At 44.0% G+C, this 60,749-nt stretch overlaps 1 protein-coding gene across 1 annotated transcript; it reads left to right on the top strand.

Annotated features, from left to right (window-relative positions):
- Positions 1-26,721: 26,721 nt before the first annotated feature.
- Positions 26,722-57,422, top strand: LOC139596136 (protein LYRIC-like). The gene is made up of 11 exons (XM_071440167.1): positions 26,722-27,168; positions 37,557-37,616; positions 38,812-38,902; positions 41,276-41,344; positions 43,210-43,425; positions 44,310-44,384; positions 45,953-46,051; positions 52,401-52,504; positions 53,224-53,343; positions 54,614-54,743; positions 55,207-57,422. Exons 1-11 carry the CDS (start codon positions 26,863-26,865, stop codon positions 55,260-55,262), a joined length of 1,326 nt encoding a protein of 441 aa, XP_071296268.1. The 5' UTR covers positions 26,722-26,862; the 3' UTR covers positions 55,263-57,422.
- The last annotated feature ends 3,327 nt before the right edge of the window (positions 57,423-60,749 follow it).

Below are 60,749 nucleotides of genomic sequence, written 5' to 3' on the forward strand. Positions count from 1 at the left end.
AGGAAGGAAGGAAGGAGGAAAGGAAGGACATACATCCATGTTGTTTTAAAATTATAACTTTCGTCATAGTCAAATTTTCATTACTGAGTCAATATATGAAATTTACCATTAAAAATGTACTTAAGGAGAGTAACACAGCAAATACCATAAGGATGGAAATATAACCACAGCAATAAACTAAAATGGCTCAAGGCATACCAGCTCTGCATACTAGCACCAAACAACTCTCCATCCTCAAATATCAAGAGACAATATCAAGCCAAAGAATATCTCAGAGAAGTTTTTCTCCTTAACTGTTCAAATCTATATCTGACCTCTGCTGGCCAGGTTTCTCCATGATGCATTTGCAGAACACCCCATGTCGGCTTCCCAGGAATGGCTGAGGCTGGGAGGGGATGTTTTGCATGTGGCTATTTTGATTCTTCTCTCAGCAGAGTTTTTAGGCAGCTGGGCAATCCGACCACTGTTTCTAACAGTTTCCAAAGGCTGGGCAGACAGCGGTGCTGCGGCAGATAGCATTGGGCAGGGTGAGGTGTGCGGCTGCTCTCCCGACAGGTACCCGGCAGCGTGACCTCGTTTCGCCTGGGAACTCCCCGGGTCAGGTTTCCCACGGGCCAGCGCACCTTCACTGCCACCCAGCCAGGGACAGCTACGGCTCTGCTGACACAAAAATCCCACCCCTTGCTCATAGAATGCTTTGTGGGCAGACTGTTATTAACACGGATTTTCATGCTCATGATCTTGCTGTGTTTCTATAAAATATGATTGACTTTCCTTGCTCATTTTAAACTTTTAGGAAGTGCAGAGAGAATGTGACTGCATGGGAACATGCTGGACTGGCCCAAAGCTGGGTGAGTTCTCCTCTCTGGCTGCAAACCTGCATCTGAGACGCATGTGACAGGCAGGTGATTGGTTTAATACATCACTGAGAGGCATTCACACACAGGGTGTGCTACAGGGACCTGGGGGAGCACAAGCAGACCACAGTGTGATGCATATTGCAGAGGCACAAGTCTCCACAAACATCCCAGCCTCGTGCTCAGCCCTCAACAAGAGCCATGGCCTTGTTGGGGAAGCATCCCCCCTCCCAAGTGCTGCAGGGAGCATCCCAGCTCCTCAGGAATAATAACCATTTAATTCCATGTGTCCATCTGACAATGATGGATCCATGAACATTAATCACAGGTAGCCTCTAAAAGTAGCTTCAGACACAAACTGTAGTGTTCCTCAGAATTACCAACTCCTGTTTTAATGGCAGAGTTTGTGAGCTCTTGAGCTTTAATATAAAGTGTATCGTGCACAGGAACTGGGTGCTCTGTGTGGACTTAAATGTACTTTCTTCTTTTGTGCATTAATATGTTGGTTTCACTCTGTAATCCTCAGCTGGCCACAAAACTCTGTTGCCTTCTAGATGCTTGTCCCCTGTTAATGAGCCCACAAGACCGATTTCTTGGTCTTATGACATCAATGTGACCTCATATTTACATGGAAAAATCAGTGGCTGAAAGTATTAGAGCAAGTCAAATCCTGAAATCCTTTCCCAAGCAGAAACCTCATCAAAATCAGTAGGGCCAAAGATGTAAGAATTGCTCATGTAAACGTTTCAGGGCTGTTCTTTCAATCTACATATCTAAAAAATACCCACTAAAATGCGTCAGATCAGTTTGCTTTGTATCTTTTCTTGCTAACTTGAAAAATGCCTTGATGATTGCACAATCACAGTCCTTCAAAGAATAGCTCTGATTTGACTCAAAAAAAAACTTCATAATGCTGGCTTTGCCACACAGACTACACTTGCCTTTGGGATGAATGGGGTACGTTCTGCCTATCAAGCCGAAATCCATGCAGCAGTGCTCAGATTTTAATGAACAAAAAATCTTTGCTGGAAAGACAGGTTAGACTTGATTTATTTTTTTCTTAAGAAGAGAAAATATTGTCAGTAGCAGTGGGAAGGAGTCAATCTGTATTCACTGGTTACAGCTGTTATAAGATCTTGTATATGAAAAGCATTAGAACAGCACGGCTTTTACATTTTCCGAGGAAAATTTAGTTACAGATTCGTATTGATGAACAAATGCTATGAGCTCTTCCCACTCCTATTGACATTAAGGGGAATTTTGTCATTCATTTTCTAAGGAACAACTTTTGGTAATTCTCTTTATTCCATGCACAAAAATGCTAACTGAGCAGCACAGGGGTTTAACTTCAGAACACGCTTGTGGGACATTATAACACAGACAATGCAGAAAACCTGATTTTAAAGATATGTCTTAACAGAGACAGTGCTGCAGGACCAGGGAATGAGCCTATTGTATAGACAGCAGGCAGCCATGGAAATCAAGGACCGCAGACTGAATTGAAGTGAGTTCCTACTGTAAAGTAGGAGAGGATAATGTGATTCATGGATGTATGAACAAGGAAGTAGTGAGTAGGAGTGGGGAGCTGATTTTATCTCTCCTCACTGCTCTGGTAAGACTAATACTGGCAAAGTGCATAAAGTTCTGGTGCCTTGTGTTTTAATTGTAAAAGCTGGAGACAGGTCAGAGAGAGGATGAGAGAAAAATGTCTCTCTCTAGTGAAAGCCTGGAAGGAATCTCTCTGCTTACCTTATCAAAAAGATGGAGACATGACTTGATTAAAGCATACAAGTACCACCACAACAAGATAATACCATATGCAAAAGATCTTCTTCATCTAGTGGAGAGAGCATAGCAGGAATCAACGGCTGGAAGCTGAAGCCAAACAAATTCATACAAAGAAACCCAGGCATGCATTATTAATAGTAAGAGCAATTAATCCTGGGAACTACTTACCAAAAGTAGGGCTGGATTCTCTGTCTCTTGATGTTTTCAGATCAAGATTGGATGTCTTCCTAGTAGAGGTGCCCCAGGCAAACCCTTATGAAAGGGAAGCAAGGTGAGACATAATAGTCTGTGATACACCATCAGACCGGTTGACTAGATGATCCTGTTCTTACTACCCACTGGCTCTATTTCTGCTAGTAAATTAAAGTGTCAGGACCCAGGCCCAGACTCCAGAACATGCTATTTAATGCTATTAAATTGTTAGGACAGTCCTTCACGTGTTGTTGACCAGGGTCAGCTGGCCCTCTCCCAGACACACTTAGCACAGTTTGGGAACAAGCATAGTCCAAAGTTACAGGAAATTTGGACATGGGCACTCTATTTTGGAGAGGAAAGGAATATAGAAGTGGTATATGCTGACCAGACCACCCTTTGGCAAAATCCATTTTCACCTGTATTACTTGCAAAGATTTGATTTGGCTACAGCAGCTCAAGGTTTGACACCAACCAAGAGAAACGTCTGTGAATCAAATATTCCAGAGCCGCCTCCAAGTAGGTGGAATGATGTTGACACACTCACAGCTTTGAAGAGCTCTAAAAGGGAAAAAGGAAGAATGTTTTGACATATTTTGAGTATTCAGAAAGGCTAATTGTTTCCTGAAGTAACTGACATTCCATAGGAGTAGTGTATTCCTGCCGGTCATGTCCATACTAGATGGAGACATTGAAGCAGTGCTTCCCACACAGCCCTGGCAATTAGGCAACATGGAGCCCGATGACTGGGATCTTTTAAATGTCAACACAGCTTCCTATTCCAGTGCTCACCCGGCCCTCATTAGCAGCACTGAGTTAATGTCTTTGTTGCTGCTGGTGATGATGTGCAGGGACACAAGTGCTACCCCTCCACGTCTGCTGTAATAGGAGAACAAGGAGTGCAAGTTTAGGATTTAGTATCTCATCTCAGGGGTCCCACAAGGATGCTCTTCACTATTTCTGAGTGCTAGAAGCATTTCTTGCCTCCTGAATATTAAACAGACACGAACCCTCAGGCTTTTTATAGAAGAAAAAATCCCACATGCTCTGGCTAAAGCTTTAGCAGGCTCTAAACAATTTCTACAGTGAAATTCCATCTACAATTAATTTTTTTCCAGCACTGTTGAACCTGGCAGCACAATAAATATTGTATGGGTCATAGAGACAGTTGGGCAGCAGTTGCTGAGCTACCACTGTGCACATCAGAGGCCCCTAATGCATTAGTTTGTCTACTGGGAGACATGGGACAAAGGACTGGAATTCTAGTAAGCCCCTATGTAAAAACTTCCAGATTTTATCCCTGTTTATAAATCAACTAACACAGAACCCCCAAGAGAAAACAAAATAGTACTGCCACTTCTTTCTAGTGTAAGAAATGAAGGCAGAAAAAGCAGGTGCTTTAGGTCCGTGAGATGTACAAAGAGAACTGGAGGGCAGATTTCCATTCCAAGGCCTTTGTGCAGAGACACCAGGTAACTTTATGGTCCTGGATGCCTCCAAAAGAGATGTCTTGCTCCATGCTGAGTACTGAAATGCCATGTCTAACTTAGCAGACAGTACCTGAATGAAGGACCTTAGCATTAGTTCCCATAGCTCCCCAAATCACCCTTTTGCTTGGTGTGTATCAAAAAACTCTTGCCCAAGAAAACAGAGCTATTCTGTATCTCTCTGAGGCTCTCTGAAAGAGCTCCACAGCTGCAGCAAGGGAATGCAGAAAGACCCTTTTCAGTTCTCTTCTGCAAGCCTGAAGATCCTATGCTGACAAGAAGGTCATCTAGCTCAGATCAAGGTTTATTATTTTTGTGAAACTCAGATCACTCAACACCTGGAGGCAATTTCCTAAGCACCTGCACTTTTACAGTATGAAGCCAAGGTGGGATGAAAGGGCAAACCCAGTCGACTCTCAGAAAATCTGGCACTCCTGGGCTTTGCAAGCTTGCCTTAGCTGAGTAAAGTTGCCATTTGCAGGATATCTGTGAAAAGCTTCTGGATTAAGTGAAACAACGCTGTGGTTGTGATTTTCACTTCATTATACAGAACACATTTATTTTAGAAAATTTCATTCACATTTCATGCTGGCCTTAAAATATTGTGTTGTCATAAAAGCTGGATATAACACTGACAAGCAGTGCTCAGAAAAGATGATACAAATCCATGAGTGAGGTGTAGAGAGGCCCATGGTTTGGCCACCACTCATCCCAGGCCAGCTTGTGCTCCTGCAGTCCCAGCTCAGGCAGGGTTCAGGAGCTGAACCACTGCCAACAGGCATTTACAATGGGGCCACTCGGTTTTGGGGAGAAGGTTGCTTGCCTCTGTGGTCATGAGGAATGCCACAACTCTAGGCCATGGGGCAGAAAGGGTCCTAGAACTACTTTCTTGTTCACAGTGGTGACATCTTAGGATTTATCTTGCCAGGACATGGGAGGAAAGGAGCAAGTGAAGCTCTCTGAAGCAATTCAGACACCAGGACTTAGCAGAAAAAAGTAATTATTAAATTTATTACATTAAGTTTAGGTGTCTACACCTAAGTGTCAACAGATGAGGTAAAGAAGAAGTTGTTTTTATCACCTGAGACCTTCTTGGTACTTTCTCTGGCTTCTAGACAACAGTGCAAACATCTTTGGGATTGTGCTGTGTCAATTCCCACAGCACCACATAAAACTCTTGTGCATCCCAGGACATGTGTCTGGTCAATGGAGCTGAGCCCACAGCCCCTCTTAATACAGAGTTGAAACCCACCCCAAACTTCCTAAGGATTGATTTTCAAACTTGTAATAAATGTCATCAATTTAAAAAGACAAAAAAATAATATATTGGTCTTTTAATTAAGATAATTGTAAAGATTGACATGCTACTCTTAGTTGTTTTATTCAAAGCATAGAGGGGTATCACAGATATCAAGGGCTACCAGTGTGGATTTCCATACTTTGTATTAGTCTTTATTCCAATTCTAGGTACTGGAATTTTATCTGTGTGAGATTGCATTGTGTTTTCAGAGAAGGTCATGGGTGGATCAGGTCTCTGGATGGAGCACTGGTCTCTAGTGTTTTTAATATTTTTATAGACTGCAGAAAGGAAATGTGGGGATAAATTCCTAGGACATATCTATGCTGCTGCTGCCCCCTCTATGAAAGTGACAGCGAATTTCTCAGCCTGAGGATCTGCAGAGTGAGAACTTCCAATAGAGCAAACAAAGGGACAATTGTAAGAACAGAGTGGTTTGGCAAATAAATGAGTAGAGACTTCCTTGGGCACATTCAGAGTTGCCAGACTGAGCCTGAACACATGACCTAGCATCTGTCAGGACATGTCCATGTCCAGTTCTGTGAGGGACATGTCAGACAGGCCGAGATCTCAGAGATCTCCTCTGTGCTGTTGATGGTCTGCTGTGTCACAGGATCACAGAGTATCCCAGGCTGGAAGGGATCCATAGCTGGGTTATAGGATATTTTGAGATTATGAGAGATCCTGAAAGCATCCCTCACCTCATTATTGTCATCCCATTTTTTGGGTTTTGTCTTCTACCTTCTGTAACATTTCAGCATGTGCTGCTAAGCTGGGTTCAATTTTGAACCACATGTCCTTGGAAACTGGAGCAACCTTGTCTCAACCATACATTCAGAAACTTGGGACACTAAATTCCTCTGTGCACCTTGGATTAGGCAGTGTTTCACCAGTCACAACAGCAAGCTTTAAATGAACAGAACTTTATTAGAGGGAAGGCAACAGAAGGAAGCAAGAGTTGGGGAAATCTGAATTAACACCCAGTCAGCCCTAGGCTTGCCCCTCAGCAGAGTTATAAAGCAATTAGCCTGGACTCTTCTTTCTGCTTGCAGCTGTGACAGCACAAAGGGACAGCACTGCCCTCCTGCCTGGTCCCATTCACCTTGAAACGTGTCTGTGCTCAGGGTATTACACTGGGGTGCCTGTTCAGGCCATTTCCAGGGCTCTGAGTATCCACGGACAATGTTCCCAGCCCTGCTGCTGGTGTCCCCATGGAATCATCATGCCAGGCAGGTGCTCCCAATTGCCCCTGACTGGTACCCAGTCACCTCCAAGCCACGGGTTTTGCCACTGGGTGCTGTGGCTCATGCAGTACCAGCTCTTGCTTACAGCCAGGGACCTGCTCCCCTCTGCAGCCATCACTTGCTTGGGTCACCTCTGGGCCACCCACCCACAGCTCCCTCGAGAAGCTGGGGGTGCCTTTCCTCCAGGCTCTCCAATGGGGCTGGTGAACTCTACACCTTTTACGACATCCAGGATCATGTTTACAAGACTCCTGAGTGCAGCGGTTCTCCTACCATGTGTTTTCACTGTACCAAGGCCAAAAATTGTAAAATTTTAGGTATTACTATTGCAAGTGACAAAGATGGTTTCTGTGATACAATGATACATGGTCTGTAGATTGTAACTCTACCTAATGGCCAGAGGTGATGGGGGTGTAAGGAGGGATGATGTCCCTCTGCCCCCTGATGCCCAAGAAAAGGGATGTGTGCTCAAGTACAGGAGGACGAATGGCACAAAGGGAGGTAAGGAAAGAAAACACAGAGAACAGCAAGGGGGAAAAAAAGAGTGGGCAGAGCACATGATATGAAATGGGTCAAAAGAGCAGGTAGAGAGGCAGCCCATCTGAGACATGGTGTAGCCATTTCCTACTCATAATTCATTTTCCCTGAGGATACCCCAGTGCTTCACCTTCTTCCCCTACAAGTCTTTACTACTGGCACACTCTGACCCTGGGGCTGCAGGCCAGGACACCTCCTGCCTGGACAGCCACAATGGCGCTGGTGCTAGAGACATCCAAAAGAGCCTGGAAATACTCATTTCCACCCTCAGCATGTTTAGCACTGATATTAGCCTTGAAGGTTCTTCTATCAAGCACAAAATACATCTGGTTCAGGTTTGCCAAGCGCTATTACAATCTATACTTGTATTTCTCCAAAACCTTCCTCCCGGGTCCCAGGATGTACTCTCCCCCTTATTACATGTTACAGAAACCCCATTCTGCATGGCACACACACGAAGTACGGGGTTAACCCAGCCCTTCACAGCACTCAGATTTTTGAAGAATAGCCCGTGGGCATTGTTTCTGTCTTTCGTGCGAGGCGCGGGGCCGGAGCGCTCCATGTGTGACACGGGACAAAGCTCAGGCTGCTGTGATACCCTCGGAGCGCTCCGTGTGTGACACGGGACAAAGCTCAGGCTGCTGTGATACCCTCGGAGCCGCAGCGGGGCTGTGGCAGGGCTGCTGGCCCAGCCCGGGAGCGGAGACACGGCGCTCTTGGCTTTGATAAGGGTGTGAGAGATGCTGGCACCAAGACACGGCGCTCTTGGCTTTGATAAGGGCGTGAGAGATGCTGGCCCCAAGCCGGCAGTGAGCGTCCCTCCCCTCCCAGTGCCCCCGAGCCGGGCTGCCCCGCTCCCGATGGGGCTGACTCATGGAGATACAATAATCAAGGGAAACGAGAAATATTTGACATTCCTCACACCCTCTCACAGTCAAAAAAAAAAAAAAAAAAAAAATACACTAATCAAGGGAAATGTAAAATATTTGACATTCCCCGCGCCCTGTCACAGCCAGAAATGCTCTGGGTTTCGTGCCCTGCGGGCACCTCACGCCGAATGTCCGCGTTCCTCGGAGCACGGAAGGGCCCGTGGTGTTTCAGGAGAAGGGAAATGCCTGGGCCGGGCCTGCCAAGGCCGGTGCAGGATGAGGAGGAGGAGAGGAGCCCTCAGCAGCCGGGGCTGGGCCGTGCCAAGGCCGGTGCGGGATGAGGAGGAGGAGAGGAGCCCTCAGCAGCCAGGGCTGGGCCAGGCCCGCCTTGCCTGGGGCCTGCCGCCAGCCCCACGGGCATCGGGATGGAGCGGCAGTGCCAACAGTGAAGAGTTGTGAGATGAAACGGAGACTTTCACTGTGGAAGAGTCCTGATTCACATAGAACAAAAGAAAAACAAAAAATCAGTCTGCTGCCACATGCCTGGCTTGGCCCTGTTACAATTTACACGCGATTTTTGAGCAGCCCTCCCCGTGGCTGGCATCAGCCATTTTATGCTTAAGTACAAATTAAAGGATGTCTTATCTTTGTTTTCCCATCGTCTGTCCTCTCTACAGCTGATCTTTATACATCCTTGCATTACAGGAAGGGGAAAATACTCCCAAGAATTCACTTGTATTGTATCAAAGAGAATGTCTTTTAAAAACCACAAACCCTCCACCCTGCCCCTGTTCCCCCCTCCCTCCCTCAGGTGGAGATTTTGGGACCTTGCAATATCAAGTTTGGGCTCCTGTTTCAATGGAGTGTCTTCATGAAATAAATCTTACTGAAATCTGCTTCTCCATCACCAGAAGAGCCCTTCTGGATAAATCCCACCTCTCTCCCTCCTGTAAATGGCTGTGATGATCTCACTCACCTGGGCTGGATCTGCATGGTTTAAAGTTACCAACAATGTACAGAAATAAAATTAGCTTTTTCACCATTTCTTTCTCAGATTCTCATCTCCTGGTTTCTCTTTCTTACCTACATAGGAGGAAAGAAAGTGAAAGCCTTTCTGCTTGTGAGACAATGAATTTCTCTTTTTAATTATGAGGGTGTTTTGCCATAAATGTGGTTTAACTTCTACCCAGGTTGTCTTCTGCTTCTCCCACTACTTCTCAAAGCCTTTAAAATATGTAATGTGTTATTGCTTCATGGGCTCATTGACTCCCACATTGTGCTGGAATATGCTCCCATGGGAATACTTATTAAGTCAAGCTTTTTAAAAATTAAAGGGGCTTTGAGCAATCCTTCTCCCTGCCAGTCCTGATGGCATTGCTGAGGACAGACAGGGCTGAGGCTGCCCCTCTGCCCCCTTACCACGGGGTCTAGGTGGTTTGAATCCCTGCCTCCCACAGCAAGGGTGCTTTTTGGACCAATTTCTTCATTTATCACCTCCGCAACAGCTGGTTCTATTGTTGAAATTTGAAAGGACATCACCCCACAAATGCCCCAGCAACTAGAGAGGGTTAAACGTTTCCTACAGAAACCTTCTCTATCTGAAAATGTTGGTTAATATGAACCAAACTTATTTTTTAGAGTATGTGTATCTGTTCTGGAGGGGGGGAAAAAGGAAGTGACTTTTTTGCTTAACACAGGAGAAAAATATTACACAAAGGTAACTAAGAGATCTTTGCCTAGACCAGGATTCCAATGTCCTCTCTACAAATAGCTGGACATGAGAATAGGGACTCGACTTTTCCTCTACAATCTATATCTGAGTATGAAAACAACATTTCCTGTTTAGGCAAAGATTGAATAAACAGTTAGAAGATAAATTTTCCCTTAGGCTGAAGCGAGAAACAGGGTTTCTGGAGATGAGAAATACTTCTGTTAATATCTAAGATATTTGTGATCTAAACCAACATGTCTCTTAGGGGAGATATAACTTAAACCTTCAAAGGCTTTTTTGGTAAATTTAAGATAATTTTAAAATTCAAGATGGCTTTCTACAGTGAAAAGTAAAGGGGTTTGTTTAGCAAAAGCCAAGAAGGGATACCAAAGTAAGATTTCCAAAAAATATGTCTCCATTTTGAGGGTCAATATTTTTGGCCAAACTGAACCCAGATTTATAAGTAGATTTATTCTTTCTAAAGATGTTTTGATTTTGGTGGGGTTTTTTGTTTGTTTTGGAGTTTGGTGGGTTTTCTTTTTTTTTTTTTTCAGGAAGAAACATACTGTTTGTAAAACTAAATTTAGAAAGCTTCCATGTCCTCTCACTACATCTGGAATAAGGATTGTGACCATTTGGTTATGCTGAAGTAGGTGAAAGGCTGCTCCCCCACTCCTATTATTTTTTCATCTCAAAAAATAGTGGTTTTCCCCCATGGTGAAACAAGGAATCAGTTTTCTAGTTGGATTTCTTGCCAGGCTGTGACCTGTCTCCCAGCAGGATGAACTCCACTGCAAACCTTCTTTCTCATTTAATGCCTGGCCAAGGCATAGGGGCAGTTTTAAACAGGAAGACTGTCAGCAAACCCCTGTGCACTTTCCAGTCCTCTGGCATCTCACCGGACTAAAGAAAGAGATGGCAGAGGAATTATCTCAGGCAGTGGTGCAGTCTCTTGGCAACTAATTCCTGAGGGAAGCAAGAAAAAATTGTCCTCCCTCCAGGTGTGAGGCTCTTACTGTCCAAGGAAAAGAACAAAACTCTAAAGGCATTAGTTTTGGTGAGCTACGTGTAGGTAAAAACACATTTAATTTCTTGAGCTGGATATCAGTTACACTATTGTGAGTAATATCAGCAGGATTACGGCGATTTTGCCACTCCTGCAGAGTCGGAGGACGGCAAACTGAAATCGCTGCCTTGATCTGCTCTGCCTGTTTGCTCTTGTTAAAAGGCTGGGGACTGGTTTTCAAGTGGGACAGGTTTTTGAGGGCTCATTGTCAACAGCTGTAAGTGCTTTCAGCACAGCTCACACCCAAAGGCAGCTCAGCGAGCATTATTGTTTCTTCCCCTGGAAATGTACTGAGCGACGCCAGAGATGCAATTTTATGTAACGCAGTGATGTGCTACAGCATTCTGCAGGCAATTTAGGGGCCTTGTGATCTAGACCAGCATGAAGAGGCAAGGTTGCTTTAATAAATGCTCACTCCTGCCTCTATGGTATCATCAAAACAAAAAGTTTTACATGACCTCCCCTTCAGGTGTGCTGGTTTTCAGTGGCAGTGGTGCACTGATGCACATGGGAACTCCAGCTTCACAGCCAAAGCACGTGCCACAAATTATTGCAAATTAATAAAATAATAAAAAAGTTTCAGTTTCCCCTATATTTGTAGGACCAAGGTTTAAAATGCCGTGCATTTTATTGTATCCTTAGATTTTACGACATTTCCTCCTGTGGGCAGAAACCTTAGACCCCCCAGATTAATATAATTAAATGAAAGTAAATGCCAAGGGAATAGGGGCTGCAATATAAACTGCCTAAACTCTGACTCCTCAGTGGATACCTTGCTTTTATAAGAGCCAGCAAGTCAGAGTATGACCCTGGGTGCCCAGCCATTGCCTCCAGGCTGTCATGGGGAAAGCAAAGGCTCATCCTGCCACCTGCTAATTCTCGAAAGTGCACAGTGAAATACAACATCTGAAAGGGCAGGACTAAGCTTTACATCACTTTTTAATTCAATGGCTGGTTCATTGAAATGAGATTTACAAAGACATTATGCAATTTTGGAGCACACAGTCACCAGGGTTGTGTAATGAATATCTAACCTGCAGCCTGAGAGCCTTAACTGGGTGTAGATCATCTCATGACCATAGCTGGGAAGCAAACAGGGGCCATGCACCAACTGAGCTTGTAAAAATGTGTTGAAGTTTCTGACTCAGTTGTTGTCTTATATAAAAGAGAAATGCTAGAGCATTGTGAAACCTTGGAGTTATGCAAGGAGGGAGTTTAATTACTGTTATTGAATTTGTACATTTTTTGCACTGCTAGTAGCTTTTAATTACTCATTACATTTTAAGCACTTGACAATTAGAAATAAGAACTGCAGGCAAATTTGTCCTTGATACTGCTTTTAGAGTAATGGAAAGTTAAACCTATCAGTACAGCTTATTTTATAGAGATATTTTAATTCATACATGACATAATGAAAAAGAGAAGCTAATAAAAATCTTGTTCACTCGTTTCTCTCTGAGAACTTGTCAAAGAGATTAAACATTTCTCATTAACAGTGTTTTAACTTCTATTAGAAAGGTTTTCTCACCTTGAAACACTTCAAAAGCATTTATTTATGTTACCAAAAAGCATTTCTGGAAGTTATAACACACACACACATCTATTTTCCAGCCTCCAGTTTACTGAGAATATTGACATCGTTTCTTGCAAACAAAAGGTGTAAAAAAGGTAAAAACACAGTATTTATTGCTGTAGGTATGAAAATCTAATAATAAAAACTTGACACAATTAATTGGAAGAAAAAACTATTTATTTCTCATTTAAAAATTGAAGAAGAAAAAGCAGAAACCTAAGTATGCCTCATTATTGACTAAAGTTTTTGAGTGCTAATGGAGTGAAAGACAGGATGCTTTGATTTTTTTTTTTTTCCATGGACATCTGCAGCAATTCCTATAGAAAATATCAGGAGAAAAACAAGCAAAAAATGCATTTGATAATGATTCATATTTGCACTTGTAAACATGGTGAAAGCACTCGACACAAGGAAATGGGCGTCAGTTCTGCAGAGTTATGGAAGAAACATAATGTACACTAGGCAATGCTGAACGTGGTCTCCTTTGTCCCTTAACATAGTCCCCATGCCCATGGCAGTGACAGACACTGGATTTAACTGAATTCTCAGCTACATTTCTGTTGCCCCTGCTGGGTTTAATTTACTTATTTGGTTTACTAGGTAGGTAATGACTTGTGTGAATTCATGTGTCTGTGATTATCAATACCAGTATTGCTCAATACTTGAGATTGAGTCTCCATTGATTCTATTAACCAGCAAGAAGTACAGAGCCTAAATTGTGGTAATGGGGGGAAAAAAGTATCACATTGGGGGTCCTGTATTTTTATAGTTTAGTTTTTTATTTTTTATTTTTATTTTTTAGTTTTTATAGTATAGTTTCCACTGGGTCTATGCTCTGCACATCCTCAGGGTTGCAGCAATTCATTCTGGTGTCTGATCTTAGTTTAGTAATTTAATTTTTTTGTTTCTTATGTAGCAGAGTGATGGCACATATAAACAAAGCGTGTCAATTTGGTTTGAGTGTTTTGACTTGTCCTCAGACATCTTTACAGCATAAGCACAACAATAATAAATCTCTGCCACTATTTATTTTTTTGTACCGAAAATCCCTGGCCAAGCTCAGGAGATGAACGTAACTTATTCCTGCACAAAAGTGATGATTATATTTTTGCCCTAAAGGTTCAAGGTGGCTACAAAAATAACTGAGTCACTACCATGGAGGTATTTAAAAGAAAGACATGTAGATGTGGCGCTCAGGGACATGGCTTAGTGGGTGACTTAGCAGTGCTGCTTAATGGGTGGACTCTATGATCTTAGAGGTCTTTTCCACCCTAAAGGATTCTGTGAGTCTGTGAATTAGCATAATGTCAAGGTTTATTCCCACAGCCAGGTGTCCCTGGCAGCCAGAAGGAGGGGGCAGGACATGGAGAGTGTTTTGGGGCTGGATGTGCCCAAGTGCTACACAGGGCAGCTCAGTGACCCAGAACAACATCCCAACAGGTACTGGTGCCTGTGCCTGGACCTGTGCTCTGCAAGCCTGGAGCTTGCTGGTGCCAACATGCCCAACAAGCTGGTCAGACTTCCAGCTCCAGCCACCTACCTGGGGTAGTTACAAAACAAGCCCCAAATTACACAAAGCTCACTCAGTCCACCAGAAAATATTTATTTAGCCTTGCCACTCTCAGACAAAGTTTTCAACTGGGTGGTGAAGAATTTGATGCTAAAGACTGAAGCCAAAACCCCCAAAGGCTAGAAGCAGTGAGAGGCAGCGGCGCAGAGCCGCGGATCCCGGCAGCCTGCGGTGCCCCTGGCTCGCCTGCCCCTGTTTTGGGTTACACAGTGTGGGTGACTGAGCCAGGGAGAGGGAGCCCCGGGAGGGGGAAATAAATGTGTTTGGAGGAGGAAATTGAAGGAAGAAGAGTATTTTCTGTAGGGGAGTAGAGTGGTATGTAGGACTGCTTGGTGGAAATCCAACATAAACCTTGCACAAGCCTGACTGCTATGATCCCCACGACTGTCTTCTCATTCCTTCAGTAACTGAGGCTTCAGCTCAGCAAAGCATTAAAGCTCAGGCTTCATTTTATGCTGTCAGTAAGTGCTTTGCTGAACAGGGGCTTAAAGTATCAAGCTCCTTGCATGAGATTTATCCCACCTAATTTTAGACATTTGCAGTGCAGATATTTACGCCAGAGCTAGTGACCCCAGGCTCTCCCCACTGTGAATGAGGACAAATAAGCATCTCTGGGGGGCTGTTCATTAGGCCTACTCTACCCTAGAATGACAAATAGCACTCACAGAAGTATTTGCAATCAGAGCCCAAAATAGCTAAATCAGATGTAAACATCTACCATCCGTGTACCTACACGCACGCACCTGAACCACAACAGCCTCTGACAACAGATGAGTAGGAAAAAAACATACCAGTTGGGAGAAATCAGGAAAATGCAAACTGAATTCTAACAGAGAACGGAAACTGAAAATTATTTTCTCCCTGAGAAAGTTACAGTTGGAATTGTTTTTAAGACAAACAGAGGAAGAACAGAATAGGCCATTGTTATTCCCTTGTTTAAGGCATTATTTCTCTCATACTTGCATTGTTTGAGATTGCTTCCCTGCCTCCATTGGTTACTGGGGATTCCTGCTCATCCACCTAACTTTTAGAAAGCTGTAGTTAGGTGAAGTTAATCTCCTCTTGTGTCAGACAGATGTTTTTGAAGGAGTAATTTCAAATATTTGAGATATTTCTGCAAAGTTATTTGATTTGAAGCTCATGTTTCTCTGAATATTGAAAGTCCCTGCTTTCCCTGCGTAGGCAACCGCGATGTAAACTTCTGGGAATCACTGCAAACATGGGAATGCCTGGAATCCCTCTGGGAAATAACTGCAAAACCTTTAAGCCCTGTTATCTCTGAGAGCACATATTTTTGTTTGCTTGATTAGCAGTGGGAGGGGATGAGTGATTGGTGTGTTGGGCAGTAAAGCTTTGTGCTGTTTTTCTGCTGCTGCCTCAGGCTGCCTTGGGGAAGGTGCTGGTTCCTGGGCAAACACCCCTGAGCAGAAGAGCCACAGCAGTGCTTGGTGTGCTTGGTGTGAATTGGTGGGAGGCTGGGAATGTGTGGCAAATACAAAATCAGCAGCAGCAACTGCAGCTGTTGAAAGTACAACACAGTGACCAGTACTGTTAGACTTAGCTGGTGCTCAGTCACAGAATTACAGAGTCACAGAATCCCAGAATGGCTTGAGTTGGAGTTCCAACCCTCTGCCATGGTCAGGGCCACCTTCCACTAGAGCAGGTTGTCCAACACCCCATCCAACCTGGCCTTGAACACTTCCAGGGATGGGGCACCCACAGCTTCTCTGGGCAACCTGTTCCACTGTTTCATCATCCCCACAGTAAATAATTTCTTCCTAATATCTAATTAGGAAGAATATCTAATTCATGTGGTCTGACTCCTATGGCAGGAGTTTGGGATGCCCATTTAAGCACTGAGTTGAGGCAGTAAGTTAGGAGTAAAATTGCTCTACATTTCGTTCTGCAAACAGTGGAGACAGGCAGCTCCAGAAAATAATTCATGCTATCCCAAGGAAAAAAAATTAAAATTTGTAGATTGAATCTCTCTCTGAAGACAACAGTCTCTCTAACTGCAAGAAAGTCATGGGATACTTAACAGTGGTGGATAGTTCACTCCTTAAACATTGCTAATACAAACACTGCTAATGCAGAATCTTACCACTGGAAAATTCTTTTTTTCTGCACTTTGACATCTGCTAAAACGAGGACTGTGCTAAGATTGCTGCTTCCATGTGCTCTCACAGGGCTGCTGATAACAGAGCTCTGGGCTCTCTGAAGCCTGCAGAGGGAAAATTCATGTACTGGACTACAAGACATCTCTCTATTTTGACATCTTTCTGGCTCTAAGGTGAAAGCTTCTACCACAAGCCTGGGAGCTATATGGGGACCAGATCTAGTAAAGGGTGTATTTTACTTGGGGACAGATTCTGTCTGGGTGTTTTCTGGGGCCAAAGAAGAGGAAATGATTCACTGACAAAGGGGGGAACAGATGCCTTGACTCACAGTTTCCTGCTACAACCACTAGACAATTCCTCTAGCAATTCCTTAGTGCATCAAAAGGATGGATTAGTTTCTTAATTCCTTCAACATCATGAAATGGTTTTCCAGTATTATACATCCAGGCTTACCATGTTGCCTACTGGAGGAAGATCTCTAAGTTTTATTCTGTAAGTCTGTAGAAAAAGTGCCAAGCTAAGTGCATTTGCCTGCCCAAATGCTAATTGCTGATGGAACCAAAGTGCCAGGTCTGCTGCACTGCTTTCCTCACATGTGGAGGGCTGGGAATATGGAGTTGATTTACCCATATCTCACTTAGTTCATGAAATTCCAAAGATAACAGAAGATTTTTTTTATGCCTAATTTGGTACATTTCTGGATGATGGTTAAGAATCCCAAAAGGATTATGTCCACATAAAAGCAAATTTCAGACATTACTGTTCAATTAAATAATTCTGGGGTTTCACTTTCTTTCCAGTAAACAGGATTTCTTTGTATCCATGACCACTGTAAATGGTTTCTAGATCATACAAGGATGATCAAAAGAGTGATTTATCAGGCATGGATGCAAAAAGCTTATACTTACACTTAAGCTGTCAGCTGTACTTGAGAATCTTAAATGAAACTCCACTGCTATCAGATTGTCTCATATATGCAGTTTCTTTTATGATTATTTCTCCTAAAGAGAAAACACGCTGTTTTCAAAACCAGTATGCTTAGGCTGACAAATCCACAGGATCCCCTTGAAGGAACGCTCAGATTCACAGCCCAGGCAGCATTTCCTCTTGCAGGCTGGTTTTAGTTTTAAGACTGTGCCATCTGCTGTTGGAACTGCAGATTTCCCTGAGTCCGCAGAGTCTGCAGTAGTCAGCTCCGACGGCCTGGCCACACACGTCTGTGATTTGCCCCAGGTGGGGGACACGTTGTAGAGTGGCTGCCACCCCTGTCAGAGGCTTCAACCATCCCAGGATCATTTATTTCACTGCTTTGAAGGGCTCTGCTTTGGCACGGACATGTAAGGGCTTCCATTTTTCCTTCCTGCTCAGAAGTATCAAAGGTGGTATGACACACGTGGGATGTATAGTCCTATTCTACAATATTAAATTTTAGCAAAAAAATAGAACCTCCTTCTGCTCTTCAGTTCCATGAACAGAGAAGGTGCACAAGCAACTAAGGAATGGGCAATTTCACCTTCCCAATCTTATACTTTAGTTCCCATTGTTTATATGCTTGTGGGATCACAGAGCTATTAAAAACTAGATTGAACAATAGAGATATTATTCTGCTACTGAAACTGGATTACACTCCTAACCACAAGCTTCTCCTATCTGCCAACATGAAAGTGATACCGCTTTGGGAAAACTGAAAATGACTGTGCACTGGGTATTCAGATTCCTCACAAGGGTAACCCACATCCTCTGCAGAAGCATTTCTGAGCTTAAAGGTCTACCAGGAAAGACTGGCGGGGAAATATTCCCAAATGCATTTTGAAGTGTAACATTTCAACACAGGGCATTTTCCTGGCAGTCGCTGCAGAAGAGGCATGCTGTGCTCCAAAAATGAGGCAGTTGGTATAGGGATGAGCTCTCCAAGAGAACAATACCACATTTTGAGAGACACGACTGACCTGGAATGTCTTAATCCCACTCCTGCTTCCTGTTATAACTATATCTGACTGCCTAACATCACCAACATGCCTATCTACTGACACATTAGAAAAGGAAATGCTTACATTTTACACACAGAATTATGTGGGCAGTTAGGTAATAGGATTCTGTTGCTGGGAGCTGTAGGACCTGGCACCTTTGGCATCTGTCTAATGAGGGGGATGTATATGCCTAGGGATCAAAGTGAGAATGGCCAGCACACCACACAATAAGCTTGTTAGAAATCCTGAGGCATACACCTTAAACCCTGTTCTGCTGCAGGATTTCGGCAGTTTTTAAGGCTTGTTTTTCTCTCAGCAGCATGAAGAACTCCCAGATCAACAAGCATCATTAATACTCGCAGCTGGCACGACACCAGTGCTCCTCCAAGTACTTGTCCCCAAGGCTTTAGGTGTCCATCCTACCATCAACATTTCCTGCACCAAAATGTCACCCCCTGGCCATGCCAGCCCATGCCCCTGGCCACGCCAGCTGACCCTGCTGGCCACAGCAGTCCATGGCTTGTGGAACCTGCCCCCGTGCTACTCACAGGCACAGCACATTCCAAAGTTAAAACTGAGGGTGACAGGGAGAGCAAGGGGTGGTGTTGCCTTGTGTAGACCATGGGCTGGTGGAGTTTGGGGAATGCTTATCTGAGAAGACAAGCAAATAAAGGATGTGAAAGCAAAGCCATTAGCTCCTGAGCTGAAATGACTTCACCAGTGTTACCCAGCAGAGCTGGGAAGTGAACATGGCCCCCAAAGGTCATGTAAACCATGGTTTGTTTTCTAGTTGAGAAATAAAATGGAAAATACCAGGAACAGAAGTAGAAAATCCCTTTTGCAGGCTGAGAATGTGGCTAATATTGGTGTTCCTCCTCTGCTTCATTTACTTATCTTACAATTTGTTTATAACAGCAAATGATTCAATTTCAAATAGAAACAGGATGAAGTGTCAGCAGAGACCCTTGACATAATCATGGCCAGCATTTCCTTCCAGGATCTGAGTTTCTCCCACAGGGCCTACCATCCACACCAAGCCCTTTTTCAATGGGAGCTGCCTTCTCCCAATCTGCCTGCAGCCTGAGGCTAACTAGAGGAGAGCTGTACAGAGGTCAAGATGCTGAAGACCTTTCCCAGTTTTCCTGGCTTCAGGAGGTTTCAGAGCAAGCCTTGGGCCAGAAACAGGGGGCAAATGAAAACAGGAGGGCTGAAAGCAGGAGGCAAAAGTAGCTGTGAGTTTTTCACCAAGGGGGCTTGGGTGAGAGCAAGACATGAAGGGAAGTGAGCTCCTCCTGGAGGGAGGCCTTGGGATCCAGCCATCGCTGGACAGACCTGGCAGCTGGAGCTGGGCATGGAGCCACCTGCTCCTGCCTCAGCTGCCCTCTCCTGCCTGTCCCGAGGCCAGCACAGCTCTGCCCAGCAGCAGCACCACTCAGACAAAGAAACTGAGCCTTGGCATGACTGCCTACATTTTCCAGCCTGGATTGCCTCCTGAGACACTTTGCTTGCCACATTCCCAAGGTGGATTTAAAAATAGGACTGCCTCTGATCCATGCCAGGTAAACAGATCTTATTTTCCTGGTTTGCATGTTTGAATAGCATGTGTTGCATGGTATCTAATGACCACGGTAAGCTGCAGGCAGCACAGTTTTTGGAGGCTGAGAAAAGACACATCTCATCTCTGGAGATGTCTCATACAGTGAATTTAAGCTCAATACCCTAAATTTAGAACAACATTACATGAAAGGAACATGAAGTGTAAGGAACTGCTAAAGGACTTGAACTCAGCTTAAGCACACACTCCTGCAACCACTCAGAAAATTGCAAGGTGCTCCCTTCTGAAAAACAGCTACCACATATGCAGACTTCCTTTCTAAAATGCTGCATTATCTGGGAAGAAATCTGGAAGAACAAGTAACCATGTGCATGGGAGTCTCCAGTAGCACTGCTGCAACTACATGTTGCTGTGTGGTGTGGCTGGCAGGCTGGTGGGATGGCACTGAGTGCTAAATTATGCCATGTTGAGAGAGATACAGCCCCAGGAATGAAATGTTATCAGAAAAGTTACAATATAGTTGCCATGGCAATTATAAAAAGGGAAACCATCGATGCCATTTATTTCATTGTCACATGCCTTACGGTGAAATCTTGGCACCCTGGGTTGTGGAGATAAATGTGGGGCTTATCCCAAGTGGCTGAGGGGTTTTTGTGTAGGCTGAGCTGAAGAGCAACAAACCCAACAAATCCTGATTGTCTGGATCCTTGGGGCACAACTCAGAGACACAGTCTTGGGATCCAGACAAAATGGTAGCTTGAAAAACCTTAGGACTTTGTTGCTAATAGAGATTTCTACTAAAAACCCAGATCCAGAATTTTCTTTGTGCTTACTGTAGCCCTGTGGGCCTGGCTGCTCACAGGACAGAGCCCTTGTTAGAGCAAACCTATGTGCACTGGAACCACAGGCAACTGCCAGCCATGGAGGAGAGTCAGCCCTTCACTGTGACTCCCCCTTTGAAGGATCTGGGGTCACATTTTATTTAATGGAAATTAGTAAACTGGCTAGGAAGCAGAAAAAACATGAGCAGCCAGCTCCACTGGTGCCCCTCATATGTTTATGAGGAAAAGAGAGCTAAAATGGTCCCACACCATGTGTCTAGGATCAAGTTAATAGGTTACAAAGGCTGAATGTTACCTCTCCATAAGAAAATGCAGAAAAAGGATGTCAAGGGAATGTGCAAAATAAGAGACTCCAAAACCAACATGAGACCTGTTGGAAATGCCTTTTGGTGAGAAATACAGTTTTAATATTTTTTGTTTAAGAAGTGAGTCTAAGAGGTAACATATATGTGACACTGAAGCACTTTCTCAGGAGGAATAAGAGAATGATATCGCTGTCAGAGCAAGTCACAGAAATCAGTGGTGGGAAACCAGAGCTCGATAACATTAAATTAGCAACAAGATGTAGGTTTTTTTTTCACGTGGCAGATGACTAAACATGAGAAGAAACCATGGAGGATGTGGTGGATGTGATACATTTTTCAGACCTCCACATCTCCAGATCAAAGTGGAAGATCCTCTTCAGATGCGAAGTTTATCTGAGCACATCCAGGGACAGCCATGCCTTTGATACCCTGATCTCATGAGAATGGGAAACTGCCTCAACACTGCAGGGTAGTCACACTTTTACCAGTGGATGTGTATTCAGACACTTTTGACTCTAAAATCTCCCTGAGGGAAGTGATGCCCTCCCTCCAGTGTGTCAGCTGCATCTCTCAGAATGCTGGTTTTGATAGCAATAAACTGTGTGTCATCACTCATTTACTGCATGCTCACTGTGTCGTTTGCCAGTTTGGATTAAAGCAAGGAGAGACATCTTAATTTGGAGACTTCTCTGTAGACATCATGTTCCTGCAAAATTGCACACGTGCTGCTGGTTGCTGATGAAGAGACCTAGGAAGTCTTTAAAGCATGAGCTTGAAGTGTTTGTCAAAAGAAACAGCAAATTACCAGCTGGTTTCCCAGACAGCTGGATGTGGGACACAGGCTGAAAAGCACAGAGAATAAATATGCATGGAAAGAACATAATAAAGCCCCGCCTTTTGCTGCTAAACAAATACATTTATTACTTGTATAAAATATTTATAATAGTATGCTGTAAGTTGCATTCAGCTTTTTTTTTTCCCTGCCAGACTCCCAGATCACCACTGAGATGTGCAAAAAACCTACCAATCCTGCTGTATATTCAGGCAGCTCTGCACAGGCTTCCACCCAGGGGAAGAATGGGTGCTCAGGGTGCGAGTGACCTGGGGCACTTAACAGCTCCTTTCTGAATTGTTTGACAGGGATGCAAACCTCTTCACCTCCAGGAAAGCCAGTTATGCATACTTTTATGTCTACTTCTGCTTTGCTCTCAAGGCCTTTGATTTTATCTTTAAACCAGCAGTGTTTACGGTTCTCAAGATGATGTGTTCTGTTAAACAAGTTCCTTTGTCCCACAGTGTGGCTGACAAATCTGCTAGTGAAACAATTTTACTATTCAGCAACTTCAGTTCGGCCTCCAACATTTTCTCTGTCGCCTTTGAACTGCCACTGCAGCATTGATGCCTGCTCTGGCTCTGCCTGCCATGCATGTCATTGCTATAGCCCATTAAAGCAGTTGCAGCCGTGCTTACCACTGGCTTCCTCCTTCCTTTGAAGCCGTTTTCTTTGACTGGTCTTAATTAATGCATAAGCTGGGAAAGTGCCTTCTTTCCTCCTTTCAAGATGTTTTTTGTTTCTTTGTTTTAGTTTCATGTCTTTGGCTGAATAGATGTTTCCAGTATGTTCTTTATGAAAATGAAAGGGAAATTGAAGCTTACACAACTTTTTTATTGGTGAAAGAAACCCAGGCCATGGTCTTTCTTTGACTGCATTACCATTGCGTGCTTTTTTGACTCCGTTGCTTCTCTCTATTCAGGAAAGCCAAGTAACATGATTAAAGTCTTCCAACTCAAAGACTTTGACAGCAAACAAAGATGGATCACTTACCAACTGAATGAATCATGTACAGGAAACCGAGGCAAGTGTTAAACATATTTACTAGGGGAATCAGTTAGGAATGGTATGCTGAAGATCTGCAATTAATTAACAGCAGTTCCCTGTACTGAAACAAGAGATTGAAAAGCTATTAGATAATTAGTAAAATTCTATAAAGCTGCATTCCTCAAAGCAGCCACAGATGCCAAAAGGAAATGCTGGACTGCTAGGCCAGATACCAACTTGTCAAGGAATTAATCATCTTATTTAATGGCTAATACCTGGCCACGTGGGCAGCTGTGCAAAAGAGCTGAATAGTCTGAGCAGATGGAGCACTCCTCTCTCATTACTGGTCATTGTCACGCTGCTGCCAGGCGTGCAGCCACCACCTTCCTCAGTTTCCTCATCCACAGGCTAAGCAAGCTCAGTGCTTCATCAGCTTTAGGCATGTCCAGGGAAAGTCACTGCTGCACCAGGGCTTCAGACAGGAGGAAAAATGGGAGAAGTTTGCAAATTACACAAATATGTGACAAATACATGTCCTGCACATCAGCAGATGAGCCTCAGGACTTGGTGCAAATGTCCCTTCAAGCCTGTAAACAAGCAGGGTGTGAGACCATCTCAGCCTGTAAATATCTTCATTACAGGAGAGTCCAAGCCCACAGCAGGGCCTGCAGCAGGAGCTTGCTGGGGAACGCATCCTCACTCAGCATCTCATTGCCCCCAAATGCCTGAAACAGAGACCTGTGCTTTGATCTCAGCCATGTCCAAACATCCTCCTGCACATGTTTGCACAGTGCTCCCCGAAACCTCTCCCAGCTGTGGGCTCAGAAACACAGGGACTGCTCCATGGCACTCAAACGGGTGCAAACCCCCACTGGTTTCCACCCAGTTACCCCAAATCCCTGAAGCTCAGAGAGGGGAAGGGTCTGTTCTGAACAGCCTGGTCAGCACCAAGGGCTCCTCCAAGGGCAGGCACAGCTCCTGCTCTGCTCTGCCCTGACCTCGGGATTTCTGAGCAGCTGCTTGGAAACAGAACTCCCTGCCTTCTTCCAGATGCAGCTTGCTGAACTCCTCAGGGTTAGGGAGTCTGATTAAACAGGTCTCCTCACTGCCCCTCAAAAGGTGGTTTTAATGGGACCTCAAAAGATGGTTTTGCTGGGGCAATTTAAAAGTGTCCCCTCGATATCTCTGACTTCTTTGAAATCCCTAATTTTTCTATCATGTCTGTTGCTGTTGATTAAGCATGAGCAGTGTCAGGGTAGGGCATTTCTCTTAGCTTTTGTAGGAGAATCCTTAAGTCTACTGTTAATACATCAGGTCAGAACCTTATAATTTCTGTGAAATGCTATTAAAAATAATGTAATTCCTTCCTTTTTTTAGTAAATTTCATTTTTAAATGTTTCAATAGAAAATCGAAATAAAAATAATGCTTTAATTTCAGCTAGAAAACTCTGCTTTGCCTTTACCATGAAAACTGCCCAAACCAAGATTTTTGCCTTTTTTTTCAGTTACCGTATGATTTTGTCAAAATCAAACAGCTTTCATGAAATATTTAAATATTAATAAGACTGGATTTTTCTCTAGAAAACTTCCCAAAACCTATCTTCATAATTTCAGCACCCTGAATGACAAACTCAGCACAGAAGCAGACAGGTTTGACCAGGACCCATCAGGCATTAGTGTCTGCACTATTTTGTCAGTGGAAATCCACCACATTTTGATCTACAACAGATAGGTTGTTCCAGCTCCTAATTATTGGACTTTCTGTCCAGGTATGAAGGGAGAACAATTCCCTATCTGGAATTTGCAATTAGCTCATGTCACACATAAATGGAAAAATATCTGCTCATGTTTGCAATAAAATTTCAGTCTTTCCATATAACATGACATGATAATAATTTGTGCTATTTTCATAGAGCAATAATGTAGGAGATATGCTGCCAAATGAGCCTGTAGTAATACTAGAAAAAAAAGGTCTAATATGATGATGTTTATCTTTTTAAATAAATGCCATTAGAGGCCAGCCACAGTAATTGCCTCTATTGAAAAAAAAAAAGAAATAGAAAGGAATGTTGCAAAGCAGTAATCTCATACTCAATTAAGCAATGCTGACTCCTGAAATGTCTTTCAGCTTATGTTTCCCAGGAAAAGAAAAACAAACTAATTTAGATGAGCTGAAAGTAGTGAATTTATGTATGAGCTGAGATATAGATTGTATGCATTTTAACAGCTCAGACCTGAAGAGATGTATCTTCATTTTAGAGAAATAAAGAAGGGCAAAAAATAAAAATCAAGATAAGGAAAAAAAAAAACAAAACACAAGTATCTATACTAACCACCTAACTGCGATTTTTAACTATGGAGGAAGTCCCCCTCTCTGACATTAGCACATGATTACTCAGTTATCAGCTCAGGGCTCCAGATGGGTGCAAGATAGACATATTCTCACAAAACATCAGTATCAGGCCTAGCAACAGAAACACTCACATTCCTGAGGTTTTGAACCACAAGATTATTCAGTGCTGAATTTTAGAAGATAGGCAGTGTGAGATACAGACAGCAAATGATAACTTATGTGATCTGTGTTTAAGCAGAAGCTTCCTATCCCAACAACAGTATTTGAAGCACCACCATACCCCCACAGCTCCCTCCTGTATATTAAGCATTTCTCCCTCCCTCCCAAAACCTTCTTCTCCCCATAAGGCCATTCAACATATCATTTTATTCACAATTCTCCTGTATTTCATCTGGAAATTTCTAGAGTGCTATAAACACCTTATTTTGCTTTCAAAACCTAGACTTCTTTAGGATTAATTGTAATTCAGCCCGGGATGTGGGAATAATAAATCTTTAATCCCTGAAGAGTTGGTGATCCAATGGAAGGATGGATAATGAGCCTTCCCCATTGCTATCTTTTCAGTGGGTTTCAGTTTGAGCTCCAGCACTTGGATCCACACTCAAGAGAGAGCAGTCCCTGCTGGGTGTGAAATAAACAATGACAGATAAAAGCCATTCTCTTACCAGCCTTTTCTCTGTGCTGGGTTTACTACAAACATGACTTTTTATGCTGTTTTAGTTAAATAAGTTTGTGGGGATTTTTGTGTGTGTGTGTGTTTTTTTTTTTTTTGGGAGGGGGAGGATTTGGGTAGGGTTTTTTTTTTGGTAGTTATGGCCCCTGGTAAACCCCCCCGGGTTTGTGCCAGGTGCAAGACACAACCATGCTGAGAGAACGAGGAGCTCGCTCCTTCCCTTCACTGCTATTAAACGTTTATTAACTGCTCAGAGGTTGTCCCCCTAGACTGACCACGGCAAAATTCAGCTTTCCACTTCAAAAGAAACTCGGTGACTTTGAAAAAAAAGACTTTCTGAGAGCATCATCTGCACTTATTCATCAGGTGGCTGTAGAAATTTTCCATCCAGCGCGGTAGAGAGGTCTGTGGTTCGAGGCGCTGCGCTCCGCTGGCGGCGGTGAGATGCTGCTTCTCGGAGATGAGCCCGAGATGAGAGCGCATCTCGCGCTGCGTTACATGGCAGCGCCTGTCATCATCACAGCCATGGTGCTCGATAACGACACGTTTGTAGCTCTGCCTGACAACAGAAGTACATCCCCAGACACTGTTCCGTCTAGACCGGGGAATTTTGCAGAAAAGCATCACTTCTGAGCATCCCTGCGTACCCCAATCCCCGGCCAAACATCTGCTCTCAAACCAACGCTGCTGCTTCCAATCGCATCGCCTTCACCTTTCATCGCGTACCACTCTCATCCTTCCACAGGGGAGACCCAATCCGTGCATTAACCCCTTCCTCCCCCGCACCAGCGATCGGCCGCGCCCGGGGTCCCACTCCCGCCCCCCGCTCGGCGCCCCCGCCCTTCGCCGCGAGGCTCCCGTAAGCACCGACGTGTCCGCGCCCCCCGGGCCCCCCCGCATCCCCCGCCCGCCCGGCCGGTCCCCCGCCCGCTCCGCAGCCGCGCTGGTGCCGCTCGGGGCGGCGGCGGCGAGCGCGGCTCCGGCACCAACTTTGGGAGCGGAGCGAGCGGAGCATCCCCGCCGGGGGCGGCGCGGCCATGCTGGGGCCGGCGGCGCGGATGGCGCTGGGCGCGGGGGAGCTGCCGGGGCGGCTGCTGGCGCTGCTCTGGCCGGCGCTGGTGCTGGCGGCCGCCGCGGCCGCGCTGCTCGTCCTGCGGGGGCTGCGGGACCGAGGGGCCGTGCCGGGACCCCCCCGCCGCCGCGCCGCCGGGGAGGCGCAGGAGGAGGAGGAAGAGGAGGAGGAGGAGGAGGAGGAGGAGGAGGATGGTCCCGCGGGGGCCGGCGGCCGGGCGGCCGGGGCGCTGCCGGCGCGGCAGCCGGAGGAACAAAGGCGCACGGCGCAGGTAAGGTTAGTGCGGGGTCGCGCCTGGCCCGCTCCCCGGGACGGGACGAGCATCCTTCCCTCTTCCCTCCCTGGCACCTTTTCAGGGCAGAGAACAGTCCTGCACCCTCTGCGTCCGGCCCCACCGGGCTGCTGCCATCCCATCTCACCCTGTCTCGTCCCATCCCATCCCGTCCCGCCCAGGACGCACCGTCCCGAACCTCTCGGTGGGATTTAGGGGTGAGGGGCTCAGCATTCCCCGCTGAATCCTGTGGGGCAATCAAGATGACAGTGCAAGGCAGCAGGTTGCCCGAGCACCTGGATGGGGGGGCTGGCACTGGCCTTTCATCCGCCGTTCTGTCTGACAGCACAACTCCATATGAGATTGATTTTCTTTGCAGGGAATTGAGAAAACTCCAGTTAATGTCCATCATATTAAGAAGGAATATACAAGAATAGTATCCATACTACGGTGTTAATACAATGTGCTAATTATGTGTATTTACTCAAATCAAAGCTCTGTTGTTACTGCATGAATACCTGGCTGTGAGCTGATGACCATGGCCACCCTGTTGAATACGTGCTGAGTTTGATTTGATGCGGTGTTGAAGTTTCTGTATGACATTGTCACGACTGTTGCTTTGACACACTGTAAGCTGTCTGTAGCAGAAAATCTCAGTGTAAATTACAGAAAACAATTTCACCAAGGCACTGCAATATGGAAAGTAAAGGTCTCAGAGTAACTTCCCAAACTTAAGTAGGTATTTAAAATTAATACATCGAGCTTTTTTAACATTTTCATCTGTTACGGTTGTCTCCTAGGTCTCATTTCTGAGCAAGACAAACAAAATGAATTTGCAGGATTTTTTTTAAGTGTGCTATAAAATAAGTGAGTTCGTTCCTCAGGAACAGAAATGTGTCAGGCTTTCCATGGTAATGCTAGTTTTCAAGGGTTTATTATTTTGTCATGGAAGCTTTAGCTTTTAGTTACATTATAGTTATATTTTAAATAGCTATTCAATTTTAGGGCATTTTTTTTTCATCAGTCAGAGCAGAATCTTGACCTGGCAGCACAAATGCCCCAGAATTTGTAAGAAACAATTAAATCCAAAAGCAATCTGAACAGAGCTGCCAGTGTCAAGGGGTGAAGAAGGATTTCAGTAACAATTTTTATCAGACCTTTATAATGATCAATACTAGATAACTTGAGTTGCCTGCAGAACAAATGAAAATTTTCCAGAGCAACCAGTACTGGAGGCAGTATGGGACAGGAAGGGGAGACACCCACTTTATTGTTTAATCTGTTACTATTATCTCCTAAGTCTCAGTTCTGAAAAAGACAAACAAAATGAATTTGCAGGGATTTTTTAAACATGTGCTATAAAATAAATGGTTTTGTTCTTCACGAACAGAAATGTGTCAGAGACAGTCCAGTTGCTGTGATGTGGCTGGGTTATTAGTTCAAGCTGAAGGCATTGATTTGAATAGATATCTTCTAGTCAGAGATGCTGCATCTCACAGGCCTAAGTAACAGAAACCAAAGAGGAGGAGGGATAAACTGAAGGGATAAATTTGTTTACAGTCATGTGCAGTTTCTGCCATTAATCTCATCTTTTCCAGTGCTGAGCAATCCCTGCTCTTTAGGGACTGGTCTCTAGCAGTTGCATTTACACAGTAGCATCATCCTCTGTATGAGACCCACTGATTATTGTGGAGAGTATGGAAAACATGGTCCTGAGGAGGTGGAGGACGAGAAGAGGGTGATCAAGAAAAATAACTTACAAGATCCTAAAGATAGATAACCCAGAGAAAATATCTTGCATACTGAAATTAAAAACGAAGGCTTGTCCTCCCATGACAGTACCGTGCCCTTTCCTTCCTTTGTTTGTCTCTTTTGTTTTCTTTTCCCCATCGTGTCTTCTCCACTGCTCCTTGTCATTTCCTATCAGGTTCTCTCTGTCTGTGGAACATCATATCCTTGAGGCAAAAACTGTATCTCCTTACTTAAGTGTAAAACGCTGCACTGCTTTGGCACTTAGCTGATGGGAGGATGCCAGAACAGCCAAACACCTTTGATATGCTGAAATTTGCATATGAAAATCTCCACCAAAGCAGCAGCAGAGGTGTCATTAATAACAAAGTCTCCCATTCATACACATGGCCAATGTGATGAGATGGGGTGTGCAAGATGGGACCCCCTTCTCTGCTGCCTGCTGAGATATGAAAAAAACAAGACACAAATTGCCTCCAGTGCTCAGGTGTGTTGATACATCCCAGCAGCCAAACATCTGCATATCCTGGAGTGGTGGATAAGTCAAGATCTTAATTAAAAGAACCTAGGTGGTTAATTATTTTTTCAGTTTGGGAATGCATGTTTGCCAGTGATTCCCAGTTGCTGCCTCAGGGGTGGGCTGTCAGGTTGCCTTCCCATGAAATCTGCTCTTACTTGGCTGCAGGATGGTGTAGGACTGATCTTCCCTTTGTGTGTCCCTACTCCCCACAGCAAATGTCCAGGAGCCATGGTCCCTGTTAGACCCAGACTGAGTGGCTTCAACAGCCCTTGTGAGATCAGTCTGTTGAACAAGCTTTCACAGAAGCATGGAATGGTTTGGGTTGGAAGGGGACCTTGAAGATCATCTGGTTCCAACTCCCTTGCCATGGGTAGGAACACCTTTCACTAGACCCGGTTGCTCAGAGCTCCATCCAGTCTGTCCTTGAATACCTGCAGGGATGGGGCACCCACCACTTCCCTGGGCAACCTGTTCCAGTGCCTCACCACCCTCGTGGTAAAGAACTTCTTCCTAATATCTAATCTAAACCTCCTTTCTTCCAATTTGAACTCATTCCTCTTGTCCTCTTGTGCTCTTGTAAATAGTTTTGCCCTGTGTTCCCTTGAAGTTCCCTTCAGGCAGGGGAAGGCCTCAGTTGGATCACTGTCATGGTTTAGGAATGGTAGTCCCCAATTTCGTGTGCCCACCAAGATTCCCCAAAACCACATGCTCCTCCCTCCTGCTCCGCAGCTTTTCCCCTCCCACCTGCAGTGGGATGGACTTGAGACTTAGAGGCACAAAAGGTAAAGATCATAAACTGAGATAAGATCAATTTACTGGAAACAGCAACGAGATAAGAAAACAAACAGGAACAAGAGTAATACTAATGACAGAGGCTACAAGAAAAGAAATTATTTACACAGAAACCCCTTGACAATAGACAATACCAGACTGGAAGGAGCCCCTTCTCCCCAAAAGAGAGTCCCTTCCCCTGGCACCCCTGGTAATGACTGTAATGTGGGATAGAAAGGGCTCCAGGTCCTGGTCACACCCCCTGACAGTTTCTGCAAAAAATTAACCCTGTCCTGTCCAGAACCAGGACAGTCACCCTGAAGTTATCTCTTTTGCAAGCTGAACAACCCCAGTTCTCTCAGACTTTCCTCATAGCAGAGGCTTTCCATCCCTCTGATTGGTTTGGTGGCTTCCTCTGGACTCGCTCCAACAGGTCCATGTCCTCTCTGTGCTGGGGCCCCAGGGCTGGATGCTGCCCTGCAGGTGGGGTCTCACCAGGGCAGAGCAGAGCAGAGGGGCAGGATCCCCCTTCCCCTGGTGCTTTGGGTGCAGCCCAGGACACACTTGGCTTTCTGGGCTGTGAGAGCACATGGCTGTGTTATGTCCAGCCTCTCACCCACCACTTTGTTCCAATGGATACATGGCCTCCACACAATCATACAAGCACATTTTGAATGTGATCTCATTATGCATAGAAGAAAAAGTTACATTCTGGCTGTTGTCACACAGCCATACACACAAAAAAAAATCCATCTAGAAATTATGCTGAGTGTGTTTAGTCTTTTTCAGAATTGCCTTTTCCTTAATTTTGGGAAATTGCTAATGAGACTTGCTGGAAGCCATCTGATCTGAATGGCAGTTGTTAAGTTGGGTGGTTTGTGTTTATTCAAAGTTTTTGGGCTGTTCTGCAAATTGGTCAGTTGTAAAGAAGAGCTTTTTTTACAAGTGCAGTGACATCATCTTCCTTAAAAAGCTGCTAAAAATATGTGCCATCTGATACATTCCAAAAGAAAGATTTCTACTTTTCTGAAGTGTCTTTATAAACTGGAGGTACTTTTTGCATCTTGCAGGATTGCTTAACAGTACCAGAACTTCATAGCCATCCCTTCAGCTCCAGAGTTTCACAAATCGCAAACAGACGTTTTCTTTTACCCTTTCAGGTTACACAGTATTTTTCATGCCAATGCAACACACTTGCACAATTATTTTTATATGACTATCTTGGATGAGCATTGATTTTTCAAGTATCCTGGAAGGTGTTGGAGTTTGGTAATTGCCTCCTTAAAATGGAGCCTTTATGCCTTGTTGAGATGGTGCTCTAATTAATCAGAATAGAAGATGCCAGGAAACTGATTTCTTCATCCCTCCTCACAACAGTAGTTTTAATCTACTCATGCTGCAGAAAGTCTTTCCCCAGATATGTTTTTTTCCCCGATGATGAGGGCAGCTGAACTGAGGCAGGTATGTGTCATGTGTGATTGTGTTTATGGCTGCTGTGTGGCTTCTCATGTGTCCAGGGAAGGCTGGCCAGCTGGAGGACATGTAATGCAGGCAGCATCATCTTAAGGATGTTTCCCTAAATTTTCTTGTGCAGCTGCTTTTGGATGTGAATGGCTACATACATATGCAGTCCTGCCTCCCACTCCTTGTTATCAACCTGTGTTTGTGCTCAAGGGGTTCCTATGGGCAACTCCATCCCTGGGAATATGTGCAGATGAATGGGTTTTTTGTGCTGATGGCCCAGATCCTTTTCCACAAGATTCTTGGAGCATCCATTTGATGGGAGAACTGCCCCTTTTTTTTCTACATTAGGTGCCTTAAGGGAAAGAGAAAATTTCACATATTCCTAGTGTGTAGTTCTATTTTATTTTGTTTGTTCATTGCAGTGTTTCCCATGTAATTTTCCTTTCTAACAAATTCCTCTTTCCTAATGGGAACACATTTGTCTGAAGTGATTTTGCCAGGGAAAACTTTGTGTTTCCATATATCAATAACAGCTATTAACAATAAAATTATTAGTACTTACAGTATTGATCAAAACCCAGGATTCTGTTTTTTTTTTCCCTCCCCTTTGCAGATATGTCTTTGTAGTGTTGTGAGCAGCCATGTCCCAAAGAAGATCCTTTATGTCCTTCTGCCATGCATGGAGAGCCACTCAGTTTCCTTTGCTAACAAACCCAACTTTTTTTTTTGCTTTCCATTTTTACCTGAGCAGAAATTGCCATTTTGTTATCCTTTCTCTAGCTGTTAGAACTGAATGAGTGATTTTCTTTGAAGCTGGTACTTTCCTGTTTCTCTGATGGCCTCTGCCTAGACCCCATCCTTTCTCCTCTGACAAATGCAGGCTTGTCTTTTCCCATTCACCTGGTTCCCATTGGTTTAGGGAATTGGTCTCCCAGAACAAAGTCCATCATCTGGACGAGACCATGTGGCAAAGCCAGGCTGGCCAGGATGTCTGCTTCCATTTATGAGTCAGAGTTAATGAAAGCCAGCCCTGCTTTCTTTCCCAACACGTTTGTCTCGCCGATGGCTCGCTGTCCGTGGATGGAGAAATGCGAGCCCTGTCCGGCTGCAGCAGCAGCAGCAGCCCTTGGGTTTGCTCTCCCTGTGGCCCTGCCCCTGCTTCTGTGCACAGGAGACAAGAACCCACCTCAAGTGGTGCTGTGAATAATGTGACTCAGAGCATGGAGAGTAGGGAGCAAGGACCGGATCTTCCAGAGGATGCTGAGAGGGATGAAGACTTCCTGCTCACTTTTCAGCTTGTTGAAGATCTACTGAGAAAGCTGAAAAGTGCAGTCATACTTTGTTCAGTTGTAACAGAGCATGTTTAAGGGAGATTATTTATTTCCCTGCTTAGAAAGTCCTTTTTGTTCTTTTCTCCCACTCCCTGCCTTAATATTTTAATTTAATGCCTGTTGGTGTTACTTTTGTCATAGCAGTATTGCCTTTTGGCCTACATCCATGACATTTTTCATGTGTTGTAACAAAGTGAAAAAACCTCCATTTTTTTTCACTGGAATTGAGCACTATGAAACAATTTAATTGAAGTACTTCTTAAATCTGGAAATGGTTTTGTGTTCACAGACCCCCTGCCAGAATGGGGTAGTTTTGCTTCCTTTCATTTCCAATGTCCAACCCACTTAATTTGAGTTTTCTGAAAGTGGTAGCTGAGAACAATTTTCTGAATCTTTATTCATGTTCTTAAATGAATTTCCTGATTTCCAGTGTGTGAAGCACATAATAGCTCCCTTTGGGTTTCATAGGCTGAGTTTATTTTGTCCTAGTATCCCTCTACTGGGCAAACCTTTCCATGCCTTCCTCAGGAAGGCAATTTTAAGCACCTTTCCCAAGAGGGACAAAGGGCAGTTAGTGAACCTGAAGCTGATATTCACACAATTTTTAATTACCCCTCTAACCAGTTGGTGGCACTGAGATGTGAAAGCAGGCAGCCTGATCTGATAAACACAAAGGTGGTGGGTTTTATAAAAATGACTAGTCTAGCAAAACTATTAAAATGCATAAAAGTTAAGTCTCTAGGTGTACAGCTTTATGGCTTTGAATATAAGGTTTATATACTAAACCCAGCATTTTTTGGCACTTGGAGTTGTATCACTTTGCCTCCTTTCTTTGTGACTTTATGTAGAACTATATTAAAAGCATGAAATAAATTAAACCCTAGCTCAAGAGAATCAGAAAATTGCTAGTTTCAGAACAATCATCAGAAATATAACCTTAAGTTACATAAAAAAGGGAAAAAAAAGGCAGGGGGTGGGGGGGGAAATCCTGTTCCACTGGGTCACGAACCAAATGGCCATGAACTAAAAATAATCTTTCTATTGTTCCATAGAATGTGAGTAGAAATTAATATGCTAAGTCTGATTCCACTAAAAGTCTTAATTCTGTTTCTCCGCATATATTTGATGTATTTGGAATTGCACTTAAGACTTAATATAGTCATTTAATGTGGCGGATTTAGATGTGTTTTCCCTGTACAAAACTACATTTTTCATGAAGAAAAAAATTCTCCTGACAATATTAATTTATCTTTAATGATTGCATTAGGTTAAATGAAATAAAATAATGAAAATTCCTTTTTCCTTTTCATAGTGGCCAAATGGCACGATAGAGAGGCATGACTAATCCCCTACCCTAAGGGCTTCAAAAGGAAAGAATAGGGTAGGGTGGGGTTCCTCAGCCACACAGCCAGCTTACTGCCTGAAAAAGGGTTGGATAAGGGCAGGATTTAATACAAAAGGTCAGGCTAACATAATACATTTCCACTGAAAGGAAATAGAACTCAGTAAAAATTCTTGGTGATGAAAGAAAGGGAGTTGCTGGTATTACTGAAGGATGGCAGAGAAGCAAGAGATATTTCAGGTTTGAAAAAAGAGCATCACCACAGTGGTGGGACATTTGCTGAGCATCAGGCAGTGGTCAGGTTTGGCATTTTTTTGCACTCAGCTGCTTGTTAGGAAGGATGCAACAAGGTTCAGGAGTCCCAGGTGGGCACTTAGGGCTGAATAGACACTCAGTCATCATGAAGACCCCTGGGACATAGTAAATGACTGTCAACAGTATATATTTAACCTCCTAGTCAGTGATGGAGAGACAGGGGGATGTTTGTCTAGCAGCTGAAATATCATTTCAGTAGCAAAAGTTGTGCTTGTCTGGTAAACGTACGCAGCAGTCAGGTTGGCAAAGCACTAAAACAAAGTGCTGCAATTTTCCTGCTCCTTGCTTGCTGTCATTTATACAGAGAGAAGGTCCAGGAACGTGATCCTGCCCCAGCTGAGACAAGTCTGTCAGAGCCAATATCATTTGCATCTTCCCTAATCTGTTATTGCACTCAGCATTTTCCTTCTGGGTTCTCCCTGCCTGTGTGAGGGCCCTGTACAGCCTCGGGCTGTGCTCACTCACGCCAGCCTGGGGGAGGAAGGCACTTTCATGTCCTTAATCCTGACATTTCCTTGTCTCTGCCTGCAGTCCCTCGTGCTTGCAGAAGCATCTTGATGTAAAGAGAGGCTAACAGGAGGTGGGGTGTCTCTTATCCTCTCATCTGTGTGTTTCTGAAAGACGGCAAAAAAGCATCCTCCTCCTTGCCTCCTAAGCTGGTGTTGCTATTTCTGTGCCCATGGTGGCAGTCTTGCTCAAAGTGCCTTCACTTGGGAGGTCCATTTGCAAAGCTTTTAGAAAACAGTGAAGATTTCATTATGGGAAAACAGGAAAAACACCAGCGTTTGATGACACCAGGAAGGAATATTTCACTTACATGTTGTTTGACTTCCCCCAGTCATCTCTTCTTGCATTCATCTGATAAAATTCAGTTTTCCTGAAGTGCTGTCATATAATTGAAAGTAATTCCCCCAAGATTCTATATTGCATAGAAATTGTTGTCTACTGAAACAAGATCCATCTGTATTTTCACATATTTAATTGGACAGAAACATATGCTGAGAAAGAAAGAATAATATAAACTCAAGATTTTCCATATCTATGTGGTTCAAATTTTCACCAAAATGCCCCTGCTTTTGTATTTTATATCCCACATTTTATGTGAGAAGCTGCTTCCCTCCCTGCTGCAGGTAGAGTGGGATTTTTCCCTTGAGCAGAGCAGGAAATGGAAAATGATTTGCTTTGTGGTGGGATTTATGGAGTGCCTCTAGTAAATGAACCTGAGAGGCTTAGAAGAGAGTGCCCATGGGAAAAAACAAGACAGCCTTGCTAGCTACTAACAAATGTTGCTGGGTTTTAACAGAGAAGTAATTATTTTACTAATGTTCAGAATAACATAATTGTAAACAATTATATTGTTTGCATTTGACAGCTGAGGGAGACGGAGGAGATTTTGGCTCAAGCTTGTGATGTGAAGCTGGTGGAATTACTGGCAGGGTTTTGCCTCCTGCTGCTGTGATGTTTTACTGGAAGACCCCAAATCAGTATTGTCTGTGTGCAAAGTCCACAATTTTGGGGCTTCCTCTCCTAATCATTATGGAACTTGGGATGAACACCAGACTGCTGGTTCTGTGTTCACCATGGGCTTGTAGCTGGTCTGGAATTCCAAGCAAACACCTCCAGGGATGAAGCATTTGCCAGCATACAGGTGCCTGTCATGCACTTCAAACCAGACCTTCTGAGACTTGTGAAAAATAGCTCTAAAATCCTCAAAATATCAAAGAGATGACTATTAAGAGTCTGAAGGATTGCAGCCCCACTAGGTCTGCTGGGGAGAGACATGGGCAGTCACCCACAGGATTTTATCTGCTCCTAACTAATCATGGCCCCATCTCAGGGACAGAGATGACCTGTCATACTGGGGAGAGGGAGGAGGCAGGGGGAAGCATCAGCTGCCTTCCCTTCCCCAAGGGAACTGGGCACCTGAATTCAACAGGGATCAGATGGGTTTTGCTCCAGGCAGGGCTGCCTTCACCTGCCAGGGATCCCCTTGCCCCAGGCAGAGGAGGCAGAGGATGGATCACATATTTGGGTGACAGCCTGAGTCAGGCTCCCTTCTGGGAGATGTGGGTTTGGCTGGGCAGCCCTACAGGTCTGATGGGCTGAAGGAAGCCTGGGCAGTGCTGAACAGCAGCTGCATTGCACAGGTGGAGTAGCCATACACCCAGCAAGGAGCTGCTCTGTGTGTCAGGGGAAACAGAGGCACCTATGGAGGGAGCTTCAGCCTTGTCTTGGATGCTGCTGGCTCTGCACAGTGTGCAGTGGCCCTGGCTGGCACAGCCCTTGCTGTCTCAGCTGCAGATTTACATCCTCCCATCCCTGTAGCTGGTGGCTGGCAATTCCCAGGGAATTCTGAGACAGCTGAGACATTAGTCAAACTATGATTTGAAAAGTCCTTAAACATTTATTGTTTACTTTACTGGATCTAGGTAGGATAAAATCTATTCTTTTAGTTGGTCAGATAGACTTGAGAGGGAACATAAGGCCCACCCCAACTGGTAAACAAGAATTAAAAATAAGAATATTAAAATAAGCTCTCTCATGTCTATGCTGTTTCTTTAAGACAGGTTTACCCTATTTAAAAAACAACTTTGATCCTAGACAAATCTTCTGATAAACTACAAATATGTCTGCTTTGGAATAAATCTTTCTGGAGTTTCTGGATTTACATTCATAAAGGCTTAGCATACACTAATTAATTTGGAATAAATTACTCCAGTTGGAATAAGGCCACAAATCCTAGCCCAGATTTGTACAGGGGGTTACTTAGCTGTATCTTTCAGACTATTACATGTATTATAGAAAGGTATTGAATTAAATATATTTTTATATATATTTACACGTACTCATGCATGTATATGTACTATAATGCATTTTGTTATTGTCCACTTCTTAGGTTCCAGTGAATGGCCATCTTATCACATCAGTCAACATCAGAGAGAAAAAGCTCCTCAAGGTACAGCAAGAGTTTTAGAGTTTATATATTATCTTTTAAGAGACAGTTGTTTTAAGAATGTTCCTTTTTTAAGATAGTTTGTTCTTCCTTGGTTTGCTGCACTTAAGAGATGATGTAGGAATATAAGACCATTTAATTTTCTGGCACAGCCACACTGTAGCATTTGTCACTGCCACCACAAGGGGGATGGTCTCATCATCCAAGCCCAGAATCTGCGTGCTGGAATCTCCGGTATTTCCATTCCAACTCTGACAGGGACATTTCCTTAGGTCTGTTTAAGGGTTTTACCTTGGGCATTGAGCACTTGTACTGGTATAGAAGAAGAGGCTAATGCTTTAAAGAGCCTCCAAGGCTTTACAGCAAGTTCCAAATTGCCCAGAGAAGCTGTCTGCCCTGTCCCTGAAAGTGTTCTAGGCCAGGCTGGATGGGGCTCTGAGCAGCCTGGTCTAGTGGAAGGTGGCAGGGGGGTTGGAACTGGATGGTCTTTAAGGTTCCTTCCAAACTATTCTGTGATTTTGTGACTTTAAGTGAGGAGCAGCCCCTGAGCCTGGGAATGGAACTACATTTTCTGGCAGGGGTTTCCCACCTTGGAAAAGTCAAGAGCCACAGTTTAAACTAGAACATTCAAAATTTATGGTTTAGGGTTAGTGCTACCGTTTCATCAAGCTTTATGCAACTGGCCTCAGCTACTCCTGTGCCCTTTCAGATTAGTGCAAACTGCAGATACCTTCAGTAAAAATAGGCTGTTCCATGGTTTGAAGTAGGGGGGGGCAGGTGGGGCTGGGTTTTTTTTGTTAAGCATTGGCAGGGTCCTAACTCTGATTTTCTGATTTTAAAGGGGGTACATACTTCAGACTTTCCTCCTTCAGAGGAAGAACTTTAGAACTTAGCAACAATGAATACAAATCTTACTATAGAGCGGGTACCTGAATTAAAATGTGAACTTTCTAATCTAGCAGATAAGTTAGGATTTGTAGATCCAAAGCAATAGCATTTATTGGTTTGGAATTTGCAATAAAATCTGCTCAGGAAGACTTTTGCACACATTTAAAAGACTCCAGCAACCCTCTACTCTCTCTGAGTATCATGGGTTGTCTCCATTTCACAAGTACTACTCTGACTCTTTTTTTCTTCCAGATTAAACATAACAAATACTTGTTTTATCTTTCTGCTCTATATCTCCTCCATACTGCAGCCTAAGAAGAAGAGGAAAACCCAGTGCTCAGACAAGGAAGTGCCAAAAGATCTGCTTTCTGTGGAAAAAGACAAACTGCAAGAGGAAGAAGGTAACAAAAGATCTGATTCTTCTGTTATCTGATGCATACTACCAAATAATAACATGGGATGAAAAATGTCAAAAGGGAGGCATTCTCCACTATTCTAGAGTTCTGTGTTAGTGGGGAAAACTGCCAATTTGAGAGTTATTTTATCACCTGTTCCTTCCTATGTGTAACTATGTGGACAGGTGCTGTTGTGATCTGGTTTAATTACAGAGGACTAAAGAGAACTTTTTAGACTCTCCTTGAATAAAATGGATCGAACCCTGGAAGACTTGAATATAACCAAAAAACGTGATTCAAACCAAACAAGCTTAGATGTTGATATAAAAAAAATTTATATATTTTATTTAATAGAAAAAGAGGCAAAGAGAAAGAAAGAGAAAAGAAAGAAAAATAGAAAAAGAGGTGTGTGGGGGAACAGGGAGAGTGACAAAGGTTAGAAATGTATCACCTCTCCATGGGTTCCAATGATGTCTCATTATTTCCCTCCATGTGGTCTCCTTGGTGGTGAGGGTCCCCTGCCTTAAAGTATAGAATCTCATGGATTAATATACATTTGGGCAGGTGGGAATGCCCATGTGCCTCCCCTGAGGGGGGCAGGTTTGACACTGTCCCTTGCAGCACTGTGGATCTGTTGCATCACGTGCAGTGCTCCAGTGCAGGGTCTGGGGGCTCCTTTGGGAGGGGACTTTGATGGGCCATGACACCCCTCTGCTGTCCCTCACATGGATGTCCCTTGGATGTGGCTGTCCTGGGTGAAGGGGCCTCACAGCTGAGCTGGTGTGCACAGCAGAGGATGGGCACTCACTGGCCAGAGGCTGTGCCACACACCCAAACGCTTTCCTCCTCCCCGCCTTGGTGCAGGGTCTGTCTGAGCTTGGCAGCTGATAAACCTGGGGCTGTGGCCTCCACCTTGAAGCAGGTGCTGGGCTGGGCCATGGGTGCTCTTCCAGATGCTCTGAACAATAGTGTCACTCTCCTTATCTCAAGTTGTCCTATGGGTTTAACTCACAGTTTGGGGTTTCAGTCAGGAGGCCCATCCAGGGAGGGCTTTAGGGGTGCAGTTTCATTATGCACTCTTCTTATAAGGGGCAAAAGTCCTTCATAAAGAGTTTAAGCCACAAACCACAACATTTCAGTCTCTGACATGGGCCATGTGCTTTCCTGCCACACTCCCCAAGTCCTGACTGTGTACACAGGGAGGGCAAATCTGCAGGTGAGGAAGGATCTCTGAAGTGGTCAGAGGCCCAGTGGTCAAGGGGTCCTTCCTCATGCTCTTCCCCTAATCCTGTGGCCTCTGCCATGCTGATGCACAGATGGAGCAGCACACTGTTGTGCCCACGACTGAGGCTGGTAAAGGTGCTGGGGCAATTCACAGCTAACTTGCAGCATGCCTGTGAGCAGAGCCCAAGCCCTTTGTTTCAAGCAGATCTGCAGAGAAATCTGGCAGAGGCCAGCAAGGCTCAGGCAGCTAGAATTTCACTGTAAAATATATTGCATCCCATGAGCCCCTCTCTGCCTCCCCCCACCATGGTTGCACTGAAAACAACAAATTCTAAGCTTTTCTGGGCTTAAAAGATTACATTGTGATTAGTGTGGTGGTGAGAGCAAGAGAAGCCCTCACTGCTGTTGGACCAGAGTCCTTCCTGGGGCCTGTGAGGCTGCTGGGGGAGAAGGGGACACAGCAGAGGCTTCCTGCAAATGGATCTGTAATTTTTTGAATGGATGAGCCTGCTGAACTGTTTCATGTGTTTTTCAGGAATGCTTCATGTGTCCTTCAGGGATGCTTCAGAGAAAAGAAGTGTCTTGGTCAGCTCCAGGGCTGTGTTTTTCCTTCATTAACCATTTTTGCCAGCACCTCCTCTGACTTCTTGGGCCATGGAGGGCATGGATGGAGACAGGATGTGGCCCCACTGGTGTGAATGAATGTGTCTGTAAACCAGCTGAGTGGGAGAGGGTGTCCACATTGTAGGACAAGTCTTAGGGCTATGGAACCCAGTAAATAGAAGCCTTATTTAATGGTTAAGATTTACATTAACTGCTCCCCACTGTCAGACATATAAGGTGGCTGATGCTCTGCTGTGACACCTCTCCCAAGGGAATGGGTGTCACATCAGCCTGACACACAGGACAGAAGAATATGTGCAGTTAGATGGGTCAGGACACAACAGACAGGTCTGTGATGGGGATTTCTTATGTAACACATCTCTGCAGAGGAAGCAAAGGCTGCACACAGGAGACATGCTGCACAAGATCTGATGCCTCTTTTACAGCCAGCATCAGAAACTTTCAGATGGCTATTTACCTTGCTGCTGAGCAGTAAAAGCAATGAAGATAGTTGTTTGATAGCTTAAAAATGAACTTCGCTCTATGTTGCAGGAGTTTGGCAGACCAAGATCAGCAGCCGTGAAAAGAGACACTTAAGGAAGGAAAGGCTGAAACAAAAAGGTAAATGTACAGGCTCAATTTACACACCTGATCTGGCTGGGCTGCTTACCCCTCCCCACAGCCCACTGTCTGTTTGCTCTGTTCATCATTTGGCAGCAAAATCCATGCACTTACTGAGGCTATTTACTTAAGAAAAAACAGCTTTGGGAGCTTTTACTTGGGAGCTTGCCTTTTACTCCATGCTCTCATTAAAACACACAGCAGAGCACACAGCATTACCCACAGGACTTGGAAAGCAGATGTCTCTTAGATGGTAGATCTGCTGAAGGCTTGGTGTCACGTGGGCTTGTTCTTTTTGCATGGCTTGACGGAAGTTTTCTGATACGGAAAATTGGATGGAATTTGGATATTGGATGTTTAAAAACACAAATAATTTTCTCAGTTCTAAACAGGTTCTTTAGTCCAGGATTGCCCAGACTAAAGAACTGTAAAAGGAATATACTCTTATCCTAATGAGATAAAATGAAACAACACTTGGTGCTCACTCCACATTTTTTCTCTGGGGATTTCAGGGTGTCTGCTGTGTACTTATGCCTATACACGTCTGCTAATCATGTTATATGTAATAACCACTATATGAAAGCAGATCATGGAATTAAGACATTTGGAAATATTTTCATGATCTGTGATAAAATGATCAAAATAAACTTTAGGTTTATAATATTAGAGTAATTTAGAAGCTAAGATAGGAATTTGGATATTGGAGATATGTAACTGGATTAGGAGATGTAGCTGGATATATGTGTGAGTTGGTGCACTGTCTGCAATAAGGCTCTTAAAGTGCTCTCAGGTGCTCTATTAATATTGAAGGGTAAGGGAACAGGAAATTTCAGTAGAAAAATATGCAGACACCTTGGGACCACTTTATCTATGATTTGGGTTATATAGAGTTAAATATCAAGAGTTTAGATTTTTAACTCTAGGTTTATCAAGGGTCTTTAGAGGCTGGAAGTGCTGAGGTCTCCACTTTCTCTCCAGCAAAGTGAATGGGTCCACATTTCTTTCTTCATGTAAGTTGACCTCTTGTCATCAGTGGTGCCAGCTCCATCTGCAGAACCCCACAGAGATTAACCCTAAGGTCATGCAGGTGTTAGAGGCTTTGCTGACCCAGGAAAGGGAGCTCAGTTCACCAAGTCTCATTTGAAGCACCAGAAGTCTTTTGTGCAGTCCTGCAGCCTGGGCTGTGCAGAATGCTGACCCTCTGATCATGCTGGCATGGGCATTTCCAGAGTAGTGAGATCTGATCCAGGAAGAAGCCCTAATCCTGCCGAGTGCTGGCTGCTGTTCCCTGGCAGGGGAGAAACAGCAGCATCACCATTAAGGGATGTGAAGGTGGAGTTGGTGTCAGCAGTTGGTGGTCTCCTCCTCACCAGAGGTCCAGAAAATGCTTTGCTATTCTGAAGGGTGGAGTCATGAAACGCTTCAAGAGTCCTTTGGAACAAAAATGTTGGAGATAACTGTCATTTTTTAAAATATTCATATGCCTGCACTGATTTCTCTAGCAGCCTTGAACTACCAACATCCAAGAGGTTTGCTTTCTTTTTTCTTGGAGGTCCAGCTGTTCTCTTTCTCTCCCTTTACTGCTCTGGACCCCCAGCAGGACTCTGGAGGCCTTGAGCCTCCCCTCCAGGGAGGGATGCCCAAGGCTGCTGTGGCACCATCCTTCTCACATTGGCCTTCCTGTTCTCCACTTCAGTGTCCCATCCCAGGAGCTGTGTTTCACTGCTACCATGTCTGTAAATAATTTCAGTTGGAGAGAGTCTGATGGGTTTAGATCAAGCTTTGTTCTGTTTTCTCTCTTGAACAAACTCTTCCTTGTAACTAAAAATAACGATGATCCTGTGGTAATGTTTGTTCCCGAGAAGACCCCAGCAGAGCATCTCTGGGTAGCTCAGTGGCTGAGCCAGCCTTTGACTGGGACGAGAAGAGAGCAGTGTGGCCGCTCACAGAGGACACTGGTGGTGGTGGAAAAGGTGCTTTCTTTGCCAAGGCAGAGTGTGGGACTGTGCTGAAGGGCTCAGGAGCCCTACGGGAAGAATTGGCAACCTCCAGATCAGAAGATGATGTTTTCTCCAATGTAGGTGAGTGTTGACATTCCAGTATTGCTGAGGTGAAGCTTCACAAATTGCTGTGTCCTTGCTGCAGCCCCACTGGCATTCATCCTGCACACACAGTGTTGTCCAACCCTTTATTTCCCAGCAATGTGAAAAGAGGGGTCCTTATGGCAGGAATTCCTTGTGTTGTAGATTACCTGCTGGGTGCAAGTTGTTTTCTACCCACAGGTACTATTTGTGTCTTTTACAACCAAAGCCTTGCCTTCTGAGGATGCTCACACATGGTCAGAGTTAGGCTGCAGGGTGTATCCATGTATTTCAAAAAAGGAAAAGGCAGGATATTCCTAAACTGAAAGCATTTGATTTTGACTACATTCTCAGTGATTATTGAGCATGGTGGCTGAACTGAATGGTATATAAGGCCACATGATGACTCACCTTCAGTAGCAGTAATCCAGTACTCTCATGATTCAGAAAATGCTCTTAGGTTGCCCTCATGTGAGTTGCCTTCTCTGCTAGAGTTCTTTTCTTGCCAAGTACAGGGTTGGTGGGGGAGGACATTACTACCATTTTTACTCTAATGCTTTCAAAAGGCTAAATTCCAATATGTGATGAGAACTTTGCCAGCAGTGCATAAAGGGGGCATCAGTTCAGATGAGTGAGGAATTTAAGTCCAGAGAAGTGTCATGACGGTGTGACATGCACGTTGAAGGTCTGAGAAGGTGTACATGGTGATGGGGCTGGACTCTCTCTGTCCATAAAGGTGATTTCTCCTTGCTGGATGCTTGTCCAGCAACAGCAGTGAATGTAGGCTTGGAATGAAGAGAACATGGAAGAGCTGTAGTGAGCTTGGGAGCATGAGGTAGAAACTGTGAACATGACATGAGATTTTGTTTGCATTTTAAATTCAGGAACATGGGATATTGCAGATGTAAAATCCTGCCCTGTGACCTTTGGGACATTGTCAGATCTCTCCAGGGATTTAGGTGAGTGGCCTCTTGCTGTACTTCTGTCCGAATTCTTCTATCTCTTTCCTAGCTGCTTGGCTGAAAAGAGCTCTCATTGATCACACATGACTCTTCTTCCCTGGAGCCACATCTCATTAGTCACTCTCCCTTGCAGAGCTTGCTTACATCTGCAATCCAGCACACCAGTGTTTTAGGGAGCAACATTAGAACCTTTACTGAGTGCTTTCCAAACTCATGTACTCATCTTGGAACAAATTTTAAAAAATACTGCCTCCCCTGCAGATTGTTTCTGTTAGGTTGACTCACACAGAAGGTTTCTGTTGTGCTCTGATAACCAACAAATTCAGAGAATTTCAGGGCGAGGGAGGGAGTGAATGTGCAGCTTGGAAAGACTGTGTTAGAGGTTGCCTAGCCAGCAGCTTCTCATCCAGCACAGTGAGGGATTTCTTGCCTGAGCCTTTCCATGCATGGCCTTGAGAAGGATGGAGCATCTCCTCATTTTGCGTTAAGCCTCATTTTTGGCTTTCACTTTGCATCTTTGCACCTGTCAGTCTTCACTGATTGACTGCATGTGCCCCTGGTTCATACATTCCCTGCCTACCAGAAACTCACTCTGACTGAAAGTTTAGCTGATGATGAATGCAAAGTCTGGTCCTGAATCCATTAGAGATGCTAAAGACAAGCATAGATACATCTAGATTGTGTACACCTGTGCACAAAACAGTGTGTGTGATGTTAGCTAGAATGATGAAATCAGCTTCTAAAGCCAGATAAGGCAATTAATATAACACGTGCCATATTTAACCATCTGTTTTCCAACACTTTGCCAGTGGATTCAAGCAGTTCCTAATGTATAAGTACTCAACAAGGAGAAATATTTTTTAACATGTGCATTTATGCAGTAAAAAACCAAAATGATACACAATGCATAAACCTCAGAGTTTATTAGGTGAAATGAAGAAAGGAAAAAAAACCCAATTTATGAAAGATGTAAAGAATACCCTAATCTTTTATGTACAGGCCTTAGAAAGGGGCTAAGGGGAGTCATTCAGAGAGGCATGAGAATCCTAGTGGTTGCTTCAGTTACTGAAAGTAATCATCAAAGCAACTTTTTCCTCCAGCAGCTCTCTCACCTGTGCTCTTTCATGGAGCAATTAATTTGGTAATTATGGATTTCTGTTAGCTTGAGCAGAAGCCTTCTCACTGAAGGTGGTGGGAGTTGGAGCTGGATACTCTGGATGCGGCTTTTGTTCTGCAGGAACTACAGCTCCCTCCTTAGGTCCCCAACAGAGATGTGCCAGAAGTTTACTTTTCTGAATGCTGTTAGTGTAGCCACTCCTGAGTGAGTTGTTTTTAATAAGTTATGCATGTAGTGTCCTCGTCCAGCCTTTGTTAATAAATCCACAGTGATGAGATTAATGTGTGGCTTAAATTACATAACATCCAGGCATCGTGACATAGCGAGCAGACAGAGGCATGATTAATTGGTTTTAATAATGTGAATATACCTATGTGATTATCTTTTAGGTTTGGGATTTGGGCTTTTTTGGTTTAATTTTTTAATGAAGATGCTTTCCTGTGTGCAGATAACGTGAAGAGTAAATCATCTGAGGACAGTCCTTCCAGATGCTGTTGGCATGGCAGCTCGACTTTCCTCCCAGCAGATGATGCGTGGCAGGGGCAGGGTACGTCTCTTTGCCCTTCTTCTGTAGACAGACAATACAGGAACTCTCTTCAGTCCATTCCCTAAGCATCAGACATCAGGGTCCACTTCCCATGGGGCTCATTTGCTGATCAGGGAGAAATCCCATGTGGGTCTGGTTTTGAGCAGGTGCCCAGAGCTGCTGCGAGTCAGTCAGGGCAGCAGTTGTCCAGGTGGAACCCTTGAGAAAGGCAAGAAAATGCATTTTATTTATGTTTTCCCTCTGAAGAAAAACAAATAATGTGGTAGGTAGTGTCTCTTTTGGTATGTACATACTGGTCCAAACTAGAGCTGCTGGGCAGCTGCAGCTGCTGTAGGGGGCTGTCTGCAGGCTCTGCAGCAGTGCCCTGCTATCAGCTGTGGGCAGATAAGCACAGGAACAAGGCAAGCACAGGGTGATCCCTCCCCACACCCTGCAGAGAGCGGGTTAGGGACTTCCTGAGCCAGAGGCAGCAGGATGGGCTCTGTGTTTCAAAAAGCCCCATGTGTTAGCAGTCAACTCAGATTACTAAATTTGTGAAATGAGTTCAAAGCTGTGTTTGGGTTTCATAACTGAAGCATTGTGTTTCCCTCCCTCCCTCCTATGGTTGTGTGGGAAGGTGGAGCTGAGTGGCCTTTTCCAGGCAGCTGCAGCCTGGGCTCAGTGGGGTGGCTGGGGGAGAGCCATGGGAGGACGGTGCTTTTCAAGCTCCATGTACCTTTGCCAAAGCTTTAAATTTCCTTGGAAATGCCCTGAACCCAGATGCAGAATACAACTCCAGTGCATTGTGGCAGTCAGGATTTCAGTCTTTTTATGACTGGTAATGGGTGTTTTTTTACTTTTAAAAGAAAGACAAGCATGGGTCCTGAGTGGCTGGAATAATTTGGCATAAACAGAGTGGGTATTAGATGACCTTTTCACTTGACCTTTTGGTCAGGATCAAGTGAAGTATTTATATATATATATATATATACCCCTGTTGTTGGGAAGCCTTTCCCTGCTCTTGCAGGAATGATGGCTGATGAGCTGAGCAAACCTCTTTGTTCTCTAGCTGCTCTGATTGCTTAACTGCAGGAGAACCCAGAGGGGAGGAATGCATTAAGGAGAAAAGATTGTGGTTCTCTTCCTTCTTTGCTCAGCGGTAACTGAAGCTCTGCAGCAGATGCACCATTTTGGCCATGATTTTATAAATAACACTGTTTGCTTTAAAAAGAATAAAAACAAAACCCCCAACCCTGAGCCTTCCCTTCCCTTGGTGCTGTGTTTCTTTACCCCTGCGTTGCTGCAAAGAGCGCCTGGCCCTTTCCAACTTTGGAGCCCCGTTGCGCCCACATGGGATGGAGGGAGGCAGTGTGGGCAGCTCTTCAGCAGCGTTCCCTTGCACTACATTTAGCACATGTCAGACTTGGCACACTCTGGGCTTGATCTGCACTTGCAAAGCCAAGCAGAGCTCTGCTTTTGGAGTTCGATATCTGTCTGAGAGTAGAACTATAGGAGCAAATTCAGGAGCTTGCTTCTGCAAACATCAGAGCAGAAGTTTTTAGAGGATTCAGTCTGTCTTACAGCTTGCTTTTCTGTCCTGGTATTTTTTTTTCTTTTGAATCATCAGCCTTGCTCTTGATGCAGGGGAGGGGTGCGTCAGGAACATGTATTCCCTGAATTTAGATGAGGTAATGGTTGGCATGAAGGTTGGCGCTGCAAGCAAAATGAGCTCTTAGACAGTTAAACACGCCTGTTAGCTCTTGCAGGCTTGGGAACTAAAAAAAAAAAAGCCATTCATAGCCTAAATATGACCTGGGGTCATTTCATCAAATCCAGGACAGTACATGTAATGAGTCTCTTTGTTCTGTGCTGGGCTGGTACAGCCAAAGGAGATGCATGCCGGACTCCTGCCTCTGGCCTGGCTGGTGGAGCTGCCTTGGCCTGCTCCCTGCTCCACATCGGGTTATCTTTCTGTGAAGTACCAGCAATAATAACACCCTCACTTACAAAAGGCTTGAGATTTAAGTGTTGGCACAGCTGAAAGCACATATACACATAGGGAGAGAGGAAGTTAGTGGTAAAGGGAACTAGGCAGTCACTTTTGGAATATTTAAAAGACTCTCAATCAGGCTGGTTTCCAAACAACACACTCCTGTGTTGACATTCATTAATGATATATGCTTGCTGATGGTTAATTCTCAATTATTGTCATATCTGGAGTCCTGTGTCCATTTCTGGGCTCCCCAGTACAAAACAGCAGAGATATACTGGAGAAGGTCCAGCCATGCCTGTGTATGAGCACCTGATGGGGTCGTGGCCTGGAGAGTGGGGAACAGGCAAGAAGTGGGTAAGAAGTGAATTTCCACTTATCCATAAGTGAAAATTTTTTTTTATAGGGAAAGTGGTCAGGCAACAGAACAGTTTGCCCAGAGGTGTTCCAGACTTTCCACCTTTTGAAATATTCAAAACTTTGCTGCATTACTGAGAAACCTGCTGTAGCTGAACCCTCTGAGAGACATGAGGTGGGACTAGACAATTTCCAGAGGCCACTTCCAACCTCATTGATTCTGAAATTGTCATTCTGTCATCAGTCATTGTCTCTGCATATTCAAACAATTAGTCCTTAGCAATCTGAGCCTTTGTTAGCTGGGGGCATTCAGTGTCTTGGAGTTGAAGTCACATGGTCAGCACTGATGGCTGCTGTCCCAGCAGTCCCAGCAGCAGGATGAGGTGGCCAGGACTCTGCCATGAGAGCCCCAAAGTGGGAAGATTTGCTCATCATCTTTTTCCCCTACTCATCATTAGTGTTTACATACTTTTCATTCCTGTCACAAAGAGAAAGAAAGGGGGCTGAACTCTTCTGGTCCTGACATAATTCACTTCATTTTTGAGCCCAGGAAGTGCTCTGCTTTCACCAGGTGCCTTTCTTGTTCCTGTTCTGCAGGGTTGTTCTCTGCCTGGGAAGCTTTACTTGCATGTGCTTCCTAACACTCCCTTTGTTGTACCTATGGCACACATCTGCCACTGCCTCTTTGGTGACATTTATGTACTTGAGCTTTGCTGTCCCACAGAATGCATTGCAAGCTGTGGCTGGTTCTGCTGTTATAAAACATGTAACCCACACAGTGTGGCCAGCTGGGCTGTTTTTGAGCACTTGTGTCTGGTTCCAAGGCAAGGGAATACTAATTTTATCCCATGCATCTGCTTCCAAATGCAGCAGACCTGTGCTTTGGCAACAGCGCAGTGCAATCTCAGAAAATCCACATTCTGCTTTGCAAATGCAACAGCTCATGGCCACGAGAGTCACTTTTTATCTGTGTTCTGGCATCCTCCCAATGAATCCCTCTTGATTGCCAAAGCAAATTTTCCCCATAACCTTAAGAAAAGCTCAATGTCTCCTGATCCTATGTCTCCTGACTCCCAACCTTCCTTCTGTTCCAGAGTTACAATCAATTGTAATTCCTTTGTTTTATGGGAATCAGTAGCTTTTTTCCACTAAAAGAAGTCTTCAGTCTGGGGTTTATTTGATATTTTGCCTCTACTGAATTAGGCTGAAGGAAGGTGCCAAATAAGGGATTCTTCCACCCAGCTATTGACCTGTAACACAGAAATTCAAGCTTTAGACTGGAAATTATCTACCCATTTCAACTGAATGTATTACACTTAGTCTACAAGTGATGTCTTGGCAAGGATTTGGGTTAGGACTGTGTTCCTAGCACAGTAAACTGCCCTTTGCAAAGGGATGGGTTTTCTACAGCAGCCACAGAAAAGCTCAGTGCCATGGACGATATGCAGCCTACTGAGGGGTTTGCCCTGCCAGATGAGCCTCCCTTAAGTTTCTGCTGCCCATTTTTGTGACAGCATGCAAGAGAGATGCTGGTAGATTAGAATCCAAATGTACAACTCCAGATTAGAAAATTTTGAATCCCCTTCTTGGTGACACAGACTGTTTTGCTGCAATACTTTCCAGTTTCATTTTCCAGGCCAGATAATTAGGTTCAGCCTGTACAGTACTGTACTCCACCCTACCTATCAGGAGGCACAGAGAAGTTGCTGACTGTCCCCTTTGAGCAGATCCTGCTGCTCTGGGGCCCTGTTTTCCTGCTCCCCAACACCCCCCAGGGTGCAGCCATCCGCTCCCTGTCCGCTCCTCGTTACACAGGAGAGAGACTGGAGACCAAGGGCGTTCAGGTAGTTGGTGCTGGGATAGACTTTCTGCCTGCAGACGTGCTGGCAGCCTCCCTGGTTTCTGAAGGCACCTTCAGTGTTGTGCCTTTCAGGATCTAAAAGTGTTTTCATTGCATGGGGTACATGGAAACTACCTTGGCCTTGAAATGCACTCTGCAAATGTTTGCTGCCAACAGAAAAATACAGCTTTGTCTGGGTGGAGTTTGCTGGAGGACTGGGGTGGGTTGCAAGCAAGAACAGAAATGGAAAATGACATTCAACAACATTGCTTTTGTAAAAATGAACAGCAGGAATTGCCAAGATGTTGGCCTGTGTTGGTGCTGAGAGAGATATCACCTCTGTCAGGTCTAAACCCACATGGGGAGCAGGGGGACATGCATGGCACATTTCTTTTAGTGTTTATGTTCACAGGCATTAATGATCAGTTTTAGCCTGTTGGAGAATTGATGACCCAAGGAGAATCAAATTTAAAAATACTAGAGAGTATTCAAAGTTTAAGGACACTGTGGGAGATGTTACTGAAGGGAAATATGCTACACAACAGAAGCAATTTTAAGTCAGAGCTTTGGGATAAGTACATTTAATCAGAGCTTTGGGATAAGTACATTTAATCCGATTTCCCCATCAAATCCAGCAAATTGTAGAGAATCTTATATTGCCCTTAATTTTAGTCTGAGTTGATTTTAAACACCCCTGGGACACAGTAATTTGGGGGAGTAATTCTGAGGTGAGGCAGTCACTACTGTCTGGCAAAGTTTCATGCCCACGTGTGACAAGGGTGAAGCATTAATGTAAGCCCATTGCAGGCCAATCAAAACTATTTTCATGTTTAGAAGCATATACATAAATGCACTTTTTAAGACATCAGAAGTTAAAAAGGAGTAAACAACAGTTGTGGCTTTCCATGTGTTAAGTTATGGTCTGTTTTGCTTGCACACCCACAAGAACATCATCAGCAGAGCTGCTGCCTTGCAGCTCAGGAGGCTGAATTCTGTTTTGGACTGGAATTTTATGGGGGAATGCATTCAAAATTAGTTGTTCCTTTCCCCTTTGAAGAAGGAAAGACATATTGTCTATATAGAGGGCGTGGATTTTAAACTGAGAAGCTTAAACAATGTTTATAATCATGTTTATAACATTTGGCAGCAAACTGGTCAGAGCAACTTTTTGGAAACAGTTTTCTTTTATCATTCCCAGCATGCTTTTGGTTTTGGCCCTGCTTCAAGTAGAAGTTTTTCCATCCCGCTTGGGATTTTTTTTTTTTAAGAGAAGTAATCAGCTAAGAGTTATTATTATATGTTTTCAAACTTATATTGTGTTTTTAAAGTCATTCTTCCTGTTAGGATAAGACTTAAGATTGTTACATTCAAATTGTTAAAAAATAATCAAGTAGTCCTTTCAACATCTTATGCTGATTTATCTGCTTTTTTGCACCTCATTCAGTTTGGGTGAAGGAATTAAACTGGTCTGTTTTGCCTTCTCGACTGAGGATAGTTTGCCAGTGCTTTGTGGAGAGGCAGCTGAGGGCTTGCAGCCAGATTTTCAAAGGTACCAGATGCTGAAAGACAGAGAAACCTAAACGATTTTGAAAAGTTTTTTGCCCATTTCCCATGAAATTATCAGAATTGACACAGGGTAGGTGTTCTCTATTTCATGCCTGTTTAGAGTTGTATATCAAGGAGGTTTGGAAATCAGTACTGGGATGGTGCTTTTCTGGCTTACATTCAAGAAAAGAAAATAGAAAAGGAAGATGAAGTTGAGAATGTAGTTGGTTCTATTTTTTGTAAGAAAGAAAACACCAATGAGAGCAATAATGAATGCACAAATCCTTTGTTAATATTACTCTTCTATATGAATAATTGCCCAGAGTTTTCTTGAAAAACAAGCTTTACAAAACTAGAAGGGCTTTTGGTTTTGTATGTGCTTTTCTGCCCTTCTTTAATTTTTCTCCTGTCCTGGAGAGTGCTGTCACTAATTGTGAATTGGCAGTCAATGTATATGTCTTAATACATTTTTAAAATAAATTTGTAAATGTTTTAACACATTTAAGACATGCATACATGCACATCCAAATATCACATGAGCAAGCAAGAAGATATTTTTGCAGCATTTGTGCTGCTCATGTGAGGCTGGGAAGTAGTATGGATTTGAACATAATTCGTTCATGTGCGTGCCCTAATAGGTGACCCTTCCATGATTGACCTGGACTCTGACTGGAAGGCTCCCACGGAGGAGTGGGGAAACTGGACTGGAGTTGAGGAACATCAGACGAGGGATGAGAAGAAGGTGAGGCAGTGCTGTTGATGGCCAAGGGAGACCTGGTCCACTGGGGTCAGTCTCATCCACACTGGGGTCAGTCTCATCCACACTGGGGTCTCCAGTCCAGCCCTGGAGCCAGGCTCCTTTGGTTGTGGGGGCTTTCTCATGCTGGGAGGAAATGCTTGGCATGGTCCCTGCCTCACCTGTCTAAGATAGCTGGAGCTGGGGAACACACTTGCAGGAGGCATGAGATGGGCTGGGGAGAGCTGGTTGGTTCTGGGAGTTCATCATCCCCCTGTGATCACTGTCCTAAGCAGCAAACCTTGGGTGTTTGCACCCTACTGCTGCTGACCTTCTCAAATACCCAGGCCTTAAAAGAGGTGTGGAGTCCAGAGCTGACACAGCCTTCACAGGATCTCAGGCAGCCAGGACATATTTATTTAAGTTTGCTGATAAGAGGGTTTGGTGACAGTGATACAGTGGTATCTTGGGTGGAGATGTAGAAGCAGAAGTCTTGCTGTTTAAATGCTTTCTAGAAGCCCAGAGAAATGTTCCCTTTGGGCAGCAGTGGGAAGAGCAGGCTGAGCTTTTTGCAAAGATATGTGTTAAGCTGAGGTGTGCACCCTATCCAGAGAGACAGCCCCTTGTACACTGTCAACACATACTCCTGGAGGTAATCAGTTTTCCTGAAAAAACCAAAATTAGCTGTCCCATGACTCCTCTTACAAAATCTCTGATGATTTCAGGATTTGCCAAAAGGCAAAGCAGGCATTCGTTTCTGTCTTTCTGGACCTGAAAGTAAAACACGACGGAAGAAGAAGAAGATGGAAGTGAAGGAAGCAAAGGGTGGAGCTGGACTGAGGCATGTGAGTATTTTGTATTCCAAGAGTAGTGTTTGGTTTTCCATTAGCAGAGGGGGATTCTTCTCTCTTAGGATGACCTAAGGGAGACTTTTCTTCCTCTCTGTCTTCTGGCTTTCTCTTCTCTTTTCTCCCTGTCTTCCCATAAAAAGCAGTTATGAACACAGGGAACAGTGGAGTTTTGCAACATGGTATTCCCTAACATATTTTCAAAACACTTTGATTTTGCAGTACAGAATGTTGTGCACTAAACTTGGAATGCATCTGCCTAAACATTTTTTCATCCATGATTAAAACCAGATGCACTCCAAATTTAGCGTACAATTGGCCTGTCTTTCATCTGTAGCTGAAGGTCACCCAGAGATATCAACAGTAATGAAAAGGTGGTTCCCAAAAGTCAGTGAAGATAAAACAAGGCCATTGTTATACCACTAAAAAGCTTATTGAGAGAAAAATGTCTCAGAGTGTAATAGAGAAAGGCTGTGGAGAATGTCAGTTCATTTGGGATGGAAAGTGCACAGGAACAGAATGTTGACTGGCTTTTGGTCCAGTGCTTGCCTGTGACTGGTGTTCAGTGAAATGAGAAATTGTGGGGGAAATGCCTGAAATGTCCAAATTGTATTTCATTCACTTGTCATAGAATGTGTTTTGGACATGTACAGCTGCATTTTTTTTTTTTAAATCATATGTCTTCCCCTCACACCCACTGTGGTCTCTCATGATCCTCGAGACGATTTTGCTCCCAGATCTCCTGATGCTCCCATTTTAAGGGACAGGTTTTAACTGCCTGACTGACCACAGTCCACATAATCATTAGGACATCCTAGAGTTCCCAGAGTGCTGCCATACCTTTTTATATCCTTTTTGGACATAAAAAATGAAATTACTTATGAAGCCAGATCCACAAAGTTGCTCATCCCACTCCAGTGTTTCTGTGGACCCTAGTCACTTAGCACTCACTGGGCACATGTTGCTCTTCAGTGTCACTACACGATGACAGTACTTTCATCTCAGTATTTCTTGCTGCTCTTCTGTTCACTGGGAGAAACAAGGGGAAAAATAACACTGAAAGACAACTTCAACACTTTAATCCCCTCTAAAACAAATAAATAAGAGGTAGGTAGATAACATGGCGAACTATTCTAATCATATAAAAATTTATTTGTCCTGCAGTTTCTTTAAATGCCCCACAATAATGACATTTTCTCTCATATTTTGTACTTGCATATGCTTCGTTTAACTCATATGCTTAGTGAAGCATATTGTTTCAATTAAGCCCCAGCAAGGTTTGCAAACAAGAATGGAAGAAGGCCCCAGGGACTTGATATCTACAAGAGATAGCAGTGATGCAGTGAGTGCTTCCTTCGAAAAATCCTTGGACATTGTTAATAATTCACCCAATAATGGTAAGTGATTGTTTTTGCACATCTGATGAATTTTCAGAATAATGTGTAATCTAAGAAGTATTCACAAATGCATTTTTAAGTGAATATGTGAAATGCTTCTCCTTTAGCTGCATATTTTAATTCTTTGAGAGGCTCTGTATTACTCAGAGGCTATTCTGACAAATACTTGTTGCTGTTCCTCTCAGAGTTACTGAGCAAAAAAAAAGCTAGTATTGCATTTAGTGACTGTAATTTTTGCACAGCTCTTTTCAACATGAAACAGAAGCAAATATGAGTGAGTCAGAGCCCACTTAAAAACACTGAGTCCTCCCCATGATTTTGAATTACCCCAGAAAGTAGGTGGCCCTTGTAAAACACATCTAAAAACCTTTAAATCCTCTTCGTCAGGCAAAAAGCCAACAGTTCTCAGAGATGCAATTGCACGTGGAAGGTTTGTGCATTGTCCCTGTTGTTTGTATGGCAGGTGTACCTGGAAAAAAGGAGAGGAGGAAGAGGAAGAAAATGAAGAAAGAGACTTGAGGGAGCTGTGTCGCTGCCAGGGTGCCAACCTGATGGGGCAGACATGCCAATGAGCTGCAAGGATTCTGCTTTCTGCGATGCTGCTGAGCCCCAGGCAAAGAGAGGCTCTGGGAGACCTCCCAGCGAGAGGAAGAGAAGAGGAGCAGTGAGCCAGAGAGCGTGAGTGTGTGAGAGAGGAGAGAGGGAGCAGGCTGTGCACAGGAGGTGGTTTTGAAACAGAGTGGCTGTTCATTGCAAGCTGCTGCCCTTGATCAAAAGCTGTTGAATGGGGTTTGACTGGTTGCATTAAGTCCTTTCAGTTTTTTGCTGTCATGTTGTTTGTCAACTTGTAGTGTTCTATGCCATTGTAGAAATAGTCGGGCTGTACCTGACTGTGATTGTACTTTGGTCCTGTGGAGGATCCTCCAGCTAGTCTGGTCTCCCCTGGCATTTCTGCAGAGGTGCTCATCGACAGGCTAGTAATGTACAGAAGGAAGCACTGTTCAGAAACAAAGGGAGAATAACATGGATCATTCTCCAACCTCCTAACTCTTTTAAATCCTTGGTGGCTGCTATTTGTCAGACTTTTGCCTCTTACCTTGCCATATTTATACTTTTTACCCCACATCAGACTAGTTTGCTCCTCAAAGAACATTTCTAAAGGAGGTTTTTAACTTGTTTGGAAAGATGGTCTAAACCCATTTTTTCCCCTGGATTTCATGGTGGACTAAAGTTTAAAGTCTGTATGTCCAAAGCATGTTGCATTTGTACTTATAGTAGGCTGAGGTAACTTTTAAAAATAATTTTTCTTAACCTGATGTTTGGAAGTTTTTTATCATTTTGTCACTTGAATATTCTAATATAAACTAAATTTGTGAATGAAGTTTTTAAGTCAGTTTAGTATTTATTGATGGGTGTGTATTTCTCCTTGTCAGAGGGCTCATAGTATGGAGGAGAATGTGTTACAATAGAATACTGTGGTTTATAAACAATGCTGAACTGACACCACTAAAAGCAGAAGCCTTTTATCCCCAGCGGAGCTGCAGCTTTGGTGGTAGCTGGGGGCTCTTCTGTAGCTGGTAGACAGTCCTGAGACTCTGCCTGACCCATCCCAGAAGTGCTGCCTCAAAGGATGAGATCGTTTTTCTCAAATCTCCATCTGCATTTGACTCTGTGCCTTTGGAGATGGGGGGGGACAGTTACTAATGCATGTTAAATGTGTGCACATTTGTAGGCTTTGGGCTGATGCTGTGAAACTCTTCACTAGGACAGTGAATAACCAGGGATGTCCGTGGCTTTACACTGCCACAGCTGCACTCCTGTTTGCATCATGGAGCCAGAGGAGAGCTCTGTGCTTCCGCCATTGCATCCCTGATCCCCAATCCCAGCTTGTCTAAGCTTTACTTGCAGCTCAACACTTTTCCCTGCTGGCCTTCATCTGTTGCATAGCTGTCAGATCAGCTGTACCCTTCAGAGAAGCAATTAACTGCAGCAATGTATTTGTGTTTAGAGTTTAGCTACTACATGCTGAAGCTGCTATACGTTGAATCATTCTTGTGCTGTGATTTTTGGGGTAGTTAGCTGTACCATGTGCCCTGAAATTTAGCACAGTAGGGTTTTTTCAGAAGGCAGGGGATGGGTAATCTTAACTGATGCCACTTAACAGCCCACTGTCTAGGACCTGCACATCTTGGTGTTTGTGTCTCAGTGTAGGCGAAATATTGGCAGTTCATGAATGGACTGAACAGACCAAAGAGCTTTTATGGGGAAAGCAACTGGTTTGGAATAGAAGCATAACAAGAAAATACATGGCCTTGCTGGAGGAACAGGTACAGCAAGTTCAAGGATTTAGAAGATGTGGTAATGAGTATGTGGGTAATGAACAAAGTTCTGCTATCTCTGAAGCCAATGGAAAACATTCATTGACCTCATTGGGGCCAGGATGTTGCCCATGGCCTTTGCTTAGCATTGAAGCACTGTCATGCAAAAAAGAAAGAAAGAAAAAAAAAAGAGATAAAGAAAAGCTCTTGGTGGACTACAGATTTCTTCTGCTTTTTTTTCTCTATATCTGCTTGTAAACGTTTTGATGTCTTTGTAATTATGCTTTATTTCAACATTTTTCAGTATTTCAAATGCCACTGTTTTTATAATAAAACATTAAAACTTTTGTCCAAAGCCCAACACTCATGAGGTGTTTTATTTAATTTGTATGTGTTTGAGTAAGAGCATGTGTTTTTTGCTAGAACCATTCAATTTTCAAGCCTTTTTTAAGAGATTCCCTTTATCTGAACTCTTCAATGTTTAGGAAATCCTAGTGACATTCTTTTGTTGTTGGGATGAAAGAACAATCCAGACTTATAACACTGACAAGCTGACTGAGGTGCTGATGATAAGCAGCAGCAAATGATATTACTGTTTTTGTGTCAAATTCTTCAGTACCCCTCTTCCTGACTTCAGTGGTGTCTGAGGGTTGCATTTTCCTTCTGGCCTCACTGTTTCACCCCTGGGAATTCATCACAGTAATACAGAGATGGGCTCAATAGTTTACAGCAGCACATTATTTAATACCACTCTCTAATGTAGGCAAAAAGAATACACTTCTACAACTAAATATTCTTGATCATAGGCTTTCCTAAATAATTGAAAAGCACCTTTCAGGGTAAATTAGGTGGCAATGTACAGCATGCCTGTGTGATTAATCTCTTTTGTCAGCAGTTAGGAAAGGGTGTATTGGTTGTTGCTTGTTTGATATGGCTGTGGCAGTGCCTGGAGCCTTCCAGTACCACGTCCCCCAGCAGTGCTGCTGCACAGGCTCCCAGGGATGCAGAAGTGCTCTTCAGTGAGAGAACAGAATTTACAAAAACAACCAAATCAGAACACAAAGCTCTAAGCAACTCTTGTCAACTTCCATTCTTTCACTTCCCATTTGTCAGAGGCTGAAAAATCATCACACAGCTTAATAAATGGTCTCTGCAGTTGCTTTGAAAATCAGACAAAGCTTTGAGTTCCTGAAGAAACTCCCCTTCATCACCACATGTTCAGGTGAATCCCTGGTTTCTGTGCTTTTAGGACAGAGGCTGTGCAGATCATCAGCCTGCTCTGCTGCTCCTGGCTTCAGGAGGGTTAACTGGGTGTGCTGGATGTGTGCATTCTCCCAGTCTCTGATCTTTGCTAGCTGAAGACTATTGAAAATCCTCAGACAGAAGATTCAACATCCCCCCAACATGCTGAAGCACTGATTGAGCTATAACTGAATGTTATTCCTTAGAAGAGTAAATAGAGAGTAGTTCTCTCTGGTCATTCAATAACTCAGTGTAGCCTAATTGCCCGTTCATGGGCCAGGTCCAGCTGGCACCCCGTGCCTTTTCCCTAAGCAATTCATTAGCTGCTTGAGGGGCACTTGCCTTAGGAACAGCCAAAAGCTCTCCACATGCCTGCAAATGGCCCAGCAACTGGAAATCGAGCCTCTGGTGCAGCCACAGTGTGGGATGTGGGATGAAGTGTGGCTGGCAAGCGTCTATGATCTCATTAAGGGCAAGCAATTAATTGTTACAGCTGCAGCTGTAAATGATGAAATACATGGCTTTAAGTTTCCACTTTCTCCTAAACTCAGTCTGCTCTATTTTTCTAATGATGCTCTTTCTTGTGGGCAGCTCTTGAAGGGGGAAGATTGGCTATATCCCTAATAAAAGAGCCATGTCCAGATGTGATGAATCCATAGGCATTAAGATGTGGCTGATTATGTAACTGACAAGCTCCTGACCTACAAAGTTGTGTTTACTTGCAGGCAGACAGCAGGATGCAGATGTAGAGGCTGAAGGTTCACACTCAAACCATGGTGTAACACTGCCAGGGTAAAGACAGGCAACCATAGAGAGGAATTTGGCCTGCTGTTCCATAATTATCCATAACTGTAATTGTCTATAATTATCATCAAGGTCCCACCCAATGTGGAGATCAGTGGCACAGCCAACATGTGCACAAGCTGACTAGCAGGTAGACATGCTAATTGCCTGGCAGGAAATAATTTCTTTGCTATGCTTACAACATGGGCCTACTCTGTAGTGCTGAGTATTTTCTAAAGGTAAGCTGAATGTTGTGAGAGAGGTTTTTTAAGTCATGGGCCACAAAAATCAGATATAGGAAACCTTGTCCTTCTTTGATTGTACTGAATGAGACCCAGGGATCTTTTCAAGGTAAAATGAACTTTCTAGTATGTGCCATCCCTGACATTCAGCCCTGCAGGTGTTCTTGCAAAGGAAAGATCCTCCTGTACTGACTGCACAGACACTGTAATGCATTGATCTCAGAAACAACTCTGTGTCTTCTGGGGAAAAGGCCACTGTAAGAGTAATTGACCCCTGTGTCATCCCACCAAGAGTGTACCAGAAACTTGGCAAACACTATTTTCTATCAAACTTTGATTCTCCTAGTACACATGATTTTCCTTTGGTGGTGGTTCTGTGCAGCACACCTTGCAGGGACTCACAATAAACGGCTTCATCGAGCTCTTCTGGCAGCACCAGTCTCCTGCCACTGTGTTCCTCCTGGACACCTGCTGGTGTCCCCAGCTGCAAAGCCAGTCAAGGAGCTCATGTGTAAAGAAACCACAGCCATTAGGGGGTGACTCCCTGCCTCCCTGAGGAGGCAGTGTTCAGGTGCTCAGGCTCCTCCTGCTCACCCCGCCAAGATTCATGGAGGGGCAAATCCAGGCTGAGGCCGGAAGGGAGAGGCTGCCAGTGAGTACAGGAGATTTTCAATTTCCAGTGCTCACTGTTGTTCATGTGAAAGCACTGAGATATTGCAAGTACCATTTTAGATCGTGTTATTTTTAGACATTTTCATAGCTCCTCAACTGTGTGGAGGCTGCTATAAATGAACCACAGCTCTTTTAGTTTTGAATATTTTGATTCTCTAAATGAAGAAAAGAATTTTATTCGGTGTTTAAGACTTAGAAAATCTGAGCATACAGTGAGTAACCCAGAAACAGTCCTGGGTTTAGAGAAACTTTATATCATGCTGTCATATTTTAGCTTATTTTCTAACCCTGACTTTCTGACCCATCTGTTATGAGTTTAAAAGGTTTGGAACTGAGTTAAACTGACTCATACTGGTAAAAGATAATTCATATTGTTAACAGCAACCAACTAGAACAAATAGTACAGAAGCTTGGAACATTACATTAGGAATCCCAAAATGAAGTTGATTAATTCAGTAAACAAGAGTAAAATTCAATAATCACAAAACTCATTGTGATACATTTTTATTACTTTCTAGTCCTTTTTACAAGAAACCACTGATCTTCCAAATTAGGCTGTTTTCCTACAAAACTAATCTTGGAGAAAAAGGATGGTAAAATTTGTTAATGCTGACTTCAGGATATCTGTAATTTTGCTGTATGAGTCACCAACAGGCAAGCTTCTCCCTAACTAATTTATATGAGGGTTTTTTTCCTCTCATTGATATGTTAATCCATTGCTTTTACTCGAGTAATTCTTCTCTTTTTTA

Source organism: Agelaius tricolor, unplaced genomic scaffold, assembly GCF_023055355.1.
Source record: "Agelaius tricolor isolate 1412-34295 unplaced genomic scaffold, bAgeTri1.0.p SCAF_1, whole genome shotgun sequence".
Lineage (NCBI taxonomy): Eukaryota > Metazoa > Chordata > Aves > Passeriformes > Icteridae > Agelaius > Agelaius tricolor.

Excerpts from the sequence above, each read along its gene's own strand:
- LOC139596136 (XM_071440167.1), top strand. The coding sequence starts at position 26,863 with ATGCTGGGGCCGGCGGCGCGGATGGCGCTGGGCGCGGGGGAGCTGCCG. Across the intron at positions 53,344-54,613 it reads GTGGAGCTGGACTGAGGCAT|CCCCAGCAAGGTTTGCAAAC; the intron begins GTGAGTATTTTG and ends GTTTCAATTAAG. Across the intron at positions 54,744-55,206 it reads TAATAATTCACCCAATAATG|GTGTACCTGGAAAAAAGGAG; the intron begins GTAAGTGATTGT and ends TTTGTATGGCAG.